This window comes from Triticum urartu, chromosome 1 (genome assembly GCF_003073215.2).
Source record: "Triticum urartu cultivar G1812 chromosome 1, Tu2.1, whole genome shotgun sequence".
In the NCBI taxonomy this organism is placed as follows: Eukaryota; Viridiplantae; Streptophyta; class Magnoliopsida; order Poales; family Poaceae; genus Triticum; species Triticum urartu.
Genome location: NC_053022.1, coordinates 132807328 through 132879416, shown reverse-complemented (window position 1 = coordinate 132879416; position 72089 = coordinate 132807328). Strand labels below are relative to the sequence as shown.

At 42.6% G+C, this 72089-nt stretch overlaps 1 protein-coding gene across 1 annotated transcript; it reads right to left on the bottom strand.

Moving 5' to 3' along the window:
* Positions 1-25781: 25781 nt before the first annotated feature.
* Positions 25782-31355, bottom strand: LOC125551671 (heat shock 70 kDa protein 15-like). Its single transcript, XM_048714950.1, has 10 exons — positions 31171-31355; positions 29575-30808; positions 28360-28569; positions 28100-28195; positions 27812-28009; positions 27198-27392; positions 26967-27113; positions 26733-26882; positions 26452-26582; positions 25782-26371 (listed from the first exon to the last, which is right to left on the bottom strand). Exons 2-10 carry the CDS (start codon positions 30742-30744, stop codon positions 26161-26163), a joined length of 2508 nt encoding a protein of 835 aa, XP_048570907.1. The 5' UTR covers positions 30745-30808; positions 31171-31355; the 3' UTR covers positions 25782-26160.
* Between the last annotated feature and the right edge of the window lie 40734 nt (positions 31356-72089).

Sequence of the window (72089 nt, the reverse complement as noted above, 5' to 3'; positions counted from 1 at the left end):
TCCACATACTCAACCATCATTTAGTCTTCTATGATTGCTAACACTCACACCACATATATGGAGCAAAAGGCTTCAGCCAGACACATAGAAAGATAGGTGCTTATAGTTTCGCCTCCCAGCTTATTCACCTCAAGGGTGATGTCAACAATAATAACTCATGATCACTCATATCCAACTGGATATATGTGCCTAGATCTTTCCCCACCACATGATGCTTGCAAAAGATAAAAATAAAAAGGAATAGAGGAGAACACGTTTGACTCTTGCATAAAAAGTAAATGCATAAAAGTAAAAGACAGGCCCTTCGCATAGGAAAGCAGTGGTTGTCATGCGCTTTTTGGTTTTGGATGCACAATCTCTTAATGTAAAAGAACGTCATGTTATATTGCCCCTTATGATAGCAACCTTTATTACGCAGTCCGTCACTTTTATTACTTTGCCATCACAAGTTTGTACAATGCTTATTTTCCTTTACAATAAAAGATCAAACATATTTAGTAGCAATTTTTATTGCTTTATGCACCCATGACAACTTACTTGAAGGATCTTATTCAATCCATAGGTGGGTATAGTAGACTCTCATAACATGAAATTGGGTTTAAGGTTTTTGGATGCACAAGTAGTATCTCTACTTGGTGTGGATTTTTGGCTAGCAAATATATTGGGCAAGCACCACATGTTGGAGGATCTATGACAATATAACTTCTATGTGAATATGAACAAACATAAATCAATACGTTGTCTTCCTTGTCCAACATCAACAATTTGACATAAAATACTAATGGGGGCTCATAATTATAAAATATGTCCAAGATAGTATATTTGCATGTGAATATTCTCTTCCCTTATTAATACTTTCATGAATTGCATCATTTTCAAATGCTATGTTTGTCAACTTTCAATAGATTTTACCACTTATACTTTTCCTTATGTAATGTCATTACTTTCTATAAGATTAGCATATGACCTTTTTTCATCATTTTCTTTATTTTGATTGAAACATAAAAGTAAAGAAGCAAAAACTCAAACTAAACTTTATTGTATAACTCTCAACTCGAATACATGGATGGATAGATCATAAAACTGGCACTCGAAAAAAGATCATATTAAACTTTTATTCTACTAAATCACGCAATAACTAAGGCTTGAACTAAGATAGGTAAAGATAATAAAAGTGATGGTGATACGATACCGGGCACCTCCCCCAAGCTTGGCACAAGCCAAGGGGAGTGCCTATCCCCGTGTGCTTAAGTCTCCTTCTTCGGTGATGGTGGTGGTGACGAGGTGATAGGCTTGTCCTCCTTCTTCCATGGCAGGGGTTCACCATCATAAGAGGATGCACAAGGCTCCTGAATCCTGAAACTTGTAGCTAAACTCATACCTTTGAACCTTGCTTCATACTCAAAATTTTGATTTTCAAGATCATATATTTGGCCTTGCTGATAATTGATTTGTTCTTTGAAGCTGAAGACGATGTCCTTCATGGACTGGCCATCCACCTTGTGATCACTCGTGAATTCCGTGATCATGGAGTAGTTGGCACTGAGTCCACACTCCACCATCCCTTGGCACTTGAAGATCTCCTGCTCCACTGCTTCGAGCCTGGCCTCCACGCTTCCCGTCTTCTTGGGCCCTTGAACATCCCGGATGTGGAGCACCCTCTCATGCATCTCAATGGCTTGAGCATTCTTCATCACCTCCGGTAGGTAGGGGTTGATGACCTTCTTGTATAACTTGTCCTTGAAAGAGCTTGTTGAAGCCATGGCGATCTAGATCTGATAGAAAACAACACAAAACAAGAACACATGATATTTCTGCGATGCAGTGTTCAAATCATCCGGTGGTATATATAAAGAATTTTTATCTTGGGAAACAAGTACACCATACGAAAACGGAGTCGGGAAGGTTCCCGAGGGACCCACTACCCACCAGGGCGAGCTAGGAGGGGCAGGCGCACCCTGGTGCCTAGTGGGCACCTGGGTTGCCTTCTCAGGTGTTTCTTATTTTTTTCTTAATATTCCAAAACTGACAAAAAATATTTTTGTAGAATTTTTGGAGTCGGTTTACTTACCGTATCACGTACCTCTTCCTTTTCAGGGTTCTGGACTGTTCTGAAAGATCTCTTTTATGTATTCCTCCGGTGTCATGGTTTGAATAATGTTAGTTTCAACATTAATAGGTGTATCTGAAATATAATGCTTAATTCTTTGTCCATTGACCACCTTCGGATTAGTGTCTTCGGCATTGTTGATCTTAATAGCCCAGAGCGATAAACTTCTTCAATGATATATGGTCCTTCCCACTTGGAGAGAAGTTTTCCTGCAAAAAATCTAAAATGAGAATTGTATAATAGAACATACTCACCCACTTTGAATTCATGCTTTTGGATTCTTTTTTCGTGCCATATTTTGACTTTTTCTTTGAATAGTTTGGCATTTTCATAGGCTTGGGTTCCCAATTCATCTAGTGAGCTAATATCAAATAACCTCTTTCCGCCGGCAAGTTTGAAGTCATAATTGAGTTCTTTAATTGCCCAATATGCTTTATATTCTAACTCAAGAGGCAAATGACAAGCTTTTTCGTATACCATTTTATTGGAGACATACCCATTGGATTTTTATAAGTTGTTCTATAAGCACAAAATGCATCATCAAGTAGACCAATTTTTCCTAGATCTGTTGACAGTCTTTTGCAACATTAATTTTATTTCTCTATTGCTCAGTTCAACTTGTCAACTAGATTGAGGATGATAAGGGGATGTAATTCTATGGTTGACATCATATTTAGCAAGCAATTTACGGAAAGCACCATGAATAAAATGTGAACCACCTTCAGTCATTAAATATCTAGGGACTCCAAACCTTGGAAAATAACTTCTTTAAGCATTTTAATGGAGGTTTTATGATCAGCACTGCTAGTTGGAATAGCTTCTACCCACTTAGTGACATAATCAACAACAACCAAAATATGTGTATACCCATTAGAGGAAGGAAAAGGTCCCATATAATCAAAGCCCCAAACATCAAATGGTTCAATAACAAGTGAATAATTCATAGGCATTTCCTGACGTCTACCAATATTACATATTATTTAACATTCATCACAAGATAAAACAAACTTACGAGCATCCTCGAAAAGAGTAGGCCCAAAAAAACCATATTGTAGTACCTTATGTGCAGTTCTATCTCCCGCATGATGTCCTCCATAGGCTTCGGAGTGAAATTTATGTAGGATTTGTTCCTATTCATGCTCAGGTATACGACGTCTAATAATACCATCTACTCCTTTATAAAGATGTGGTTCATCTCAAAAGTAATGTCTTAAATCGAAGAATTGTTTTCTTTTGTTGGTAAGTGAATCTAGGTGGTACAAATTTAGCAACAATATAATTAGCATAGTCTGCATACCAAGGAGTATTATGAGAAGCATTTATGACAGCTAGTTTTTCATCGGGGAAGCTATCATCAATAGGTAGTGGGTCATCAATGATATTTTCTAACCTAGACAAGTTATCAGCTACGGGATTCTCAACTCCCTTCCTATCAGTAATATGCAAGTCAAATTCTTGTAGCAAAAGAACCCACCTAACAAGTCTAGGCTTAGCATCTTTCTTTTCCATAAGGTATTTAATAGCAGCATGATCAGTGTGAACAATCACTTTAGAGTCAACTATGTAAGATCTGAATTTATCACAAGCAAACACTACTGCTAGAAATTATTTCTCAGTAGTAGCATAATTTATTTGAGCATTGTCTAGAGTCTTATTAGCATAATGAATAACATTTAATTTCTTATCAATTCTTTGTCCTAGAACAGCACCAACAACATAATCACTAGCATCACACATAATTTCAAAGGGTAAGTTCCAATCAGGTGGTTGGACAATAGGTGCAGAAGTTAAGGCTTTCCTAAGTGTTTCAAAGGCTTCTACACAATCATCATAAAAAACAAATGGAACATCCTTTTGCAAGAGATTGGTAAGAGACCTAGGAATTTTAGAGAAGTCTTCAATGAATCTCCTATAGAAACCAGCATGAGCAACAAAACTTCTTATACCTTTAATATCTTTAGGACACGACATTTTCTTAATTGCATCAACTTTAGCTTTATCCACCTCAATTCTCATCCAGAAATTTTGTGCCCCAAGATAATGCCTCCGTTCACCATAAAAGGGCACTTCTCCCAGTTCAAGACATGATTAGTTTGTTCACATCTCTGCAAAACTCGATCAAGGTTGCTTAAGCAATCATCAAAACAAGTTTTGTAAATAGAAAAATCATCCATGAAAACCTCAACAATCTTTTCACAAAAGTTAGAGAATATAGCTATCATACATCTCTGAAAGGTAGCAGGTGCATTGCATAAACCAAAAGGCATACGTCTATAAGCATAAGTTCCAAAAGGGCAAGTAAAAGTGGTTTTCTCTTGATCAGGTTGCGATACAGGTATTTGAGAGAAACCAGAATATCCATCAAGAAAGCAAAAGTGTGTGTGCTTAGATAATCTTTCTAACATTTGATCAATAAATAGCAAAGGGTAATGATCTTTCTGATGTCTACTACGCAATTTATTCTTGTAGACTCGTGTTGGGCCTCCAAGCAAAGAGTGTTGTAGGACAGTAGCAATATTCCCTCAAGTGGGTGACCTAAGGTTTATCAATCCGTGGGAGGCGTAGGATGAAGATGGTCTCTCTCAAACAACCCTGCAACCAAATACAAGAAATCTCTTGTGTCCCCAACACACCTAATACAATGGCCAATTGTATAGGTGCACTAGTTCGGTGAAGAGATGGTGATAAAAGTGTAATATTGATGGTAGAGATATATTTTTATAATTTGAATAAATAAAAACATCAAGGTAGCAAATAGTAAACGGGCACAAAAACGGTATTGCAATGCTTGAAAATGAGGCCTAGGATCCATACTTTCGCTAGTGCAACCTCTCAACAATGCTAATATAATTGGATCATATAACCACCCCTCAAAGTGCGATGAAGAATCACTCCAAAGTTCCTATCTAGCGGAGAACATAAGAATAAATTGTTTGTAGGGTACGAAACCACCTGAAAGCTATTCTTTCCGATCGATCTATTCAAGAGTTCGTATTAAAATAACACAAAGCTATTCTTTCCATTCGATCTATCCTAGAGTTCGTACTAAATAACTCCAAAGCAAATCCATATTCATAATACTCAATCCAACACATAGAACTTCAAAGAGTGCCCCAAGATTTCTACCGTAGAAACAAAGGCAAGAACATGCATCAACCCTATGCATAGATTACCCCAATGTCACCTGGGAATCCGCGAGTTGAGTGCCAAAACATATATCAAGTGAATCAATACTATACCCCATTGTCACCACGAGTATTCATATGAAAGACATATATCAAGTGCTCTCAAATCCATAAAAGTATTCAATCCGATAAAACGAAACCTCAAAGGGAAAACTCAATTCATCACAACAAGATAAAGAGGGGAAAACACCATCTGATTCTACTATATTAACAAAGCCCGCGATACATCAAGATCATGACATATCAAGAACATGAGAGAGAGAGATATTAAACACATAGCTACTGGTACAAACCCTCAGCCCCGAGGGTGGACTACTCCCTCCTCATCGTGGTGGCCGCCGGGATGATGAAGATGGCCACCGGAGATGATTCCCCCCTCCGGCAGGGTGCCAGAACGGGGTCTAGATTGGTTTTCGGTGGCTACAGAGCCTTGCGGCGGTGGAACTTCTGATCTAGGTTAACCCCAAGGGTTTTCGAAATATTTGGGAATTTGTAGGGTAGAGAGGGGGTGCAGGAGGCCACTGAGGTGGGAACAACCCACCTGGGCTCGCCTGGGCCCCCAGGCGTGCCCTGGTGGGTTGTGCCCCCCTTGGGGCATCCCCCCAGGTGCTTCTCTGGCCCATTGGTGGTCTTCTGGTCCATAAAAAATCCACAAAAAGTTTCACGGTGTTTGGACTCCGTTTGATATTGATTTCCTGCGATGTAAAAACAAGCAAAAAACAGCAACTAGCACTGGGCACTGGGTCAATATGTTAGTCCCAAAAAAATGATATAAAGTTTCTATAAAATGATTGTAAAACATCCAAGAATGATAAAATAACAGCATGAATACTTCATAAATTATAGATACGTTGGAGACGTATCACTTTCCTAGTGGCTTTGTTAATTTTCTGAAATCAATTACCATTCTATAACCAGTCATGATTCCCTGTGGGATAAGTTCATTTTTATCATTAGGAACAACAGTAATGGCTCCTTTCTTAGGGACACGATGAATAGGACTTACCGATCTACTATCAGCTATAGGATAATTTATACCTGCTTCCATAAGCTTCTGTATTTCAGTTATTACCACTTCTTTCATCTTAGGATTTAATCGTCGTTGATGATCAACAATCGGTTTAGCATCGGGTTCCATATTAATCTTGTGTTGACAGAGAGTGGGACTGATGCCCTTAAGATCAGCAAGAGTATATCCAATAGCAACTCGGTGCTTCCTCAGAGTTTTTAATAATCTCTTTTCTTCATGCTCTGTAAGGTTAGCACTAATAATAACAGTATATATCTTCTTTTCATCAAGATAAGCATATTTCAAAGTATTAGGTAATTGTTTTAATTCAAACATAGAGTCACCCTTAGGTGGAGGAGGGCCCCCTAGAGTTTCAACAGGGAAAATATGTTTAAGAATAGGTTGTTGATCAAATAACGTCCTACCTATTTCATTTTTCTTTCATGGAAGTGCATGTCATTTTCATGGTCTAATAAATATTGTTCTAACGGATCAGTAGGGGGTACGGCAATAGAAGCAAGAACAATTATTTCATCCTTACTAGGCAATTCTTTATCATGAGGGTGCCAACAAAACTTAGAGAAATTAAACTCATGAGATACATCACCAAAATTAACACTGACGGTTTCTTTCTTGCGATCTATCGTAGCATTAACAATGTTCAAGAAAGGTCTACCAAATATAATGGGACAAAAATCATCTTGTGGAGAACCAAGAACTAGAAAATCAGTGGGATATTTTATCTTCCCACACAAGACTTCAACATCTCTAACAATCCCAAGTGGTGTGATAGTGTCTCTATTAGCAGGCTTAATAGTAACATCATTGTCTTCTATTTCAGCAGATGCAATATCATTCATAATTTCTTGGTATAAAGTAAAAGGGATAGCACTGACACTAGCACCCATATCACATAAACCATGATAACAATGATCTCCTATTTTAACTGAGATAATAGGCATGCCAATAACGGGTTTATTCTTATCTTTAGTATCGGGTTTAGCAATTCTAGCAGCTTCATCACAGAAATAAATAGCATGCCCATCAATACTATAAACCAAGAGACCTTTAACCATAGCAATACTAGGTTCTGCTTTAATTTGTTCAGAGGGTCTAGGTGCTCTAATATTACTTTTGTTAACCATGGTTGAAACCTTAGTATGTTCCTTTATCCTAACAGTGAAAGGTGGTTTTTCAAGATAAGCAGTAGGCACAATTGGATTAGCATTGTAAATGATAGTTTCATCTTTAATTATAACTGGCTCCTCAGTCTTTTCTTTAATAGGTGGGTGAAATTTAAACCATTTCTCCTTAACGAGATCAACATGAGTAGCAAATAATTCACAAAAAGAGGCTACTATATCAGAGTCAAATCCAAATTTAGTGCTAAACTTGTGAAAAGCATCGGTATCCATACAAGATTTAACACAATCAAACTTAAGAGTTATATCTAACTCATTACCTTTGTCGAGTTCCCAATATTTAGAGTTGCATTTAATTCTTTCTAGAAGATTCCATCTGAATTCAATAGTTTTCTTCATAAAAGAGCGAGTCAAAGAAGAATCGAGCATGATTTGATTATCATGAGAAAACCGAGCATAAAAATTATGTAAGATAATTTCCCTCGAGAGCTCATGATTTGGGCATGTATACATCATGTATTTAAGCCTCCTCCAAGATTGAGTGATACTTTCTCCTTCACGAGGCCAAAAATTGTATATGTAATTCCGATCACGATGAACTAGATGCATATGATAAAACTTTTGATGAAATTCCAATTTCAATCGATTCTAGTCCCAAGCTCCAATATCATCACATAGCCTGTACCATGTCAAGGCCTTTCCCCCAAAGATAAAGGGAAAACCTTCTTCTTAACTTCATCTGCGGGTAAACCTACAAGCTTAAATAATCCACAAACTTCATCCACATAGATCAAGTGCATATCAGGATGTAGTGTTCCATCTCCTACATAAGTATTAGCTAGCAGTTTCTCTATCATACCCGAAGGAATCTCATAACCAATATTTTCAGTAGGTGTAGTAGGTTGAGGAGCAACTCTTTGTGTCTCCGTCGAGGTGAAGATACCCCGAACAACCCCCTCAAAGGATTGCTTTCTATAGTAACAAGTGACAGTAAATTTCAGCACGTAATATAAATTTGTCCTTACCAAATTCTACTTACCAAAGGCACTTCACTCCTCGGCAATGATGCCAGAAAAGAGTCTTGATGACCCACAAGTATAGGGGATCAATCGTATTCTGCTACCTCTTGAGCACTTGCGTTGGTTTTCCCTTGAAGAGGAAAGGGTGGTGCAGCAAAGTAGCGTAAGTATTTCCCTCAGTTTTTGAGAACCAAGGTATCAATCCAGTAGGAGGCTACGTGCGAGTCCCTCTCACCTACACAAAACAAATAAATCCTCACAACCAACGCGATAAGGGGTTGTCAATCCCTACACGGTCACTTACGAGAGTGAGATCTGATAGATATGATAAGATAATATTGTTGGTATTTTTATGATAAAGATGCAAAGTAAAATAAAAGGCAATGAAAATAACTAAGTGTTGGAAGATTAATATGATGAAGATAGACCCGGGGGCCATAGGTTTCACTAGTGGCTTCTCTCAAGAGCATAAGTATTTTACGGTGGGTGAACAAATTACTGTTGAGCAATTGACAGAATTGAGCATAGTTATGAGAATATCTAGGTATGATCATGTATATAGGCATCAAGTCCGAGACAAGTAGACCGACTCCTGCCTGCATCTACTACTATTACTCCACACATCGACCGCTATCCAGCATGCATCTAGAGTATTAAGTTCAAGAGAATAGAGTAACGCTTTAAGCAAGATGACATGATGTAGAGGGATAAACTCATGCAATATGATGAAAACCCCATCTTGTTATCCTCGATGGCAACAATACAATACGTGCCTTGCTGCCCCTACTGTCATTTGGAAAGGACACCGCAAGATTGAACCCAAAGCTAAGCACTTCTCCCATTGCAAGAAAGATCAATCTAGTAGGCCAAACCAAACTGATATTTCGAAGAGACTTGCAAAGATAACCAATCATACATAAAAGAATTCAGAGAAGATTCAAATATTGTTCATAGATAAACTTGATCATAAACCCACAATTCATCGGTCTCAACAAACACACCACAAAAGAAGATTACATCGAATAGATCTCCACAAGAGAGGGGGAGAACTTTGTATTGAGATCCAAAAAGTGAGAAGAAGCCATCTAGCTAATAACTATGGACCTGAAGGTCTGAGGTAAACTACTCACACTTCATCGGAGAGGCTATGGTGTTGATGTAGAAGCCCTCCGTGATCGATGCCCCCTCCGGCGGAGCTCCAAAACAGGCCCCAAGATGGGATCTCGTGGATACAAAAAGTTACGGCGGTGGAAATAGGGTTTTGGCTCCGTATCTGATCGTTTGGGGGTACGTAGGTATATATAGGAGGAAAAAGTACGTCTGTGGAGCAACAAGGGGCCCACGAGGGTGGAGGGCGCGCCTGGGGGGGTAGGCGCACCCCCCTACCTCATGGCCTCCCTGTTGGTTGCTTGACGTAGGGTCCAAGTCTCCTGGATCTTGTTCGTTCCAAAAATCACATTCTCGAAGGTTTCATTCCGTTTGGACTCCGTTTGATATTCCTTTTCTTCGAAACCCTAAAATAGGCAAAAAAACAGTAATTCTGGGCTGGGCCTCCGGTTAATAGGTTAGTCCCAAAAATAATATAAAAGTGGATAATAAAGCCCAATAATGTCCAAAACAGAATATAATATAGCATGGAGCAATCAAAAATTATAGATACGTTGGAGACGCATCAAGCATCCCCAAGCTTAATTCCTGCTCGTCCTCGAGTAGGTAAATGATAAAAACAGAATTTTTGATGTGGAATGCTACTTGGTATAATTTCAATGTAATTCTTCTTAATTGTGGTATGAATATTTAGATCCGAAAGATTCAAGACAAAAATTTAATATTGACATGGAAATAATAATACTTCAAGCATACTAACTAAGCAATTATGTCTCTTCAAAATAACATGGCCAAAGAAAGTTATCCCTACAAAATCATATAGTCTGGCTATGCTCTATCTTCACCACACAAAGTATTTAAATCATGCACAACCCTGATGACAAGCCAAGCAATTGTTTCATACTTTTGACATTCTCAAACTTTTTCAATCTTCAAGCAATACATGAGCGTGAGCCATGGATATAGCACTATAGGTGGAATAGAATGGTGGTTGTGGAGAAGACAAAAAGGGAGAAGATAGTCTCACATCAACTAGGCGTATCAACGGGCTATGGAGATGCCCATCAATAGATATCAATGTGAGTGAGTAGGGATTGCCATGCAACGGATGCACTAGAGCTATAAGTATATGAAAGCTCAACAAAAGAAACTAAGTGGGTGTGCATTCAACTCGCTTGCTCACGAAGACCTAGGGAATTTTGAGGAAGCCCATCATTGGAATATACAAGCCAAGTTCTATAATGAAAAATTCCCACTAGTATATGAAAGTGATATCATAGGAGACTCTCTATCATGAAGATCATGGTGCTACTTTGAAGCACAAGTGTGGTAAAAGGATAGTAGCATTGTCCCTTCTCTCTTTTTCTCTCATTTTTTTATTTGGGCCTTTCACTTTTTTTATGGCCTCTTTTTTATTTTATTTTTCGTCCGGAGTCTCATCCCGACTTGTGGGGGAATCATAGTCTCCATCATCCTTTCCTCACTTGGGACAATGCTCTAATAATGATGATCATCACACTTTTATTTTCTTACAACTCAAGAATTACAACTCGATACTTAGAACAAGATATGACTCTATATGAATGCCTCCGGCGGTGTACCGGGATATGCAATGAATCAAGAGTGACATGTATGAAAGAATTATGAACGGTGGCTTTGCCACAAATACAATGTCAACTACATGATCATGCAAAGCAATATGACAATGATGGAGCGTGTCATAGTAAACGGAACGGTGGAAAGTTGCATGGCAATATATCTCGGAATGGCTCTGGAAATGCCATGATAGGTAGGTATGGTGGCTGTTTTGAGGAAGGTATATGGTGGGTGTATGATACCGGCGAAAGGTGCACGGTATTAGAGAGGCTAGCAATGGTGGAAGGGTGAGAGTGCGTATAATCCATGGACTCAACATTAGTCATAAAGAACTCACATACTTATTGCAAAAATCTACAAGTTATCAAAGCAAACTATTATGCGCATGCTCCTAGGGGGATAGATTGGTAGGAAAAGACCATCGCTCGTCCCCGACCGCCACTCATAAGGAAGACAATCAATAAATAAATCATGTTCCGACTTCATCATATAAGGGATCACCATACGTGCATGCTTCGGGAATCACAAACTTTAACACAAGTATTTCTCAAATTCACAACTACTCAACTAGCATGACTCTAATATCACCATCTCCATATCTCAAAACAATTATCAAGTATCAAACTTCTCATAGTATTCAACACACTCATAAGATAATTTTATTACTAATCTTGTATACCTAGCATATTAGGATTATTTAAGAAAATTACCATGCTATTTAAGACTCTCAAAATAATCTAAGCGAATCATGAGAGATCAATAGTTTCTATAAAACAAATCCACCATCGTGCTCTAAAAGATATAAGTGAAGCACTAGAGCAAAACTATATAACTCAAAAGATATAAGTGAAACACATAGAGTATTCTAATAATTTCCGAATCATGTGTGTCTCTCTCAACAGGTGTGTACAGCAAAGATGATTGTGGTAAATTAAAAGGCAAAGACTCAAATCATACAAGACGCTCCAAGCAAAACACATATCATGTGGTGAATAAAAATATAGCTCCAAGTAAAGTTACCGATAGAAGTAGACGAAAGAGGGGATGCCTTCCGGGGCATCCCCAAGCTTTGGCTTTTAGGTGTCCTTAGATTATCTTGGGGGTGCCATGGGAATCCCCAAGCTTAGGCTCTTGCCACTCCTTGTTCCATAATCCATCAAATCTTTACCCAAAACTTGAAAACTTCACAACACAAAACTTAAAGTAGAAAATCTCGTGAGCTCCGTTAGCGAAAGAAAACAAAAGACCACTTCAAGGTACTGTAATGAACTCATTCTTTATTTATATTGGTGTTAAACCTACTTTATTCCAACTTCTCTATGGTTTATAAACTATTTTACTAGCCATAGATTCATCAAAATAAGCAAATAACACACGAAAAACAGAATCTGTCAAAAACAGAACAGTCTGTAGTAATATGTAGCTAGCGCAAGATCTGGAACCCCAAAAATTCTAAAATAAATTTCTGTACGTGAGAAATTTATCTATTAATCATCTTAAAAAAGAATTAACTAAATATCACTTTCCAAATAAAAATGGCAGCAGTTCTCATGAGCGCTAAAGTTTCTGTTTTTTACAGCAAGATTAACAAGACTTTCCCCAAGTCTTCCCAAGGTTCTACTTGGCACAAACACTAATTTAACACAAAAAACACAACCAAAACAGAGGCTAGACAAATTATTTATTTAATAACATCAAGGAAAAATATTGGGTTGTCTCCCAACAAGCGCTTTTCTTTAAAGCCTTATAGCTAGGCATAATATTTCAATGATGCTCACATGAAAGGCAAGAATTGAAGCACAAAGAGAGCATCATAAAACATGTGACAAACACATCTAAGTCTAAAATACTTCCTATGCGTAGGCATCTTATAGGCAAACAAATTATTGAGGCAAGCAAAAACTAGCATATGCAATAAAGCGGAAAGAAACAATAGCAATCTCAACATAACGAGAGGAAATTTAGTAACATGAAATTTTCTACCACCATATTTTCCTCTCTCATAATGATTACATGTAGGATCATAAGAAAATTCAACAAAATAGCTATCACATAAAATGTTTTCAACATGATCCACATGCATGCAAAGTTGACACTCTTCCAAAATAGTGGGATTAACTAAAGTCATGACTTTTCCAAACCCACTTTTATCAAAATTTTCATAAGATTGAACATTCTCAAAATATGTGGGATCTAAAGTTGACACTCTTCCAAACCCACTTTCAATAATATTGCAAACATATTATCAATCTCATATTCATCATGGGGCTTAAATAAATTTTCAAGATCATAAGAAGAATCACCCCAATCATGATCATTGCAACAAGTAGAGGACATAGCAAAACTAGCATCCCCAAGCTTAGGGTGTTGCATATTATTAGCACAATTTACATAAATAGAATTTATAATAAAATCATTGTAATCATGCTTTTTATTCAAAGATCTATCGTGAATCGCTTCATAAAGTAATTCATCACACTTTTCAGATTCACGAATTTCAAGCAAAACCTCATAAAGATAATCTAGTGCACAAAACTCACTAGCAATTGGTTCATCATAATTGGATCTCTTAAAAAGATTAGCAAGCGGATGAGGATCCATAGATCTTAGGTTCTCTATTTAGTAATAAATAAACAACTATTCCAACCATACGAGCAAACAAGAAACGGGAAAAGGAGGCAAATAGGGAAAGAGAAGGAGGACGGAGAGAGAGGGCAAATAAAACGGCAAGGGTGAAGTGGGGGAGAGGAAAACGAGAGGCAAATGGCAAATAATGCAATGCGGGAGATAAGGGTTTGTGATGGGTACTTGGTGTGTTGACTTTTGCGTAGACCTCCCCGGCAACGGCGCCAGAAATCCATCTTGCTACCTCTTGAGCACTTGTGTTGGTTTTCCCTTGAAGAGGAAAGGGTGGTGCAGCAAAGTAGCGTAAGTATTTCCCTCCGTTTTTGAGAACCAAGGTATCAATCCAATAGGAGGCTACGCGTGAGTCCCTCGCACCTACACAAAACAAATAAATCCGCGCAACCAACGCGATAAGGGGTTGCCAATCCCTACACGGTCACTTACGAGAGTGAGATCTGATAGATATGATAAGATAATATTTTTGGTATTTTTATGATAAAGATGCAAAGTAAAATAAAAGGCAATGAAAATAACTAAGTGTTGGAAGATTAATATGATGAATATAGACCCAGGGGCCATAGGTTTCACTAGTGGCTTCTCTCAAGAGCATAAGTATTTTATGGTGGGTGAACAAATTACTGTTGAGCAATTGACAGAATTGAGCATAGTTATGAGAATATCTAGGTATGATCATGTATATAGGCATCACGTCCGAGACAAGTAGACCGACTCCTGCCTGCATCTACTACTATTACTCCACACATCGACCGCTATCCAGCATGCATCTAGAGTATTAAGTTCAAGAGAACGGAGTAACGCTTTAAGCAAGATGACATGATGTAGAGGGATAAACTCATGCAATATGATGAAAACCCCATCTTGTTATCCTCGATGGCAACAATACAATACGTGCCTTGCTGCCCCTACTGTCACTGGGAAAGGACACTGCAAGATTGAACCCAAAGCTAAGCACTTCTCCCATTACAAGAAAGATCAATCTAGTAGGCCAAACCAAACTGATAATTCGAAGAGACTTGCAAAGATAACCAATCATACATAAAAGAATTCAAAGAAGATTCAAATATTGTTCATAGATAAACTTGATCATAAACCCACAATTCATCGGTCTCAACAAACACACCGCAAAAGAAGATTACATCGAATAGATCTCCACAAGAGAGGGGAGAACTTTGTATTGAGATCCAAAAATTGAGAAGAAGTCATCTAGCTAATAACTATGGACCTGAAGGTCTGAGGTAAACTACTCACACTTCATCGGAGAGGCTATGGTGTTGATGTAGAAGCCCTCCATGATCGATGCCCCCTTCGGCGGAGCTCCGAAACAGGCCCCAAGATGGGATCTCGTGGATATAGAAAGTTACGGCAGTGGAAATAGGGTTTTGGCTCCGTATCTGATCGTTTGGGGGTCGTAGGTATATATAGGAGGAAGAAGTATGTTGGTGGAGCAATAGGGGGCCCACGAGGGTGGAGGGCGCGCCTGGGGGGTAGGTGCGCCCCCTACCTCGTGGCCTCCCTGTTGGTTGCTTGTCGTAGGGTCCAAGTCTCCTGGATCTTGTTCATTCCAAAAATCACGTTCCTGAAGGTTTCATTCCGTTTGGACTCCGTTTGATATTCCTTTTCTTCGAAACCCTAAAATAGGCAAAAAAACAACAATTCTGGGCTGGGCCTCCGGTTAATAGGTTAGTCCCAAAAATAATATAAAAGTGGATAATAAAGCCCAATAATGTCCAAAACAGAATATAATATAGCATGGAGCAATCAAAAATTATAGATACGTTGGAGACGTATCATATTCCTTTCGATAAGAGTGTCAAACCCAACGAGGAGCGGAAGGAAATGACAAGCGGTTTTCAACAAGGTAATTTCTGCAAGCACTGAAATTGTCGGTAACAGGTAGTTTGATATCAAGATAATTTGTAACAAGTAATAAGTAGCAATAGTAACAATAGGTGCAGCAAGGTAGCCCAATCCTTTTTATAGCAAAGGGCAGGCCGGAACGGTCTCTTATAGTAAACAAAGCGTTCTTGAGGATACACGGGAATTTCATCGAGTCACTTTCATCATGTTTGTTTGATTTGCTTCGCTACTTTGATAATATGATATGTGGGTGGATCGGTGCTTGGGTGATGTTATTACTTGAACAAGCCTCCCACTTATGATTAACCCCTCTCATAATCATCCGCAACTACGAAAGAAGAATTAAGATAATATCTAACCAAAGCATTAAACTTATGGATCTAAATCAGCCCCTTACGGAATAGCGCATAAACTAGGATTTAAGCTTCTGTCACTCTAGCAACCCATCATCTAATAACTACTCCACAATGCATTCCCTTTGTCCCAAGGATGGTGACGTGTCATGTAGTCGACGTTCACATAACACCACTAAGGGAATCACAACATACATATCATCAAAATATCGAATGAATATCAAATTCACATGATTACTTATGACAAGACTTCTCCCATGTCCTCAAGAACAAAAGTAACTACTCACAAAACATATTCATGCTCAAGAGGGGTATTGAATTGCATAATGGATCTAAACATATAATTTTCCACCAAGTAAACCATCTAGCATCAACTACGAGATGTAATCAACACTACTAGTCACCCATAGGTACCAATCTGAGGTTTTGATACAAAGATTGAACACAAGATACAAACTAAGATTTGGAGATGAGATGGTGTTGTTGAAGATGTTGATGAAGATTGGCCCTCCCATGATGAGAGGGTCGTTGATGATGACGATGGCTTCAATTTCCCCCTCCCGGAGGGAAGTATCCGTGATGGAATCGCTCCGCTGGAGAGCAAAAGTGCTCCTGCCCAAGTTCTGCCTCAAGACGGCGGCGCTCCATCCCAAAAGTCCTCTCCTTATTTTTTGTAGGGAAAATGACCTTATATACTAGAAGATGGGCAACGGAGGCTGGCCAGGGGGGCCACTACCCACCAGGGCACACCAGGGGGTAGGCGTGTCCTGGTGCCTAGTGGGCACCTGGGTGGCCCCCTCTGGTATTCTTTTCTCCAATATTTTTTATATATTCCAAAATAAATCTCTGTAAAATTTCAGCTCATTTGGAGATGTGCAGAATTGGCATATCTAACATAGCTTTTTCAGGTCCAGAATTCCAGCTGCCGGTAATCTCCCTCGTTGTGTAAACCTTGCATATTATGAGAGAAAAGACATTAGAATTACTCCACAAAGTGTTATATTGAATAAAAACACTGTAAATAACAGTAGGAAAATATGATGCAAAATGGACGTATCAACTTTTCATCGATTATCAACTACTACCTCTGTAATGTAATATAAGACGTTTTAGACACTTATGTCAAGTGTCTAAAACATCTTTTATTAGTTTATAGAGGGAGTACTTTTCAATTCTACATAAAAAAGTAATGATGTAGATACTATTTTGTTTTTTTACCTTGATCATGTTCTGATTTTATTTTTTAAATGGAATTCAACAAGTGAAACACATCACAAAAACCTAGGGGGGGGGACATCAAGCAGGATATATATTATATGTACCTTGACAAAAATAGTCATGCCAATGAGATCGAGCTAACAGATTTCATCCTCCTCCATTTCCGGCCTATACTCGGTCTTCAAAGAAAAGTCGAACCAACTATTTGTCTGGCCTAACAACAGTTACAAATAAAATCGCATCAGAAGCTAACCATAGAGCAACTCATGTCAGATCTAGATTATCTACCTATGAATGTTCATTCTAGAAATTAGACATAAACACTAAATATGAATAGTTCGGACACACGAATTCAGAGAGAACAAGTAACTCAATATGTGTGCAAAATAGACAGACATCATGCAAGGAATCAACGTCCATCGAAGCGCATGATCCAACCCCTATTCCCCGTACAGGCTTTATCCAAATGAGCTCAAACTCCCTGACATCATCTTCCGGGTGGCACGAGCCCTCAGCCACCTCCTCCCCTACTGCCAAAATCGAATTCGAACAGACAGACGAGAAATGCTCGATTTTTGAAATACAGCTAGTCTTTTCATGCATGGCCGAAAGAAAAGTTATATTATAAGCAAATAACCGAGGTGTTGGACAGCTATCAACTATATACTACCAGATCTGGAATAAATATTATAAAAAATAAGTTGTGACCAACAATCACTCCATTAGTATGATTAGTTAACAGAAGTATGTAGCACCATGCAGCCCTAGCTTTTGCCCATTTGGACCAATCATGTGAATGTTGATCATGATTTGATTAGTGGAAACCTACTTTGAAGTGTGTAGCTTTTCTACCAATAAGAATACCGGAATAAAGATGAAAGTCAAATGTCCTGATCTATATATATATATATATATCCATCTCAAAACGATCGAACATCACGTTGATTTGCATTAAGGGGAGGATCCTGGTTGGCTCCATCACGGCAGTTTGGAAGATGTCCATGCTACTTCTACTCATGATTCACATGCAGTACCAACATATAGAAAAGTCAAAGCAACAAAAGATGCCTTTGATTACTGCTCAAGAAATATATCAACTGAACTTTGATACCAAGGGTTGTTTTATCTGATAATAGGTCACAATAGGCACCACTCGATATGATATGCATTCAATGTGGTAGCTACGAGTATTAGTAATTGATACACACGTACTGTACAAGCTAGTATTTAAAAACTCAAACGCGAGAAAAGCAAGGACAAGACCAAACTGGACAATCCACGTGACCAGTACCTCTGGTCCCAACTCGATGTTGACACCCAACGCCTCAAGCACATCGGGGGTGCTGCAGGCCATGAGCTCATATGGAACGTGCTAATATTACACACATAGATATAAGATAACCTCCGAATCCAAGCCACCAAGCTTCAAACCGAAGCAGGAACTCATTAACCCCCCCCCCCAAGTGGTCCCCCACTATGTCGGCAGCCCTGTGAGACGAGCCCTAGAGACCATGTGATGGATTCTTCTGCTCCAACATAGACAATCAATAGCGGTAGCCAACGGGCTGATAGAAAGGCACAATCACAATGACATACTTGCAGCAGAGGCACGACTTGTAGTGAAAATAATGCCATTTTTTAGAATGGCCCGTGTAAAAACAAAAGCTAACCTCAGCGTACTTCATGAGAAGGTGGAGCCAGTCAGTTATGTTATCACACCAGCAAACCCAGAGCAGATTACTTTACATACCGAAGTTCCAGGCAAGATCAAAAGTGTGAAATTCAGTGTTTACCATTTCACAAAACATGACATTTCTATATTTACAAATTACATCCCTCTATTCCTCCTGTTAGCATCATGTAGAGATTATCAGTTTATAATTGTTCTGTGTTGCACAACCTCCAAATTCAGAAAGGGAAATATAGCATATACACATCACAATTCCTCTGTTTCTCCGCCTCACAGCAGCAGCACAAAAGGGTGCAAGAAAATGGATCAAACAACAATGGAAGGGATAGATCATACCACAAAAGGGCTTGATTTCTTTCTATTGTTGGTGTTGGCCACGACAAGATCGGAGTGAGAGGAGGAATAATAGGGCGACGCTGGGAAGAAATGGATGGTTTGCATCAGCTGCAGGGCCAAGCCGTCCTCCTCCATGGCCACCTAGCCAGATCCAGCCATCACCATCTCTCTGTGTGTGTGTGCTTAGATGGAGGCGAGTACGAGGCGTGCCACCCCTACTCGGGCCAGTGAGGTGGGGTTCTATGAGGCTAGAGGAGTTGCTGCTCCTTGCTCGGGCAGCGGAGGTGCATCGAACGCGGGGGCGGCGGCGACGACAGCGCTACAGGTTTGGGAACCTAGAGGCTAGAGGTGAAGTAAGCGCAAGGGGGCTCAGACGCCTTGGAGTGGGTGAATTAATTTTCCTGTTTTTCTCTTATCTCCAATGAACGAACAGGAGAAGCCACCAACCCACGTGCTCCCTTGATCCGTCATTTTTCTTTGAGCCAATCGATCAATCTGACGTGGCATGCCTCAGTGATCTCCCATTGCGCGACGCTTATTGTGTTGGATAAGTAGGTGGAGCCTGGTACAAACATGCGTGCTAATTGTGTAGCTCCATATCACACATGTCACCATCATTCCTCTACACAGTATGTTACAACAACGATTATTAACGGTTCCCCATGGACGTGGCCAATGGTCGGCTCTATGTTATTCCCCTATCAATTGCTCCAGGTAGGAAGGGAGGATATTACCGTCACCTCTTTACCTTTGCATGCCACCATCACAATGATAGTAACATCCTTCATGACCATAAAGGCTAAATGTCAAGGTTGACCTTACACAAAATTCATGAAGAACATTAACTCAAACAAGCAAATGATGATTCTCTATCCTATCAGTGTTCAACACCAAAACATACTAGGGTTCCTCCACATCCTTGAGAAGTAGGGGTATTATTACTCGGACATAAAGATAGTAAACATCACAAGGATAATCATGGCAAACATGGATGAACAATCAAAGTAATACATGTAGGTTTCCACCTAGGTTTTGGTATTGCAAAGATATGAATAGGGTATGATGATGATGATGATGATGATGGTTGATGTCGGAGTCTCCTTGGTCAAGATGATGGCGTGGCAGAGCCCTTCCATCAATTCCCCCTCCGGGCCCATTCTGGAGGCTAGGATTCTTGGTTCTGTTGGAGTTATTGGGCTCTCTGTATCTCTAATTCATGATATGAAGCCATCAGGGTGAAATAGTTGACCAAAGGGAGGTGGCGCTACATGGTACAAGCCTTGTACAAGCGGGCGCGCTAGTACAAGGCGATGTCTTCTCTCCTGGAGACTGTTACGACTGGGATTTACTCTGTTTGATCGCTTATTTTTATGGCAAGCTTCCACCACGTGAATAAACATGATGCTCACCTACATACTCGCATTCTCCTCTTTAGTGCTCTAGATCCCTGGTACGTCCATTTTGCATCATGCTTTTATATCGATATTTATTGCATTATGGGTTGTTATTACACATTATGTCACAATACTTATGCCTATTCTCTCTTATTTTACAAGGTTTGCGCGAAGAGGGAGAATGTCGGCAGCTGGAATTCTGGGCTGGAAAAGGAGCAGATATTAGAGACCTATTATGCACAACTCCAAAAGTCTTGAAACTCCACGGAAGTCAGTTTTGGATTATATAAAAAATATTGGGCAAATAAAGCACCGGAGGGGGTCCACCCACCATCCACGAGGGTGGGGGCGCGCCCTACCCCCCTGGGCGCGCCCCCTGTCTCATGGGCCCCCTGGCAGGCCTCCGGTGCCCATCTTTGGCTATATGGAGTCTTTCGTCCTGGAAAAAATCATAAGCAAGATTTCGGGATGAAACACCGCCGCCACGAGGCGGGACCAATCTAGGGCTCCGGCGGAGCTATTCTGCCGGGAAAACATCCCTCCGGGAGGGGGAAATCACCACCATCGTCATCACCATCGATCCTCTCATCGGGAGGGGGTCAATCTCAATCAACATCTTCACCAGCACCATCTCATCTCAAACCTAGTTCATCTCTTGTATCCAATCTTTGTCCCGAAACCTCACATTGGTACCTGTGGGTTGCTAGTAGTGTTGATAACTCCTTGTAGTTGATGCTAGTTGGTTTACTTGGTGGAAGATCATATGTTCAGATCCTTTATGCATATTAATACCCCTCTGATTATGAACATGAATATGATTTGTGAGTAGTTACGTTTGTTCCTGAGGACATGGGAGAAGTCTTGCTATAAGTAGTCATGTGAATTTGGTATTCGTTCGATATTTTGATGAGATGTATGTTGTCTTTCCTCTAGTGGTGTCATGTGAACGTCGACTACATGACACTTCACCATTGTTTGGGCCTAGGGGAAGGCATTGGGAAGTAATAAGTAGATGATGGGTTGCTAGAGTGACAGGAGCTTAAACCCTAGTTTGTGTGTTGCTTCGTAAGGAGCTGATTTGGATCCATATGTTTCATGCTATGGTTAGGTTTACCTTAATACTTCTTTTGTAGTTGCGGATACTTGCAAGAGGGGTTAATCATAAGTGGGATGCTTGTCCAAGTAAGGGAAGTACCCAAGCACCGGTCCACCCACATATCAAATTATCAAAGTACCGAACGCGAATCATATGAGCGTGATGAAAAGTAGCTTGACGATAATTCTCATGTGTCCTCGGGAGCGTTTTCCTTTATATAAGACTTTGTCTAGGCTTGTCCTTTGCTACAAAAAGGATTGGGCCATCTTGTTGCACCTTATTTACTTTTATTACTTGTTACCCGTTACCAATCACCTTATCACAAAACTATCTGTTACCGATAATTTCAGTGCTTGTAGAGAATACCTTACTGAAAATTGCTTATCATTTCCTTTTGCTCCTCGTTGGGTTCGACACTCTTACTTATCGAAAGGACTACGATAGATCCCCTATACTTGTGTGTCATCAATCCCCTCCTTTGTTAAGATCCTAATGAAATCAATAAAAAGGGTGCGCGAACACAGTAAAATCTGACAATCCTACAACTACTACATGAGTATTAAAGGTAAAAAGTAAAGCAAATTTAGACTCATCAGTAGGATGCCATCAATGGAAACTTGGGTGGCAGAGTTGTCGAAACGCCTACGCAACCTCGAAGTTGGTGTGTGTGTCGGTGTGTATCGTTGTTGTATCAGATTTTCGGCTAGTTTTCCTTGTTAGCTGGCCAATTCTCTTCTTCTTAATGAAAAGGCAGAGATCATACCAATTGTTTTTTAAAGGCCTTATGGGTTATCCACATTCTAAATCTCTACTTCTAAGTTAAAGCGGCTCTAGCATATGCGCATATCGGTCTGATCGCCATATTATATAAATAAGGCCATCAGTGTGTTGTCTGGGGCTCAAAATATGGGTCTAGCAAAGCCGTGATATTGCCCTTGGACTTCATTATTTTTGGAGCACGCTAAACAAGTGAACATAGCCTCCATATTAATTCGAAGGCTGGGTGAACGCATGCCATATCAAACTGCGTGCGCAGGAGGGGAATTTTAATCGTTTGCTTCTCGTCTTCTCCTAAATAGTGGTCTCCACTAGGAAATCGCCCATTAGTAGTGGCCACTGCATCATGCCCATTTCCCTCCTATGCTTTCCCTTTATCCCGCCCTTTCCCGCCAGAGCACGACTATATGAACCGACACTCTCCACCTTGCTGCTACCACACTCAGCCAACATCCTCCTCCTTGTCCACTATCTTCCTCTACACCCACCTCGCTCGAGCCATGTTGCGTTCAGACCCTTCTCGTGGACCCTTTCCAGGTGATAGTAAATAAGGACTCGCTGAACGAAGTTCTAGGGAGAGGGCATGGCATTACTCTGAGGGGGGTCCAAGCTGACGCCCTAAGAGAGGTTGAATCACCCAGCAGGCCAATTCGCCTCCCCGCCACCTGTTGGTACCTCGTTCGCATGACGGAAGCCGACGTGATAGAAGTAGAAGCCGCAATCAAGGAGGGCTACAAGGATACGGTCGTCACTCGCATCAAAGAAGCCCAATGAAACCTCAACTGCGTAAAAGCGCAAACGAAAGCAGTCAAACTCGCCCCCACATGTGAAGTCACTTCCAAACAGAGTAGGAAATCGGTTAAATAAAATCATGTTTTGATTGGTTCTTATGTCAACCTCAATTAGTCATTCTAGCTCAATTCCGATTTGTTGCTCTAGGTCAATTTTGATTTTAGTGTGATGTTCAACGCAATATGCAATTTTTGTGTGTGAAAAACAAATATAGATGCTGACAAGGTGAATCCGTAAAATATGAAGTGGGGAATAAACAGATGTTGATAGGGTGGATCCGTAAGGCTGGTCATAGCAGGAGTAACTTATGTAGTAACATAACACACCCCAAAATAATTCTGCTTATGTGACATGTAGTTAATGAGAAGAGAGATGTTTAGAGTAACATACATCACATAACACTTCCCAAGACAAAATACGTCTACAAGCTAATAAATAGATCCATCTATCACACTACCTCTATGTTACTTCTCACTATGAACTCTATCTTACTTCCCACTATGAGATAGTAACATAGGCTAGTGTCGCCTAAGTTACTCCCCACTATGACTGGTCTAAAGTTAGTGAGAGCCTTTCCGAAATTGCATAGGAGCACTCGGCGACGCTGCCCACCGGAATCTCCTCTACTCATTTGCATCAGGATCCCAACCAAAATATTAGTCAAGATGTATTTCATGATTCAACGATCATGTATATCCCTCCCATATAAATATCAACAGTTGTCCTGACCTGACCAGTGGCAAAGGAGAAGACTCCATTGTCTCCAATGGCCACCTCCGAACCACACATCAAATATTAAATGCAACCGGTTGTTCCTATGGCCTTGATCAAATCTTGCTAGTACTGACCATCTAATATTTTAGTTGGACAAAATTTAAGGTTGGAAAAATTGATTATGTGATTAACTATTTCCTCAAGGTTGTGTTTCTGTCGCATAATTTAGTACGACGAAAGAACTAGTGCTTAATGATGGAGATATGATAATTTGTATTATCAACCATCCGACCCTAATCATGTAATTAAATTATTATATGTATGCTTACTACGACATTTTTGTACTAGCGCCTAGTTTGTCAATATAGTTTTCTCAAAACCATAGTAATATAAAACATTTATATTCAATTGCGTAAACAATGAATACTTCTATTTTTAAAAACCATAATTTTTTTCATCTTTAGTTTAGAAAAAATTGGTCAAGACATCTTTTCTTGAATACTATAAAAAAAAGTATTAGAGATAATATGTTTATAAAACTGTGATATTTGTTGAACCCAAACACCTCAAAGTTTTAAAAACTGTGGTTCATAAGAAAACCATAATATTCTTCAAATCTATACCTGCTATTAAAAAGAGGTGCTATTCTTGATTTCGCCCCGTTTCATTTGGTCCCGTTTCAATTAATTTCACGTAAGCTATTTAGTTTCGTTACTTGCCACCCGTTTTAGCCCAACGGAGGAAGCTCATCTGACGGCGCACTGTGGGTCAGGTCCGAAGAAAAATAAAATTGCCGATGGAAAGATTCAATCTCATAACTTGCATACCGGCCACGCATAGTTTGTCCAACTGACCTAACTAGATATATGAGTGGATTTTTTTTTCTAACCTTTTTGCTAGTATTTCAAAAGAAACTAGCATAAGTCTTTGTAGCGGCATCTTTTATTTTACTTTTTATGTTTTATCTTTCCACTTTAAGTTTTTTTAGGGATACCTTTTCACTGCAAGTTGCCTGGCAAATTTATATTCATTTATTTCAATCAATTCTCATTCATTTATTTCAATCAATTCTTCATTGAAAACTTGCACCACTTTGTCAATCAATGTGTAGTAAGTTAAATACACTGCATTCAGTTCACTAATAAATGAGTATGGACAGCATTTTACTACCTCTCTCTCAGTTTACAGAGCGTGCACGTATCCCTAGGTCGTCAATTTGACCAACTACAAGTCATATATTACAAAAAATATACCAACATAAACTTCGGAGTTTCTACTTTCAAAAGGTATAATTTTTATGTTATATAGTTTATATTAGGATGATAAAATTGACAATCTAGATATACGCGTAGGACTTGTAAACTGAAACGGAGGTAGTACTATTGACATATACACAAACTCGTGTATTATGAAGTCACTGGCAATTCAAGAAAAAGTTACACCAATCCCAAAACTAATGACGAGCGGCTTAGATTCTGGTGGGTGTGGTCCCCGTGTGCTCCTCGTCTGCGTCCGAGCCTTTCCCACTATCTTCGAGCTTAAAAAAAGGTGAATCTGTAAAATATGGAGTTCGAATTGTTGCGACTTCGTATTTGTGCATTCCAACTTGTAATTGCTTATTATGTTGAGCGCTTCGAAATGATTTTGATGCTGCAAATGTTGCTCACCTGCTAGAGTTGCTCTTACACCGGCAGTCTTTTGAGCTTTGTTATTTACCATTAAAATCCTCAAGAGCCGAGATGCCAAAAATAGATTAAACATGCTTTGGAGGGTGTGTCCTGGTGGTGCAGACAGGAGTACAGCAAAACGCAGGAGCATGTTCAGCATGGCTCAAACCCTTGATGGCTATAGAAACTACAGCAAAGATATCGCTGACATCAGGCACCAAAATCTGAAGATGATAACCCTGCATCTGCATCACCCACCACCAAGAAAGCCACAAAGCCAAGTCCAGGGACAGACAGCTACATACACTACCGAACTCTCTCAAAGTTCAAACACATAACACATAACCTTGCTCGCAACCGTGCGTGCCAAGACCCAAAAGCTTGCCGCGCTACCAACACCGTGAAACGCAGTCAATAGCGGAGAAAAAAAACTGCTTGGATCAACAATAAGCCTATGCCGAGTTAGGATCAGGTTCGTCGGTGTCCATCTGCTCGGCTGCAGGCTGCTCCCACGCACCTCCCTCACTGGCCGGCTCACTAGCTTCAGTGGCACCATCTGGCTGCTGCTCTGGTGTTTGAGCCTCTGGTGGTGAAGTTTCGGCCGGGGGTGGTGTCTGTGGCTTCGGTGCTGGCTTTGGCTTTGTCATGATCGATTTGCAAAATCTGTAACAGTAGAAGGTTACAGATAGTTATTCCAGACACTAGACAACATGCCAGATAGTTGTTATGTTAGCAAAACTAACCTGTCAAGTGCTTCCACCTTCTTCTTAATGTCGGAAACAAGGAGAGCAGGGTCAGCATGCTTTGGTAAAGCATCCTGCTGCTGTTTTTTCTCATGCAGCCAAGTCTCCGCTCCAGAGCACTCATTAACAACCTGTATGTAACAGATACAGGTTAGCAATTGTTTGCCAGTGATTTGATATAATAACAACCATAACAGTGACCCACAAAAAAAACCCATAACAGTGAATGGACTGTCCATGATGAGCATTTCTAATCCTCTGATAGGTGAGAGTGTTAATACCTTTTGTTTCTCCGATATGTCGATATGCTCAAACTTTGGGTCACTAGACAATGCAGCCTCCCTGAAACTGCGGATGCAGTACGCTAGTTGCTCAATAGCAGGAGCTCTTTCTTCCCACTCTCTGTAGCGCGCCTCGATAGGGCCACCAACCTGAAGGAAAATAATGTTCAGCCCTCCAGAATCTCAGAATACAGAAGAAGGCTCTATCCATGTTACATGGTAAAGAAGGCATGCCTTTTTAAGTTCTTCCAGTTTTGCAACATAGACTCCCTTGGTCTCATCCTCGCCATCTTCGTACAGCCAATCCTCAACCTCCTGAAGCTTAGCCGTCAAAGTTTCTTTGTCCTCCCATGTAACATAATCAGAGTACTTCTCATAAAGCTGAAAAACAAGAAGAGATAACATCAGGTACAGCACACCGCTGCAGATTAATAGAACCTAACCAAAACATGCAATCCAACATACCTTGTTACGCATGTCATAAACATAGGCCTCCACGGAATTCTTTTTCTCTTTGGTTTCTTCCATAACTCTGTCTTGAAGAGCCATCTCATACTCCTTCTCAACAGCTTTCTCCAACTCAGCAGACCCCATTGCACCATACACCAATTCCGCAACTGGGACATTAGTTTTCTTGACTTTCTTTTTTGATGGCTCAGTCTAAATAAAATAAAATAATTTTATAAATTACATGCCCCACCCAAAAACTGAACAGTGCTTTCCCAAACGTATGCATGAATGAAACTAGAGCACTCACCTGTTCCTAGCAAGAACAAATCATGATTCCTTTGGTGTAAAAACCATATGGAACGTCTAAAAGATACCACTAGTTAACATTCTGAACCAGTATGAGGAGTTTTATTATTGGATAGATTAGAATTGGTGACTACCAAGTGAATGGTGAACCACTGATCCACTGTCAGCTTCACAAAAAAGCTGCAGTGGGAAGTAATTCCCGCTAACATAAGACAAATCCATACACCCTAGTGGTAAGCATAAATTTAAGCCACATAGAGCAATAGCTCTTCTCAACATGCTAAGAGCAAAAGACCATAATAATCCAAAACTTTGTCAATTACCTTGGCATCAGTATCCATAGGAGCAGATTTTTCCTCAGAATCTTGTGCCCCATCTCCAGTAGCACCCTCAGCAGTGTCTGTAGTACCTTTAGGTTCCTGCATATTGACATCAGTGGCATCTGTCTCCATTTTGTTAGCATCCTTTGGCACCTCACTTGTAGCTGAAACTGGAACTTCCACTTCCTCCTCCTCCAGCATCTGTGTAGAAAAGAAAGTGTACTAGCAACATCAGAGAGAAGTTATATGCTTTTCGAGAGAAAGGTGATAGGACATGGCATTGCAAGTTACCGTCGCTGATTCAAGAGAGACTATTCCATGAATGTTGAGACGAACTTTCACTTTCAGCTTTGCCTTCTCACCTTTGCTGGATTGGAAAGGGCCGATCTGCATAGGATTTGGCACAAAAATCAAATCAGCAACCATCAAAAACTGCTAAGTACTGCCGTGTATAGGACATGGTATCTGCATAGGATGGAATAGATTTTAAGGTGGTCTAGCAGTTGAATGTGTATTGAATGACTTCTGAAAAGGTTTATTATGTTACCTACCGTGTATGTGCTAATTTTTTGTGTTACTTGCGAATCTTCCGTTTCGACATTCAGAACATCCACTGCAAATGTATTGGACCTATAGAAGGTCAGAGCTTTGACGCTCGGGATAGGGTTCCCCTTTGGAAATACCACTGTTTGTTGGGGCTCATTGTTCTGGGAATCTGGTTTCCATGATAAAGCAATTGAAAAAGGAAAACCTTCATTAACCTGCAAAATATCAAGCCAATATGATAGTTAGAGGTACATGGTGCATTAAAAATGAATTTCATGTTATAAGTTACAACACATCGCTTTTAGGAAGTCACGGGATATAACACCATGCTCACGCAGATTGTATCTGCCACACCCATATGTGCAGCGAAATTTAACTAAAAACAACAGGACGGTGCCTTAAAAGAACTCAAAGCCATCAAAGAAGTTATTCAAAACTTGCAACATTCATATAAAATAAGGCTAATTTTGTTTAACTGTTGCAGATCCGTATTAGAAAGTTCATGTAAAGCTAGCATCTGTCACACCAATGAAGCCATCTTAAAGCCATATTTATTTATAAATTGCAAAATGCAGTCTAACACTTAGGTGCTAGGTGGAAGGCAGACTCGGTTTGGGCCTAGAAGATCCTACAAGTGAACATTATTCTGCTTAAACTGCAATATATCAACATAACAGTTTCTGCTACACAGGTGTCAAGTGAAAACAATAGGAGATGAAGATATCGAAGGTTGAAGACACCTACATAATAATAAATTGAAGAAAGCAAATGAAAGCTGTTCTAAGGCCTCCTTTGGTTTGGAGGAATTTCATAGAAATTTTAGAGGATAGGATTCTTATAGGATTTTTCCTTTAGAGCCCTTTGGTTCATAGGAATAGATTCCTATTCCTACATAGGATTGGTTCCTATCCTCCACATTTCATAGGAAAATAAAAATGAGCCTAGACTCAATGGAAAAAATCCTTTGGTGTCAACCAAATGACATCTCGTTTCCTATTCCTACTCATAGGATTTGAGATACATGCCATCTCATTTCCTACAAAATTCCTATTCCTATGATAATCCTATCCTATGAACCAAAAGAGGCCTAAATTTCTGAAGAACATCATCAACTTAAAGAACGAACTATCTGTAGGTTATAATAATGATGAAAATGCTAGACTGGGAATAAAAAAAGAAACAGATGACCAGAGGCCAAACATAAGAAGACAAGTTTGTACCTGGAACTCCCGCACTTTGAACGTGGGACTAAGTATAGCACACTGAAGAGCGCATCCCCGGGCAACACATTCACTTGCATTCATAGTTCTCCGAGGTTCCTTTCCAAAGAATTCAGTGATAATCCTAATTATAGCAGGGACACGAGAACCTGATCCAACAACCTCAACAAAGTGCACACTTTCAGTTGTCAAGCCAGCTTCGGCCAAGGCCTTCTCCAGTGGCCCTTTCACACGTTCTAGTACTGGGGCACTGATTTGTTCAAATTCATCCCTCTTGATGAAGCCTCGCACATCCTTCTCATCCATCAAGCACTCAATATTCATCGGTGCCTCCGGATTGGCGCTCAGCATCTTCTTGAGCTTCTCACAGGCCACACGCAACCTAATGCACGCGCGGGCATTCTGGTAGACATCAATCTTATACTCCTCTTTAAATTTTGCCGCAAAGTGCTTAAACAGGGCTTCATCAAAGTCTCTTCCGCCAAGAGACCGGTCATATGCGTGGGACAGCATCTTCAGCTGCCCCTTCTTGTACCCGACAATGCTTACCTGCATGCTGGCATGCCCGACATCAACAAATGCGACGTTCAGCTGATCATTCTCAGGGAGATCGGTCTTATAGATGCCATATGCCAATGCAGTAGCAGTGGTCTCATGGAACAGACGCAACGGCCGGAGACCAGCGATAGTGGCAGCATCAAGAACAGACCTACGCTGCAGGTCAGTGAAATACACCGGTATACCAATGCAGCAATCAACAACAGCGGACTTCAGGTTATCCTCAGCAATGGCCTTCAGATTAGACAGCACCATGGCAAGCAGCTGCGTGGGGGTGAAAGCATGCTCCTCCCCCAGATACCGGGCGTGCACGAGTGGGAACCCGTCAGGGCCCTCCGAGACACGGAAAGGGAATGACTGCAGATCGCGCTGCAGTTCAGGATCAGCAAACTTGCGGCCCAGCAAGCGCTTGATCTGTGAGATGGAGTTCTTTGGGTTCATGGTGGAGTTGGCAGCGCCTGCAGTGCCGATGAAGCGCTGCTTGTCACCAAAGCAGACGATGGCAGGGGTCTCCCGTTTGGATTCCTCATTGAGAACCACGTCGATGCCACGCTGCCGTGCCACCCCCACAATGCAGCTCTCGTTGCCCAAATCAAACCCAACCACGCTCATCTTCGACGCGCCCTTTGCAGCTCCCGGCTACCGCTGGGTCACACGATCAGATCGCAGCCTACACCTGCACAGGGCGAGATCCACCGGTCAAATACCTTGATAAATCTCGGCATATAAACCTCAAATCTACAGACTCCATGCGCCAAACCGCGAGAACACGTCAAATTTGATCCGAAACGACGCAAACTCCGATCTAAACCCTCAAAGGCATAACCCTACGGCCCTAAAACCGCGGCACAAACATCACGAACTGATTGATCTGCTAATAAAGGTGAAGCGCACCTCTCACCTTCGAACAAAATCACAGAATGTTGAAAAGGAGACGTGCTACGGGAACGCGGAGATCGATATCGACGACGACGAGGCGGCCTCGGTGGCGGCGAGAAATCGCGGAAGGGAAGCGTCGGAGGTCGGATTGGATCGTACCGGCGGTGTGCGAAGTCGTGGGTGCTCCTTGAAATTTCGCTTCCGGCAGACGAAGCGAAGACAGGGCAGCTCTTTTCCCTTGGCGAACACGAGGCGCCGAGGCGGTGGTATATGCGGCGCCGTAGTGGTGGTGCCGCTGTGGTCGCGGGTGTTCTTCTTCCTTTGAGAGTGCTCCTGAATGTTCTGGAAGGTGGAAACTGGAAACCCTTACAGTTGGACGATCATGGGCCGCTACTCTCATGGGCCGCGTGAACGGGCACCGGACCGCGTAGTAGATGCGAGAAGCTTTGGGACCTCAGTGTATTTTACTCTTGCAAAAAAATGACGAGATCACTAATTAGATTAAGGTGCCTCAAAAAATAATTATTAATTAAGTTATTAAAAAATAATTATATTAAGGGGTACTACCTTCGTCTGGATTTATTAGTCCTCATTGTATTTTAGGTGAAAGTTTGACCACATATTTGACTAGCAAAATGTTAATGCGTGTCATGAAAAATTATATTTTTGGACTCCTATTTTAAAATAGTTTCCAATGATATTATTTTTACTATGTAGTATAACTTATACTATATTAGTTAAAATTATGTTCAAAATATGACCCAAAATACGAGAGGATTAGTAAATCAGGATGGAGGTAGTACCCTACAAACGTCATCCTCATTTTCTCTTGTGCTGACAAGCAGCGCACAGCGTCGAGGTTTTTCTTCTTTTTTTAGACTCGTTTTTTCAAATTGTTTTATCTCCTGAATTGGGTGTCCAAAACCATTTTCACCATTGGATTTTTCACGTCAAGGTCTTCAAAACTAGATTCATGTTAATAAGTTTCAACAAACCTTTTTTTCATCAAAAACCAAACAAAAGGGCATTTAAAAAAACCTAAAAATACAAAACTGAAAGAAAGAAAGAAAAAAACCCAGAAAAATAAGACTGAAAATTGGGGAAAACAGACATAGAGTTGTCCTCTTTCATTTTTTGGGAAGCAGAGGCTGTGATTTTCTATTTTCAGGAAGCACAACAACACTTCTCGTGGAAGCACATGTTGTGCTTCTCCCTTTTGGGGGGGAGCGTAATTGTGCTTTTCCATTTCGGAAAGCACATTTGTGCTTCTTGCGGGAGCGGAGTTGTGTTTTCTTTATTTTCAGGAAGCACAAGCTGTGTGCCGTGGATATAATAGTGACAATATTACATGAGTGTGTATGTAGAGGCAATCACTACTGGAATCAGAGAATTTGTCATCAACCATCCGTTGTGCAAAAACAGACGGCAAAGCAGCTATTTACCGTAACTTACAGTGTTGGGCAGGTTTGCCATCAGCGGCTGACGGCAAAGACCTTTGTTGGTCTATCAAGCAATGCAGATGGGAATACACACAAGTAATTATACAAGTCCAGACCTCATCGGTGGAGGTGCTCATATGTGGTGCTCTTGCTTTTGGCGTAGGTTACGCTCTGAGAGAGTTCAACCCTCAGCCTGGTGTCCTCCTCCCTGCTTATATAGAGTGAGTTAGGAGGGGTGTCATAACAAGATGGTAATAAATGGCGTTGATGGTCTCGAGCACGACCGATTGTTCATGGTTGTTACTAGTAGTAACTATTGTATTTAACTAGATGATATTGTCGTTGGGTAATGACAACATTGCTGGCATCATGGAGATCTGAAGGAAATATGCCCTAGAGGCAATAATAAAATTATTATTTATTTCCTTATATCATGGTAAATGTTTATTATTCATGCTAGAATTGTATTAACCGGAAACATGATACATGTGTGAATACATAGACAAACAGAGTGTCACTAGTATGCCTCTACTTGACTAGCTTTTTAATCAAAGATGGTTATGTTTCCTAGCCAGAGACAAAGAGTTGTCATTCGATTAACAGGATCACATCATTAGGAGAATGATGTGATTGACTTGACCCATTCCGTTAGCTTAGCACTTGATCGTTTAGTTTGTTGCTATTGCTTTCTTCATGACTTATACATGTTCCTATGACTATGCGATTATGCAACTCCCGTTTACCGGAGGAACACTTTGTGTGCTACCAAATGTCACAACGTAAATGGGTGATTATAAAGGTGCTCTACAGGTGTCTCCGAAGGTACTTGTTGGGTTGGCGTATTTCAAGATTAGGATTTGTCACTCCGATTGTCGGGGAGGTATCCCTGGGCCCTCTCGGTAATGCACATCACTTAAGCCTTGCAAGCATTGCAACTAATGAGTTAGTTGCGGGATGATGTATTACGGAACGAGTAAAGAGACTTGCTGGTAATGAGATTGAACTAGGTATTGAGATACCGACGATCGAATCTCGGGCAAGTAATATACCGATGACAAAGGGAACAACGTATGTTGTTATGCGGTCTGGCTGATAAAGATCTTCGTAGAATATGTGGGAGCCAATATGAGCATCCAGGTTCCGCTATTGGTTATTGACCGGAGACGTGTCTTGGTCATGTCTACATCGTTCTCGAACCCGTAGGGTCCGCACGCTTAATGTTTCGATGACAGTTATATTATGAGTTGATATGTTTTGATGTACCAAAGATTATTCGGAGTCCCGGATGTGCTCACGGACATGACGAGGAGTCTCGAAATGGCCGAGACATGAAGATTGATATATTGGAAGCTTATATTTGGATATCGGAAGTGTTCCAGATGAAATCAGGATTTTACCGGAGTACCGGAGGGGTTACCGGAACCCCACGGGGGTTAATGGGCCATAGTGGGCTTAGTGGAGAAGAGGAGAGGCGGACAGGGCAAGGGCCGTGCGCCCCTCCCCCTAGTCTGAATAGGACAAGGAGAGGGGGGCGCCCCCCCTTCCTTCTTCTCATCCACCTCTTTCCCCCTCTTCTCCTAATCCAACAAGGAAAAGGGAGGGAGTCCTACTCCCGGTGGGAGTAGGACTCCTCCTGGCGCGCCCCTCCTGGCCGGCCGCACCTCCCCCCTTGCTCCTTTATATACGGGGGCAGGGGCACCCTAGAGACACAACAATTGATCTGTTGATCTTTTAGCCGTGTGCGGTGCCCCCCTCCACCATAGTCCACCTCGATAATACTGTAGCGGTGCTTAGGCGAAGCCCTACGTCGGTAGAACATCATCATTGTCACCATGCCGTCGTGCTGACGAAACTCTCCCTCAACACTCGGCTGGATCGGAGTTCGAGGGACATCATCAGGCTGAACGTGTGCTGAACTCGGAGGTGTCGTGTGTTCGGTACTTGATCGGTCGGATCGTGAAGACGTACGACTACATCAACCGCGTTCTGCTAACGCTTCCGCTTTAGGTCTACGAGGGTACGTGGACACACTCTCCCCTCTCGTTGCTATACATCACCATGATCTTGCGTGTGTGTAGGAAATTTTTGAAATTACTACGTTCCCCAACAGTGGCATCCGAGCCTGGTTTTATGCGTAGATGTTATATGCACGAGTAGAACACAAGTGAGTTGTGGGCGATACAAGTCATACTGCTTACCGGCATGTCATACTTTGGTTCGGCGGTATTGTTGGATGAAGCGGCCCGGACCGACATTACGTGTACACTTACGCGAGACTGGTTCTACCGACGTGCTTTGCACATAGGTGGTTGGCGGGTGTCAGTTTCTTCAACTTTAGTTGAACCGAGTGTGGCTACGCCCGATCCTTGAGAAGGTTAAAACATCACTAACTTGACAAACTATCATCGTGGTTTTGATGCGTAGGTAAGAACAGTTCTTGCTAAGCCCAGTAGCAGCCACGTAAAACTTGCAACAACAAAGTAGAGGACGTCTAACTTGTTTTTGCAGGGCATGTTGTGATGTGATATGGTCAAGACATGATGCTAAATTTTATTGTATGAGATGATCATGTTTTGTAACCGAGTTATCGGCAACTGGCAGGAGCCATATGGTTGTTGCTTTATTGTATGCAATGCAATCGCCCTGTAATGCTTTACTTTATCACTAAGCGGTAGCGATAGTCGTAGAAGCATAAGATTGGCGAGACGACAACGATGCTAAGATTGAAATCAAGGTGTCGCGCCGGTGACGATGGTGATCATGACGGTGCTTCGGAGATGGAGATCACAAGCACAAGATGATGATGGCCATATCATATCACTTATATTGATTGCATGTGATGTTTATCTTTTATGCATGTTATCTTGCTTTGATTGACAGTAGCATTATAAGATGATCTCTCACTAAATTTCAAGATAAAAGTGTTCTCCCTGAGTATGCACCGTTGCCAACGTTCGTTGTGCCCAGACACCACGTGATGATCGGGTGTGATAAGCTCTACGTCCATCTACAACGGGTGCAAGCCAATTTTGCACATGCAGAATACTCAGGTTAAACTTGACGAGCCTAGCATATGCAGATATGGCCTCGGAACACTGAGACCGAAAGGTTGAGCGTGAATCATATAGTAGATATGATCAACATAGTGATGTTCACCATTGAAAGCTACTCCATTTCACGTGATGATCGGTTATGGTTTAGTTGATTTGGATAACGTGATCACTTAGATGATTAGAGGGATGTCTATCTAAGTGGGAGTTCTTAAGTAATTTGATTATTGAACTTTAATTTATCATGAACTTAGTCCTGGTAGTATTAGCATATCTATGTTGTAGATCAATAGCTCGTGTTTAGCTCCCCCGTTTTTTTTGATATGTTCCTAGAGAAAACTAAGTTGAAAGATGTTAGTAGCAACGATGCGGATTGGATCCGTGATCTGAGGATTATCCTCATTGCTGCATAGGAGAATTATGTCCGTGATGCACCGCTAGGTGACAGACCTATTGCAGGAGCAGATGCAGACGTTATGAACGTTTGGCTAGCTCAATATGATGACTACTTGATAGTTTAACGCACCATGTTTAATAGCTTAGAATCGGGACTTCAAAGACGTTTTGAACGTCATGGATCATATGAGATGTTCCAGGAGTTGAAGTTAATATTTCAAGCAAATACCCCAGTTGAGAGATATGAAGTCTCCAACAAGTTCTATAGCTAAAAGATGGAGGAGAATAGCTCAAGCAGTGAGCATGTGTTCACATTGTCTGGGTACTACAATCGCTTGAATTAAGTGGGAGTTAATCTTCCAGATAAAATAGTGATTGACAAAATTCTCTAGTTACCATCACCAAGTTAGTAGAACTTCGTGATGAACTATAGTATGCAAGTGATGACGAAAACGATTCCCGAGCTTTTCATGATGATGAAATCGATGAAGGTAGAAATCAAGAAAGAGCATCAAGTGTTGATGATTAAAAAGACCACTAGTTTCAAGAAAAGGGCAAAGGCAAGAAGGGGAACTTCAAGAAGAACGGCAAGCAAGTTGCTACTCAAGTGAAGAAGCCCAAGTCTGGACCTAAGCCTGAGACTAAGTGCTTCTACTGCAAGGGACTAGTCACTGGAAGCGGAACTGCCCCAAGTATTTGGCGGATAAGAAGGATGGCAAAGTGAACAAAGGTATATTTGATATACATGTTATTGATGAGTACTTTACTAGTGTTTATAGTAACCTCGCGGTATTTGATACTAGTTCAGTTGCTAAGAGTAGTAACTCGAAACGGGAGTTGCAGAATGAACAGAAACTAGTTAAGGGTGAAGTGACGATGTGTGTTGGAAGCAGTTCCAAGATTGATATGATCATCATCGCACACTCCCTATACTTTCAGGATTAGTGTTGAACCTAAATAAATGTTATTTGGTGTCTGCGTTGAGCATGAATATGATTTGATCATGTTTATTGCAATACGGTTATTCATTTAAGTTAGACAACAATTGTTGTTCTGTTTACATGAATAAAACCTTCTATGGTCATACACACCAACGAAAATGGTTTGTTGGATCTCAATCGTAGTAATACACATATTCATAATATTGAAGCCAAAAGATGCAAAGTTAATAATGATAGTGCAACTTATTTGTGGCACTGCTGTTTAGGTCATATTGGTGTAAAGCGCATGAAGAAACTCCATGCTGATGGGATTTTGGAATCACTTGATGCTTGCGAACCATGCCATATGGGCAAGATGACTAAAACTCCGTTCTCCGGAAACAATGAAGCAAGCAACTGACTTTTTGGAAATAATACATACTGATGTATGCAATCCGATGAGTGTTGAGGCTCGCGACGAGTATCATTATTTTTGACCTTCACAGATGATTTGAGTAGATATGGGTATATCTACTTGATGAAACATAAGTCTGAAACATTTGAAAAGTTCATATAATTCCAGAGTGAAGTGGAAAATCATCGTAACAAGAAAATAAAGTTTCTACGATCTGATCGTGGAGGATAATATTTGAGTTACGAGTTTGGTCTTCAATTAAAACAATGTGGAATAGTTTCACAAACTCATGCCACCTGGAACACCACAGCGTAATGGTGTGTCCGAACGTCATAACCGTACTTTATTTGATATAGTGCAATCTATGATGTCTCTTACCAATTTACCACTATCGTTTTGGGGTTATGCATTAGAGACAGCTGCATTCACATTAAAAAGGGCACCATCTAAATCCGTTGAGACGACACCGTATGAACTGTGGTTTAGCAAGAAACCTAAGCTGTCGTTTCTTAAAGTTTGGGGTTGCAATGCTTATGTGAAAAAAGTTTCATCTTGATAATCTCAAACCCAAGTCGGAGAAGTGCGTCTTCATAGGATACCCAAAAGTAATTGTTGGGTACACCTTCTATCACAGATCCGAAGGCAAGATATTTGTTGCTGAGAATGGATCCTTTCTAGAGAAGGAGTTTCTCTCAAAAGAAGTGAGTGGGAGGAAAGTAGAACTTGATGAGGTAACTGTACCTACTCCCTTATTGGAAAGTAGTTCATCACAAAAATCTGTTTCTGTGACTCCTACACCAATTAGTGAGGAAGCTAATGATGATGATCATGTAACTTCAAATCAAGTTACTACCGAACCTCGTAGGTCAACTAGAGTGAGATCCGCACCAGAGTGGTACGGTAATCCTATTCTGGAGGTCATGTTAATTGACCATGACGAACCTGTTGGAAATATGCCCTAGAGGCAATAATAAAAGCATTATTATTATATTTCCTTGTTCATGATAATTGTCTTTATTCATGCTATAATTGTGTTATCCGGAAATCGTAATAGATGTGTGAATAACAGACACCAACATGTCCCTAGTAAGCCTCTAGTTGACTAGCTCATTGATCAACAGATAGTCATGGTTTCCTGACTATGGACATTGGATGTCATTGATAACGAGATCACATCATTAGGAGAATGATGTGATGGACAAGACCCAATCCTAAACATAGCACAAGATCGTATAGTTCGTTTGCTAGAGTTTTCCAATGTCAAAGTATCTTTTCGTTAGACCATGAGATCGTGTAACTCCCGGATATCGTAGGAGTGCTTTGGGTCTACCAAACGTCACAACGTAACTGGGTGACTATAAAGGTAGACTACGGGTATCTCCGAAAGCGTCTGTTGGGTTGACACGGATCAAGACTGGGATTTGTCACTCCGTATGACGGAGAGGTATCACTGGGCCCACTCGGTAGTGCATCATCATAATGAGCTCAAAGTGACCAAGTGTCTGGTCACGGGATCATGCATTATGGTACGAGTAAAGTGACTTGCCGGTAATGAGATTGAACGAGGTATTGGGATACTGACGATCGAATCTCGGGCAAGTAACATATCGATTGACAAAGGGAATTGCATGCGGGGTTGATTGAATCCTTGACATCGTGGTTCATCCGATGAGATCATCGTGGAGCATGTGGGAGCCAACATGGGTATCCAGATCCCGCTGTTGGTTATTGACCGGAGAGTCGTCTCGGTCATGTCTGCTTGTCTCCCGAACCCGTAGGGTCTACACACTTAAGGTTCGGTGACGCTAGGGTTGTGAAGATATGAATATGCAGTAACCCGAATATTGTTCGGAGTCCCGGATGAGATCCCGGACGTCACGAGGAGTTCCGGAATGGTCCGGAGGTAAAGAATTATATATAGGAAGTGCTGTTTCGGCCATCGGGACAAGTTTCGGGGTCGCCGGTATTGTACCGGGACCATCGGAAGGGTCCCGGGGGTCCACCGGGTGGGGCCACCTATCCCGGAGGGCCCCATGGGATGAAGTGGGAAGGGACCCAGCCCAAAGTGGGCTGGGGCGCCAACCCCCCAAGGGCCCATGCGGCTAGGGTTGGGGGAAACCCTAAAGGGGGCGCCCCCTTGCTTGGGGGGCAAGCCCCCCACCCTTGGCCGCCGCCGCCCCCCTAGTAGATCCATCTACTAGGGCCGACGCCCCCCCTTGGCACCCCTATATATAGTTGAGGAGAGGGGAGGACTTCATACCTGAGCTTTGGCGCCTCCCTCTCTCCCCGTTACGTCTCTCCCTCGTAGTATAGGTGAAGCCCTACTACTGTGACGCCCTGCATCCACCACCACGCCGTCGTGCTGCTGGATCTTCATCAACCACTCCTCCTCCCCTTGCTGGATCAAGAAGGAGGAGACGTCTCCTGTCCCGTACGTGTGTTGAACGCGGAGGTGCCGTCCGTTCGGCGCTTGGTCATCGGTGATTTGGATCACGTCGTGTTCGACTACATCATCACCGTTCTTTGAACGCTTCCGTGCGCGATCTACAAAGGTATGTAGATGCATCCGATGTCTCGTTGCTAGATGAACTCCTAGATGGATCTTGGTGAAACGAGTAGGAAATTTTTTGTTTTCTGCAACGTTCCCCAACAGTGGCATCATGAGCTAGGTCTATGCGTAGTTCTTCTTGCGCGAGTAGAACACAATTTGTTGTGGGCATAGATTTGTCAACTTTCTTGCCGCTACTAGTCTTTTCTTGCTTCAGTGGTATTGTGGGATGAAGCGGCCCGGACCAACCTTACACGTACGCTTACATGAGACCGGTTCCACCGACTAACATGCACTAGTTGCATAAGGTGGCTGGCGGGTGTCTGTCTCTCCCACTTTAGTTGGAGCGGATTCGATGAACAGGGTCCTTATGAAGGGTAAATAGAAGTTGACAAATCACGTTGTGGCTTTAACGTAGGTAAGAAGACGTTCTTGCTAGAACCCTAATTCAGCCACGTAAAACTTGCAACAACAATTAGAGGACGTCTAACTTGTTTTTGCAGCAAGTGGTTTGTGATATGATATGGCCAAAGTTGTGATGAATGATGAATGATCTATATGTGATGTATGAGATGTTCATGCTATTGTAATAGGAATCACGACTTGCATGTCGATGAGTATGACAACCGGCAGGAGCCATAGGAGTTGTCTTTATTCTTTTATATGACCTGCGTGTCATCGAGAATCGCCATGTAAATTACTTTACTTTATTGCTAAACGCGTTAGCCATAGTAGTAGAAGTAATAGTTGGAGAGCAACTTCATGGAGACACGATGATGGAGATCATGATGATGGAGATCATGGTGTCAAGCCGGTGACAAGATGATCATGGAGCCCCAAGATGGAGATCAAAGGAGCTATGTGATATTGGCCATATCATGTCACGTTTATTATTTGATTGCATGTGATGTTTATCATGTTTTGCATCTTGTTTACTTAGAACGACGGTAGTAAATAAGATGATCCCTCATAACAATTTCAAGAAGTGTTCTCCCCTAACTGTGCACCGTTGCTAAAGTTCGTCGTTTCGAAGCACGCCGTGATGATCGGGTGTGATAGATCCTTACGTTCACATACAACGGGTGTAAGACAGTTTTACACATGCAAAACACTTAGGGTTAACTTGATGAGCCTAGCATGTGTATAGACATGGCCTCGGAACACAGAAGACCGAAAGGTCGAGCATGAGTCGTATAGAAGATACGATCAACATGAAGATGTTCACCGACGTTGACTAGTCCGTCTCACGTGATGATCGGACACGGTCTAGTTAACTCGGATCATGTAATACTTAGATGACTAGAGGGATGTCTAATCTAAGTGGGAGTTCATTAATAATTTGATTAGATGAACTTAATTATCATGAACTTAGTCTAAAATCTTTGCAATATGTCTTGTAGATCAAATGGCCAACGTAGTCCTCAACTTCAACGCGTTCCTAGAGAAAACCAAGCTGAAAGACGATGGCAGCAACTATACGGACTGGGTCCGGAATCTGAGGATCATCCTCATAGCTGCCAAGAAAGATTATGTCCTACAAGCACCGCTAGGTGAAGCTCCCGTCCCACAAAACCAAGACGTTATGAACGCTTGGCAGACACGTGTTGACGACTACTCCCTCGTTCAGTGCGGCATGCTTTACAGCTTAGAGCCGGGGCTCCAAAAGCGTTTTGAGAGACATGGAGCATATGAGATGTTCGAAGAGCTGAAAATGGTTTTTCAAGCTCATGCCTGGATCGAGAGATATGAAGTCTCCGATAAGTTCTTCAGCTGTAAGATGGAGGAAAATAGTTCTGTCAGTGAGCACATACTCACTATGTCTGGGTTACATAACCGCTTGTCTCAGCTGGGAGTTAATCTCCCGGATGATGCGGTCATTGACAGAATCCTCCAGTCGCTTCCACCAAGCTACAAGAGCTTTGTGATGAACTTCAACATGCAGGGGATGCAAAAGACCATTCCTGAGTTGTTCTCAATGCTGAAATCAGCGGAGGTAGAAGTCAAGAAGGAACATCAAGTGTTGATGGTCAATAAAACCACTAAGTTCAAGAAAGGCAAGGGTAAAAAGAACTTCAAAAAGGACGGCAAGGAGGTTGCCGCGCCCGGCAAGCAAGCTGCCGGGAAGAAGCCAAAGAATGGACCCAAGCCTGAGACGGAGTGCTTTTATTGCAAAGGGAAGGGTCACTGGAAATGGAACTGCCCCAAATACTTAGCGGACAAGAAGGCCGGCAACACCAAAGGTATATTTGATATACATGTAATTGATGTGTACCTTACCAGTACTCGTAGTGACTCCTGGGTATTTGATACCGGTGCCGTTGCTCATATTTGTAACCCACAGCAGGAGCTGCGGAATAAACAGAGACTGGCGAAGGACGAGGTGACGATGCGCGTCGGGAATGGTTCCAAGGTCGATGTGATCGCCGTCGGCACGCTGCCTCTACATTTACCTACGGGATTAGTTTTAAACCTCAATAATTGTTATTTAGTGCCAGCTTTGAGCATGAACATTGTATCGGGATCTCGTTTAATTCGAGATGGCTACTCATTTAAATCTGAGAATAATGGTTGTTCCATTTATATGAGAGATATGTTTTATGGTCATGCTCCTATGGTAAATGGTTTATTCTTAATGAATCTCGAGCGTATTGCTACACATATTCATAGTGTGAGTACCAAAAGATGTAAGGTTGATGATGATAGTCCCACATACTTGTGGCACTGCCGCCTTGGTCACATAGGTGTCAAACGCATGAAGAAGCTCCATGCAGATGGACTTTTAGAGTCTCTTGATTATGAATCATTTGACACGTGCGAACCATGCCTCATGGGTAAAATGACCAAGACTCCGTTCTCAGGAACAATGGAGCGAGCAACCAACTTATTGGAAATCATACATACTGATGTGTGTGGTCCAATGAGTGTTGAGGCTCGCGGTGGCTATCGTTATGTTCTCACCCTCACTGATGACTTGAGTAGATATGGGTATGTCTACTTAATGAAACACAAGTCTGAAACCTTTGAAAAGTTCAAGGAATTTCAGAGTGAGGTTGAGAATCAACGTGACAGGAAAATCAAGTTTCTACGATCAGATCGTGGAGGAGAATACTTGAGTCACGAATTTGGCACACACTTAAGAAAATGTGGAATAGTTTCACAACTCATGCCGCCTGGAACACCTCAGCGTAACGGTGTGTCCGAACGTCGTAATCGCACTCTATTGGATATGGTGCGGTCTATGATGTCTCTTACTGATTTACCGCTATCTTTTTGGGGCTATGCTTTAGAGACTGCCGCATTCACTTTGAATAGGGCTCCGTCGAAATCCGTTGAGACGACACCGTTTGAATTATGGTTTGGTAAGAAACCTAAGTTGTCGTTTCTGAAAGTTTGGGGATGCGATGCTTATGTCAAGAAACTCCAACCTGAAAAGCTCGAACCCAAGTCGGAAAAATGCGTCTTCATAGGATACCCAAAAGAAACTGTTGGGTACACCTTCTACCTCAGATCCGAAGGCAAGATCTTTGTTGCCAAGAATGGGTCCTTTCTGGAGAAAGAGTTTCTCTCGAAAGAAGTAAGTGGGAGGAAAGTAGAGCTTGATGAAGTATTACCTCTTGAACTGGTAAATGGCGCAACTCAAGAAAATGTTCCTGAGGTGCCTGCACCGACTAGAGAGGAAGTTAATGATAATGATCAAGATACTTCTGATCAAGCTCCTGCTGAAATTCAAAGGTCCACAAGGACACGTCCCGCACCAGAGTGGTACGGCAACCCTGTCTTGGAAATCATGTTGTTAGACAATGGTGAACCTTCGAACTATGAAGAAGCGATGGCGGGCCCGAATTCCGACAAATGGCTAGAAGCCATGAAATCCGAGATAGGATCCATGTATGAAAACGAAGTATGGACTTTGACTGACTTGCCCGTTGAACGGCGAGCCATAGAGAATAAATGGATCTTTAAGAGGAAGACTGACGCGGATGGTAATGTGACCATCTATAAAGCTAGGCTTGTCGCTAAGGGTTATCGATAAGTTCAAGGGGTTGACTACGATGAGACTTTCTCACCGGTAGCGAAGCTGAAGTCCGTCCGAATCATGTTAGCAATTGCCGCATTTTATGATTATGAAATTTGTCAAATGGACGTCAAAACGGCATTCCTTAATGGTTTCCTTAAGGAAGAATTGTATATGATGCAACCGGAAGGTTTTGTCGATCCTAAGAATGCTGACAAAGTGTGCAAGCTCCAACGCTCGATTTATGGGCTGGTGCAAGCATCTCGGAGTTGGAACATTCGCTTTGATGAGATGATCAAAGCGTTTGGGTTTACACAGACTTATGGAGAAGCCTGCGTTTACACGAAAGTGAGTGGGAGCTCTGTAGCATTTCTCATATTATATGTAGATGACATACTTTTGATGGGAAATGATATAGAACTCTTGGACAGCATCAAGGCCTACTTGAATAAGAGTTTTTCAATGAAGGACCTTGGAGAAGCTGCTTATATATTAGGCATCAAAATCTATAGAGATAGATCGAGACGCCTCATAGGTCTTTCACAAAGCACATACCTTGATAAGATATTGAAGAAGTTCAATATGGATCATTCTAAGAAGGGGTTCTTACCTATATTACAAGGTGTGAAATTGAGTTCAACTCAATGTCCGACCACGGCAGAAGATATAGAAGAGATGAGTGTCATCCCCTATGCCTCGGCCATAGGGTCTATTATGTATGCCATGTTGTGTACCAGACCTGATGTAAACCTTGCCGTAAGTTTGGTAGGAAGGTACCAAAGTAATCCCGGCAAGGAACACTGGACAGCGGTCAAGAATATCCTGAAGTACCTGAAAAGGACTAAGGAAATGTTTCTCGTTTATGGAGGTGACGAAGAGCTCGTCGTAAAGGGTTACGTCGACGCTAGCTTCGACACGATCTGGATGACTCTAAGTCACAAACCGGATACGTGTATATTTTGAATGGTGGGGCAGTAAGCTGGTGCAGTTGCAAGCAAAGCGTCGTGGCGGGATCTACATGTGAAGCGGAGTACATGGCAGCCTCGGAGGCAGCACATGAAGCAATATGGGTGAAGGAGTTCATCACCGACCTAGGAGTCATACCCAATGCGTCGGGGCCGATCAAGCTCTTCTGTGACAACACTGGAGCTATTGCACTTGCCAAGGAGCCCAGGTTTCACAAGAAGACAAGGCACATCAAGCGTCGCTTCAACTCCATCCGTGAAAATGTTCAAGATGGAGACATAGAGATTTGTAAAGTACATACGGACCTGAATGTAGCAGATCCGTTGACTAAACCTCTCCCTAGGGCAAAACATGATCAACACCAGAATTCCATGGGTGTTCGATTCATCACAATGTAACTAGATTATTGACTCTAGTGCAAGTGGGAGACTGTTGGAAATAGGCCCTAGAGGCAATAATAAAAGCATTATTATTATATTTCCTTGTTCATGATAATTGTCTTTATTCATGCTATAATTGTGTTATCCGGAAATCGTAATACATGTGTGAATAACAGACACCAACATGTCCCTAGTAAGCCTCTAGTTGACTAGCTCGTTGATCAACAGATAGTCATGGTTTCCTGACTATGGACATTGGATGTCATTGATAACGAGATCACATCATTAGGAGAATGATGTGATGGACAAGACCCAATCCTAAACATAGCACAAGATCGTATAGTTTGTTTGCTAGAGTTTTCCAATGTCAAAGTATCTTTTCGTTAGACCATGAGATCGTGTAACTCCCGGATATCGTAGGAGTGCTTTGGGTCTACCAAACGTCACAACGTAACTGGGTGACTATAAAGGTAGACTACGGGTATCTCCGAAAGCGTCTGTTGGGTTGACACGGATCAAGACTGGGATTTGTCACTCCGTATGACGGAGAGGTATCACTGGGCCCACTCGGTAATGCATCATCATAATGAGCTCAAAGTGACCAAGTGTCTGGTCACGGGATCATGAATTATGGTACGAGTAAAGTGACTTGCCGGTAACGAGATTGAACGAGGTATTGGGATACCGACGATCGAATCTCGGGCAAGTAACATATCGATTGACAAAGGGAATTGCATGCGGGGTTGATTGAATCCTGGACATCGTGGTTCATCCGATGAGATCATCGTGGAGCATGTGGGAGCCAACATGGGTATCCAGATCCCGCTGTTGGTTATTGACCGGAGAGTCGTCTCGGTCATGTCTGCTTGTCTCCCGAACCCGTAGGGTCTACACACTTAAGGTTCGGTGACGCTAGGGTTGTGAAGATATGAATATGCAGTAACCCGAATATTGTTCGGAGTCCCGGATGAGATCCCGGACGTCACGAGGAGTTCCGGAATGGTCCGGAGGTAAAGAATTATATATAGGAAGTGCTGTTTCGGCCATCGGGACAAGTTTCGGGGTCGCCGGTATTGTACCGGGACCACCGGAAGGGTCCCGGGGGTCCACCGGGTGGGGCCACCTATCCCGGAGGGCCCCATGGGCTGAAGTGGGAAGGGACCCAGCCCAAAGTGGGCTGGGGCGCCAACCCCCCAAGGGCCCATGCGGCTAGGGTTGGGGGAAACCCTAAAGGGGGCGTCCCCTTGCTTGGGGGACAAGCCCCCCACCCCTTGGCCGCCGCCCCCCTTGTAGATCCATCTACTAGGGCCGGCGCCCCCCCTTGGCACCCCTATATATAGTTGAGGAGAGGGGAGGACTTCATACCTGAGCTTTGGCGCCTCCCTCTCTCCCCGTTACGTCTCTCCCTCGTAGTATAGGCGAAGCCCTACTACTGTGACGCCCTGCATCCACCACCACGCCGTCGTGCTGCTGGATCTTCATCAACCACTCCTCCTCCCCTTGCCGGATCAAGGAGGAGACGTCTCCCGTCCCGTACGTGTGTTGAACGCGGAGGTGCCGTCCGTTCGGCGCTTGGTCATCGGTGATTTGGATCACGTCGTGTTCGACTACATCATCACTGTTCTTTGAACGCTTCCGTGCGCGATCTACAAAGGTATGTAGATGCATCCGATGTCTCGTTGCTAGATGAACTCCTAGATGGATCTTGGTGAAACGAGTAGGAAATTTTTTGTTTTCTGCAACGTTCCCCAACAGAACCTACGAACTATGAGGAAGCGATGATGAGCCCAGATTCCGTGAAATGACTTGAGGCCATGAAATCTGAGATGGGGTCCATGTATGAGAACAAAGTGTGGACTTTGGTTGACTTGCCCGATGATCGGAAAGCCATAGAAAATAAATGGATCTTCGAGAGGAAGACAGACGCTGATAGTAGTATTACTATCTACAAAGCTAGACTTGTCGAAAAAGGTTTCTGACAAAGTTCAAGGTGTTGACTATGATGAGATTTTCTCACTCGTAGCGATGCTTAAGTCTGTCCAAATCATGTTAGCAAATTGCCGCATTTTATGAAATCTGGCAAATGGATAAACAAAACTGCATTCCTTAAATGATTTATTAAAGAAAGAGTTATATATGATGCAACTAGAAGGTTTTGTCAATCCTAAAGGTGCTAACAAAATATGCAAACTCCAGCGATCCATCTATGGACTGGTGCAAGCATCTCGGAGTTGGAATATACGCTTTGATAAGTTGATCAAAGCATATAGTTTTATACAGACTTGCAGTGAAGCCTGTATTTACAGGAAAGTGAGTGGGAGCACTACAGCATTTCTGATAAGTATATGTAAATGACATATTGTTTATCGAAAATAATGTAGAATTATTATGCAAAGCATAAAGGAGTGTTTGAAAGGAGTTTTCCAAAGAGAGACCTCGGTGAAGCTGCTTACATATTGAGCATCAAGATCTATAGAGATAGATCAAGACGCTTGATAAGTTTTTTCAATGAGTACATACCTTGACAAGATTTTGAAGTAGTTCAAAATGGAACAGTCAAAGAAAGAGTTCTTGCCTGTGTTACAAGGTGTGAAATTGAGTAAGACTCAAAGCCCGACCACGGCAGAAGATAGAAAGAGAATGAAAGTCATTCCCTATGCTTAGCCATAGGTTCTATAAAGTATGCCATGATGTGTACCAGATCTATTGTATACCCTACACTGTGTTAAGCAAGGGAGTACAATAGTGATCTAGGAATAGATCACTGGACAGCGGTCAAAATTATCCTTAGTGGAATAAGGATATGTTTCTCGATTATGGAGGTGACAAAAGGTTCATCGTAAAGGGTTACGTCGATGCAAGTTTTGACACTGGTCCAGATGACTCTAAGTATCAATCTAGATATATATTGAAAGTAGGAGCAATGAGCTAAAGTAGCTCCGTGCAGAGCATTGTAGACATAGAAGTTTGCAAGATACATACGTATCTGAATTTGGCAGACCCATTGACTAAACTTCTCTCACAAGCAAAACATGATCACACCTTAGTAATCTTTGGGTGTTAATCACATAGCGATGTGAACTAGATTATTGACTCTAGTAAACCCTTTGGGTGTTGGTCACATGACGATGTGAACTATGAGTGTTCATCACATGGCGATGTGAACTAGATTATTAACTCTAGTGTAAGTGGGAGACTGAAGGAAATATGCCCTAGAGGCAATAATAAAGTTATTATTTATTTCCTTATATTATGGTAAATGTTTATTATTCATGCTAGAATTGTATTAACCGGAAACATGATACATGTGTGAATACATAGACAAACAGAGTGTCACTAGTATGTCTCTACTTGACTAGCGTGTTGATCAAAGATGGTTATGTTTCCTAGCCAGAGACAAAGAGTTGTCATTCGATTAACAGGATCACATCATTAGGAGAATGATGTGATTGACTTGACCCATTCCGTTAGCTTAGCACTTGATCGTTTAGTTTGTTGCTATTGCTTTCTTCATGACTTATACATGTTCCTATGACTATGCGATTATGCAACTCCCGTTTATCGGAGGAACACTTTGTGTGCTACCAAATGTCACAACGTAACTGGGTGATTATAAAGGTGCTCTACAGGTGTCTCCGAAGGTACTTGTTGGGTTGGCGTATTTCGAGATTAGGATTTGTCACCCCGATTGTCGGAGAGGTATCTCTTGGCCCTCTCGGTAATGCACATCACTTAAGCCTTGCAAGCATTTCAACTAATGAGTTAGTTGCGGGATGATGTATTACGGAACGAGTAAAGAGACTTGCCGGTAACGAGATTGAACTAGGTATTGATATACCGACGATCGAATCTCGGGCAAGTAACATACCGATGATAAAGGGAACAACGTATGTTGTTATGCGGTCTGACCGATAAAGATCTTCGTAGAATATGTGGGAGCCAATATGAGCATCCAGGTTCCGCTATTGGTTATTGATCGGAGACGTGTCTTGGTCATGTCTACATAGTTCTCAAACCCGTAGGGTCCGCACGCTTAACGTTTTGATGACAGTTATATTATGAGTTTATATGTTTTGATGTACCGAAGATTGTTCGGAGTCCCGGATGTGATCACGGACATGACGAGGAGTCTCGAAATGGTCAAGACATGAAGATTGATATATTGGAATCCTATATTTGGATATCAGAAGTGTTCCGGGTGAAATCAGGATTTTACCGGAGTACCAGAGGGGTTACCGGAACCCCCCGGGGGTTAATGGGCCATAGTGGGCCTTAGTGGAGAAGAGGAGAGGCGGCCAGTGGAGGAAATATGCCCTAGAGGCAATAATAAAGTTATTATTTATTTCCTTATATCATGATAAATGTTTATTATTCATGCTAGAATTGTATTAACCGGAAACATAATACATGTGTGAATACATAGACAAACAGAGTGTCACTAGTATGCCTCTACTTGACTAGCTTGTTGATCAAAGATGGTTATGTTTCCTAACCATAGACATAAGTTGTCATTTGATTAACAGGATCACATCATTAGGGGAATGATGTGATTGGCTTGACCCATTCTGTTAGCTTAGCACTTGATCGTTTAGTTTGTTGCTATTGCTTTCTTCATGACTTATACATGTTCCTATGACTATGAGATTATGCAACTCCCGTTTACCGGAGGAACACTTTGTGTGCTACCAAACGTCACAATGTAACTGGGTGATTATAAAGGTGCTCTACAGGTGTCTCCGAAGGTACTTGTTCGGTTGGCGTATTTCGAGATTAGGATTTGTCACTCCGATTGTCGGAGAGGTATCTCTGGTCCCTCTCGGTAATGCACATCACATAAGCCTTGCAAGCATTGCAACTAATGAGTTAGTTGCGAGATGATGTATTACGGAACGAGTAAAGAGACATGCTGGTAACGAGATTGAACTAGGTATTGAGATACCGACGATCGAATCTCGGGCAAGTAACATACCAATGACAAAGGGAACAACGCATGTTGTTATGCGGTCTGGCCGATAAAGATCTTCGTAGAATATGTGGGAGCCAATATGAGCATCCAGGTTCCGCTATTGATTATTGACCGGAGACGTGTCTCGGTCATGTCTACATTGTTCTCGAACCCGTAGGGTCCGCACGCTTAAGGTTTCGATGAAAGTTATATTATGAGTTTATGAGTTTTGATGTACCGAAGGAGTTCGGAGTCCCGGATGAGATCGGGGACATGATGAGGAGTCTCGAAATGGTCGAGACATAAAGATCGATATATTGGACGACTATGTTTGGACATCGGAAAGGTTCCGAGTAATTCGGGTATTTTCGGAGGTACCGGGGAGTTACGGGAATACGAGGAAGAAGCAATGGGCCTTAATGGGCCTTAGTGGGAAGGACCAGGAGGTGGCGCGCGCCCCTCCCAAGCCCAGTCCAAATTGGACAAGGGGTTTGGGGCGCGGCTCCTCTCTCCCTTCCTTCCCCTCTTCCCCCCTTTTCCCCCTTCTCCTAGGTTGACTAGGAAAGAAGGAAACCTACTCCAACTAGGAGTAGGAATCCTACTCCCCTGGCGCGCCCCTCCTAAGGCCGGCCTCCTCCCCCTTGCTCCTTTATATACAGGGGCAGGGGGCACCTCTAGACACACAAGTTGATCAGTTGATCTCTCCCAGCCGTGTGCGGTGCCCCCCTCTACCATAATCCTCGATAATATTGTAGCGGTGCTTAGGCGAAGCCCTGCGAAGGTAGAACATCAAGATCGTCACCACGCCGTCGTGCTGACGGAACTCATCCCCGACACTTTGCTGGATCGGAGTCCGGGGATCGTCATCGAGCTGAACGTGTGCTAGAACTCGGAGGTGCCGTAGTTTCGGTGCTTGATCGGTCGGGCCGTGAAGACGTACGACTACATCAACCGCATTGTTATAACGCTTCCGCTTTCGGTCTATGAGGGTACATGGACAACACTCTCCCCTCTCATTGCTATGCATCACCATGATCTTGCGTGTGCGTAGGAAATTTTTGAAATTACTACGTTCCCCAACAGTGTCATCCGAGCCTAGGTTTTATGCGTTGATGTTGTGCACGAGTAGAACACAAGTGAGTTGTCGGCGATATAAGTCATACTGCTTACCAGCATGTCATACTTTGGTTCGGCGGTATTGTTGGATGAAGCGGCCCAGACCGACATTACGCGTACGCTTACGCGAGACTGGTTCTACCAACGTGCTTTGCACACAGGTGGCTAGCGGGTGTCAGTTTCTCTAGCTTTAGTTGAACCGAGTGTGGCTACGCCCGGTCCTTGCGAAGGTTAAAACATCACCAACTTGACAAACTATCATTGTGGTTTTGATGCGTAGGTAAGATCGGTTCTTGCTAAGCCCGTAGCAGCCACGTAAAATTTGCAACAACAAAGTAGAGGACGTCTAACTTGTTTTTGCAGGGCATGTTGTGATGTGATATGGTCAAGACGTGATGAGATATAAGTTCTTGTATAAGATGATCATGTTTTGTTGAAGTTATCGGCAACTAGCAGAAGCCTTACGGTTGTCTTTTTATTGCATAAGATGCAAGCGCCAAATAATTGCTTTACTTTATCGCTGTGCGATAGCAATAGTTGCAAGAGCAATAGTTGGCGAGACGACCATGTGACGACTCGTTGATATAGATCAAGATGATGGAGATCATGGTGTCATGCCGGTGACGATAGAGATCATGACAGTACTTTGGAGATGGAGATCAAAGGCGCAAGATGATTATGGCCATATCATGTCACATATATCGATTGCATGTGATGTTTATCTTTTATACATCTTATTTTGCTTAGTTCGACAGTAGCTTTATAAGATGATCTCTCACTAAATTTCAAGGTATAAGTGTTCTCCCTGAGTATGCACCGTTGCGAAAGTTCTTCGTGCTGAGACACCACGTGATGATCGGGTGTGATAGGCTCTACGTTCAAATACAATGAGTGCAAAACAGTTGCACACGCGGAATACTCAGGTTAAACTTGACGAGCCTAGCATATACAGATATGGCCTCGGAACACTGGAGACCGAAAGGTCGAGCGTGAATCATATAGTAGATATGATCAACATAGTGATGTTCACCATTGAAAACTACTCCATCTCACGTGATGATCGGACATGGTTTAGTTGATTTGGATCACGTGATCACTTAGATGATTAGAGGGATGTCTATCTAAGTGGGAGTTCTTAAGTAATATGATTAATTGACTTTAAATTTATTATGAACTTAGTCCTGGTAGTATTTTGCAAATTATGTTGTAGATCAATAGCTCGCGTTGTTGCTTTCATGTTAATTTTGATATGTTCCTAGAGAAAATTGTGTTGAAAGATATTAGTAGCAATGATGCGGATTGGATCCGTGATCTGAGGTTTATCCTCATTGCTGCACAGAAGAATTATGTCCTTGATGCACCGCTAGGTGACAGACCTATTGCAGGAGCAGATGCAGACGTTATGAACGTTTGGCTAGCTCAATATGATGACTACTTGATAGTTTAGTGCACCATGCTTAACGGCTTAGAATCGGGACTTCAAAGACGTTTTGAACGTCATGGACCATATGAGATGTTCCAGGAGTTGAGTTTAATATTTCAAGCAAATACCCGAGTTGAGAGATATGAAGTCTCCAACAAGTTCTATAGCTAAAAGATGGAGGAGAGTCGCTCAACTAGTGAGCATGTGCTCAGATTGTCTGAGTACTACAATCGCTTGAATCAAGTGGGAGTTAATCTTCCAGATAAATTAGTGATTGACAGAATTCTCTAGTCACCATCACCAAGTTAGTAGAACTTCGTGATGAACTATGATATGCAAGGGATAACGGAAACGATTCCCAAGCTCTTCGTAATGCTGAAATTGACGAAGGTAGAAATCAAGAAAAACATCAAGTGTTGATGGTTGACGAGACCACTAGTTTCAAGAAAAGGGCAAAGAAAAAAAAGAGGAACTTCAAGAAGAACAGCAAGCAAGTTGCTGCTCAAGTGAAGAAGCCCAAGTCTGGTCCTAATCCTGAGACTAAGTGCTTCTACTGCAAAGGGACTGGTCACTGGAAGCGGAACTACCCAAGTATTTGGCGGATAAGAAAGGATGGCAAAGTAAACAAAGGTATATTTGATATACATGTTATTGATGTGTACTTTACTAGTGTTCATAGCAACCCCTCAGTATTTGGTACTAATTCAGTTGCTAAGATTAGTAACTTGAATCGGGGGTTGCAGAATGAACAGAGACTAGTTAAGGGTAAGGTGACGATGTGTGTTTGAAGTAGTTCCAAGATTGATATGATCATCATCGCACACTCCCTATACTTTCAGGATTAGTGTTGAACCTAAATAAGTGTTATTTGGTGTTTGCGTTGAGCATAAATATGATTTAATCATGTTTATTGCAATACGATTATTCATTTAAGTAAGAGAATAAATTGTTGTTCTGTTTACATGAATAAAACCTTATATGGTTACACACCCAATGAAAATGGTTCGTTGGATCTCGATCGTAGTGATACACATATTCATAATATTGAAACCAAAAGATGCAAAGTTAATAATGATAGTGCAACTTATTTGTGGCACTGCCGTTTAGGTCATATTGGTGTAAAGCGCATGAAGAAACTCCATGCTGATGGGTTTTTGGAATCACTTGATTATGAATCACTTGATGCTTAAGAACCATGCCTCATGGGCAAGATGACTAAAACGTCGTTCTCCGGAACAATGGAGCGAGCAACTGACTTGTTGGAAATCATACATACAGATGTATGTGGTCCGATGAATGTTGAGGCTCGTGGCGGATATCGTTATTTTCTCACCTTCACAGATGACTTAAGCAGATATGGGTATATCTACTTGATGAAACATAAGTATGAAACATTTGAACAGTTCAAAGAATTTCAGAGTGAAGTGGAAAATCATTGTGACAAGAAGATAAGGTTTCCACGATCTGATCGCGGAGACGAATATTTGAGTTACGAGTTTGGCCTTCAGTTAAAACAATGTGAAAAAGTTTCACTACTCACGCCACCTGGAACACCATTACAGTGTAATGGTGTGTCCGAACATCGTAACCGTACTTTATTAGATATGGTGCGATCTATGATGTCTCTTACCGATTTACCACTATCTCTTTGGGGTTGTGCATTAGAGACAGCTACATTCACGTAAAAAAGGGCACCATCTAAATCCATTGAGATGGCACCGTATGAACTGTGGTTTGGCAAGAAACCAAAGTTGTCGTTTCTTAAAGTTTTGGGGTTGCGATGCTTATATGAAAAAGTTTCATCCTGATAAGCTCAAACCCAAATCGAAGAAGTGCGTCTTCATAGGATACCCAAAAGAAAATGTTGGGTACACCTTCTACCACAGATCTGAAGGCAAGATATTCGTTGCTGAGAATGGATCCTTTCAGAGAAGGAGTTTCTCTCGAAAGAAGTGAGTGGGAGGAAAGTAGAAAACTTGATAAGGTAATTGTACCTTCTCCCTTATTGGAAAGTAGTTCATCATAGAAATCTGTTCTTGTGACTACTACACCAATTAGTGAGGAAGCTAATGATGATGATCATGTAACTTCAGATCAAGTTACTACGGAATCTCGTAGGTAAACCAGAGTGAGATCCGCACCAGAGTGGTACGGTAATCCTGTTCTGGAAGTCATGTTACTTGACCATGATGAGCCTACGAACTATGAGGAAGCGATGATGAGCCCAGATTCCGCGAAATGGCTTGAGGCCATGAAATCTGAGATGAGATCCATGTATGAGAACAAAGTATGGACTTTGATTGACTTGCCCAATGATTGGTTAGCCATTGATATTAAATGGATCTTCAAGAGGAAGACGGACGCTGATAGTAGTGTTACTATCTACAAAGCTAGAATTGTCACAAAAAGGTTTTCGACAAGTTCAAGGTGTTGACTACGATGAGAGTTTCTCACTCGTATCTATGCTTAAGTCTGTCCGAATCATGTTAGCAATTGCCGCATTTTATGAAATCTGGCAAATGGATAAATAAAATTGCATTCTTTAATGGATTTATTAAAGAAGAGTTGTATATGATGCAACCAGAAGGTTTTGTCAATCCTAAAGGTACTAACAAAATATGCAAGCTCTAGTGATCCATCTATGGACTGGTGCAAGCATCTCGGAGTTGGAATACACGCTTTGATAAGTTGATCAAAGCATATAGTTTTATACAGACTTGCGGTGAAGCCTGTATTTACAAGAAAGTGAGTGGGAGCATTACAACATTTCTGATAAGTATATGTGAATGACATATTGTTGATCGAAGATAATGTAGAATTATTCTGCAAAGCATAAAGGAATGTTTGAAAGGAGTTTTTCAAAGAAAGACCTCGGTGAAGCTGCTTACATATTGAGCATCAAGATCTATAGAGATAGATCAAGACGCTTGATAAGTTTTTTCAATGAGTACATACCTTGACAAGATTTTGAAGTAGTTCAAAATGGAACAGTCAAAGAAAGAGTTCTTGCCTGTGTTACAAGGTGTGAAATTGAGTAAGACTCAAAACCCGACCATGGCAGAAGATAGAAAGAGAATGAAAGTCATTCCCTATGCCTCAGCCATAGGTTCTATAAAGTATGCCATGCTGTGTACCAGATCTATTGTATACCCTACACTGATGTTGGCAAGGGAGTACAATAGTGATCTAGGAGTAGATCACTCGACAGCGGTCAAAATTATCCTTAGTGGAATAAGGATATGTTTCTCGATTATGGAGGTGACAAAAGGTTCGTCGTAAAGGGTTACGTCGATGCAAGTTTTGACACTGGTCCAGATGACTCTAAGTCTTAATCTGGATACATATTGAAAGTGGGAGCAATTAGCTAGAGTAGCTTAGTGCAGAGCATTGTTGACATAGAAATTTGCAAAATACATACGGATCTGAATGTGGCAGACCTGTTGACTAAACTTCTCTCACAAGCAAAACATGATCACACCTTAGTACTCTTTGGGTGTTAATCACATAGCGATGTGAACTAGATTATTGACTCTAGTAAACCCTTTGGGTGTTGGTCACATGTCGATGTGAACTATGAGTGTTAATCACATGGTGATGTGAACTATTGGTATTAAATCACATGGCGATGTGAACTAGATTATTGACTCTAGTGCAAGTGGGAGACTGAAGGAAATATGCCCTAGAGGCAATAATAAAATTATTATTTATTTCCTTATATCATGATAAATGTTTATTATTCATGCTAGAATTGTATTAACCAGAAACATAATACATGTGTGAATACATAGACAAACAGAGTGTCACTAGTATGCCTCTACTTGACTAGCTCGTTGATCAAATATGGTTATGTTTCCTAACCATAGACATGAGTTGTCATTTGATTAACGGGATCACATCATTAGGGGAATGATGTGATTGGCTTGACCCATTCCGTTAGCTTAGCACTTGATCGTTTAGTTTGTTGCTATTGCTTTCTTCATGACTTATACATGTTCCTATGACTATGAGATTATGCAACTCCCGTTTACCGCAGGAACACTTTGTGTGCTACCAAACGTCACAACGTAACTGGGTGATTATAAAGGTGCTCTACAGGTGTCTCCGAAGGTACTTGTTGGGTTGGCGTATTTCGAGATTAGGATTTGTCACTCCGATTATCGGAGAGGTATCTCTGGGCCCTCTCGGTAATGCACATCACATAAGCCTTGCAAGCATTGCAACTAATGAGTTAGTTGCGAGATGATGTATTACAGAGCGAGTAAAGAGACTTGCCGATAACGAGATTGAACTAGGTATTGAGATACCGACGATCGAATCTCGGGCAAGTAACATATCGATGACAAAGGGAACAACGTATGTTGTTATGCGGTCTGACCGATAAAGATCTTCGTAGAATATGTGGGAGCCAATATGAGCATCCAGATTCCGCTATTGGTTATTGACCGGAGACGTGTCTCAGTCATGTCTACATTGTTCTCGAACTCGTAGGGTCCGCACGCTTAAGGTTTCGATGACAGTTATATTATGAGTTTATGAGTTTTGATGTACCGAAGGAGTTCGGAGTCCCGGATGAGATCGGGGACATGATGAGGACTCTCGAAATGGTCGAGATGTAAAGATCGATATATTGGACGACTATATTCGGACATCGGAAAGGTTCTGAGTGATTCGGGTATTTTCGGAGGTACCGGGGAGTTACGGGAATACGAGGAAGAAGCAATGGGCCTTAATGGGACTTAGTGGGAAGGACCAGGAGGTGGCGTGCGCCCCTCCCAAGCCTAGTCCGAATTGGACAAGGGGTTTGGGGCATGGCCCCTCTCTCCCTTCCTTCCCCTCTTCCCCCCTTTCCCCCCTTCTCCTAGTTGGACTAGGAAAGAAGGAAACCTACTCCAACTAGGAGTAGGAATCCTACTCCCCTGGCGCGCCCCTCCTAGGGCCGGCCTCCTCCCCCCTTGCTCCTTTATATACAGGGGCAGGGGGGCACCTCTAGACACACAAGTTGATCAGTTGATCTCTCCCAGCCGTGTGCGGTGCCCCCCTCTACCATAATCCTCGATAATATTGTATCGGTGCTTAGGCGAAGCCCTGTGAAGGTAGAACATCAAGATTGTCACCACGCCGTCGTCCTGAGGGAACTCATCCCCAACACTTTGCTGGATCGGAGTCCGGGGATCGTCATCGAGCTGAACGTGTGCTAGAACTCGGAGGTGCCGTAGTTTCGGTGCTTGATCGGTCGGGCCGTGAAGACGTACGACTACATCAACCGCGTTGTTATAACGCTTCCGCTTTCGGTCTACGAGGGTACGTGGACAACACTCTCCCCTCTCGTTGCTATGCATCACCATGATCTTGCGTGTGCGTAGGAAATTTTTGAAATTACTACGTTCCTCGACAGCCAGGGCAAGGGCCGCGCGCCCCTTGTTGGAAATATGCCCTAGAGGCAATAATAAATTGGTTATTATTATATTTCCTTGTTCATGATAATCGTTTATTATCCATGCTAGAATTGTATTGATAGGAAACTCAGATACATGTGTGGATACATAGACAACACCATGTCCCTAGTAAGCCTCTAGTTGACTAGCTCGTTGATCAATAGATGGTTACAGTTTCTTGACCATGGACATTGGATGTCGTTGATAACGGGATCACATCATTAGGAGAATGATGTGATGGACAAGACCCAATCCTAAGCCCAACACAAGATCGTGTAGTTCGTTTGCTAAAGCTTTTCTAATGTCAAGTATCATTTCCTTAGACCATGAGATTGTGCAACTCCCGGATACTGTAGGAGTGCTTTGGGTGTGCCAAACGTCACAACGTAACTGGGTGGCTATAAAGGTTCACTACAGGTATCTCCGAAAGTGTATGTTGGGTTGGCACTAATCGAGACTGGGATTTGTCACTCCATGTAACGGAGAGGTATCTCTGGGCCCACTCGGTAGGACGTCATCATAATGTGCACAATGTGACCAAGGAGTTGATCACGGGATGATGTGTTACGGAACGAGTAAAGAGACTTGCCGATAACGAGATTGAACAAGGTATCGGGATACCGACGATCGAATCTCGGGCAAGTACAATACCGCTGGACAAAGGGAATTGAATACGGGATTGATTGAATCCTCGACATCGTGGTTCATCCGATGAGATCATCATGGAACATGTGGGAGCCAACATGGGTATCCAGATCCCGCTGTTGGTTATTGGCCGGAGAGTTGTCTCGGTCATGTCTGCATGGTTCCCGAACCCGTAGGGTCTACACACTTAAGGTTTGATGACGCTAGGGTTATTAGGAAGACTTGTATGTGATTACCGAATGTTGTTCGGAGTCCCGGATGAGATCCCGGACGTCACGAGGAGTTCCGAAATGGTCCGGAGGTAAAGATTTATATATGGAAAGTGTAAGTGCATCTAGTGCCACCCCTAGTTGGTTTTGGAGTATTGACGACAAACCTAGTTGAGGGACTAATGTGTTTGTGAGAATTGCAGGATAACACAGGTAGAAGTCCCTCATTGATTCAGTTTTCCTACCAGAGATGACCCCTAAAAATGTATGAAGACATTGAAGTCAAAGGTGGTATATGAAGATATTCACATTGAAGACTATGATAAGAGAAGACACCACATGAAGCCTATGGAGCTCGAAGACTTAGATCTTTCGTAGTTCTTTTTCTTTTGTGTTGAGTCATAGGAACCACGGTACTGTTAAGTGGGGTCCAAGAGAACCAGTCAGACTGACTGAAGTGATGCCTAACCAAAAACCTATGTCTTCGAGTGAAGACTATGAGAGCGAATCTTGTCCAGAGTCGGACAAGTCAGCTTTGCTTGTAGCCCAAGTAAAGTTGCCGTGTGAGTTTGAAATCTGACCGTTGGAACACGTGTCAGTTCCTTAGTGACCCAGGGTCATTTCGGACAAATCAGGCCGGGTTGCCAAGTGGCTATAAATAGCCCACCCCCCACAACCATAAACGGTTGGCTGCTCAGATTGAGAGTACGGCCTTTGTCATTTGAGAGCAACCCACCTCGAAGCCTTTGAGAGGAGAATTCCTTGCGAGGATAAAGCCCTAACCACCCAGAGCCAAGAGAATGTTAGGCATCACTTAAGTCTTCTTGTCTGTGTGATCTGAAGACTTATTACACTTGAGGACTGTGAATCCTCCAGCCGGTTAGGCGTCGCGTTCTGAGCATCCAAGAGACATTGTGGATTGCCGGTGAACGAAGTCTGTGAAGGTTTGGGAGTCTACCTTGAAGACTTACCAGAGTGATTGGGCGAGGTCTGTGTGACCTTAGCTCAAGGGGAATACGGTGAGGACTGGGTGTCCTGAGCTGCGTGTTCAGGACTGGGTGTCCGGGACTGTGTGTCCTAAGGTTTAAATACCTAGCCGCCCCAACCAGACGTACAGTTGTCACAGCAACTGGAACTGGTCCAACAAATCATTGTCTTCAACGAGTCACTGGTTTCATCTTCCCTTCCCTTTACTTACTGTTGCTCCTTATGAAGTCATTGTATGTTTGCACTATCTTTTGTCTTCACTGAGTGACTGCATGCTTTGTATGGCTTCATAATATCTTCCTACCTGATCCTTACTACATTGCTGCTATTAAGTCATTGTGCTTTCACTTCATTGAACACTTGACTATGGCTTGCCTAGTGTAGTCTACCTTCCGCTGCATGGTAATAGGTTTATTTCTATCGTTTGTCTTCATAACTTCCATGTTTTGAAGACTTTCATAAAAATCGCCTATTCACCCCCCCTCTAGTCGATATAACGCACTTTCAATTGGTATCAGAGCAAGGTGCTCCCTTGTTCTGTGTGATTTGGTTTAACCACCTGGAGTTTTAGCTATGTCGACTGCAGGGATAATTAAAGTCTCCGCTGCGTGCCCCGTCTTCGATGGAACTGAATATCCCTACTGGAAGAATAAGATGCGCATGCATCTTGAAGCCATTGATGTCGATCTATGGTATGTCGTTGAAAACGGCGTTCCCAAGGCTGGAGAAGGTGTCACTGCTGCTGACGTCAAGAAATTTGTTCAACTGGACTCTACTGCCAAGAATATCATCTGTGGTCACCTGACCAAAGGACAGTATGGCCGTGTGAGTGCTTTGAAGACATCTAAGCTGGTCTGGGACTGGCTCTCCAAGGTCAATGAAGGCATCTCAACCCAGAGAGATCAGAGAATCAGTGTCCTTCGCAACCTCTTCAACCGCTTCAAGCGAAATGACAATGAGAATGTCCAGCACACTTTTGACCGACTCACTGACATCACGAATGAGCTTCAAGCCCTCGGCGCTACTGAGATCACCAAACATGAAGTCGTCAAGACACTACTGAGATCACTTGATAGTTCGTTTGACATCCTAGCCCTAATGATTCAAGAACGTCCTGATTTCAAGACACTAGATCCATCTGACATACTTGAGAGGCTCAACACACATGAGTTTCAGCTTTCTAAGAAAAGAGATATCTACGGTCCAAACTATGGGCGAACTCGTGCATTGAAGGCAAAAGCTGTCTCCTCATCTAAAGAAGAATCTGACAGCAGTTCTGATGATCCTGAAGACATTGGAAGAGAACTTGCTATGCTTGTGAAGAAGTTCCAAAAATTCACCAAGAAGAAAGGCTTCAGAAAGTCTTCCCGATCAAGCTCAAGGAATGATGAAGCTTCTGCTCACGACTACAAGAAGAAAACATGTCACAAGTGCAAGAAACCTGGCCACTTCATCTCTGAGTGTCCACAGTGGGACAATGAGAACAAAAAGAAGAAGAAGAGCAAGGAATATGACTCTGACGACAAGAAGAAGAAGAAATACTCAAAGTCTTCGTCCAAGTCTTCCTCAAAGTCTTCATCACACAAGAAGAGCTCATCTGGCAAGGCACGTGCGTTTGTTGGCAAGGAAATGGACTCGGAGGAGGAGTCCGCTTCTATGGAGGCGGAGGTGGAGTCTGAGGAGGAGTCCGATTCAGGCGTCGCAAGTCTGGCTACAGCATACGTTGCCAAGTCCATCTTCAATACTGAAGACAATGACCTCGTCACCGACACCGATGCAATTGACAAGGACTACTCCGCTTCTACCTACTGCTTCATGGCACGCGGTGCCAAGGTAAACACACGCACTACTCACTATCAAACATCTAGTGACGATGACTCTGATTGTGATTCAAAACCCAGCTACAAAACACTTGCTAAAATTGCAACTGAACAGCAGAAAGCTATGGAACATATTCAAAAATTGTTAGACAGAAGCGATGATCTGTTAGGTGCTGAAATGACTCGATCTGAATCCTTAATTGAAGACATAAAAAATCTTCACGTTAAGTATCAGGAACTTGAAAGTCGTCATGAAACTCTCTCAACAACTCATGAAAAGCTTTCCTATGATTATCTTCAAAGGAAGCAAGATCTTGAGAAATTGAGAGCGGTTCATGAAGATCTTCAAAAGGAAAACGAGTCACTTCACTCCAAACAGATCAGTCCCGCTCAGGAAGGATTTGAACCACCATGTCTTAAATGCATTGAGCGTGATAATGCTACTTCTGTTGCTGAATGTTCTACTGCTACTACTGTTGCAATATCTTCAACTTTTGATGTGGTAACTAACCCCTCTGCTGAGGATACCACTGCTATTGCTGATGAGAATGCTAGGTTGAAGACATTGCTTGAAACAGGGATGTACAAAAGTATTAAAGGGCATCAGACACTATGTGATGTCCTCAAAAAGCAGATTCTGAACTAAAACCCGAGGAAAGAGGGTGTTGGGTTCGTAAGGAAAATGAATGCTGATGGCTCTTACTGGAAACCTGAGCAGTACCTCAAAACCATGTGGGTTGCTGCAAAGGAACCTTCAGCAGACCCATCCAATCTATCTGGCTTCACCTGTGCTAACCCCATTATCATTGATGAATCCTTTGATGCAAACTATATACTGTTTAAGAATCAGAATGGTGAAGTGTTTGCCAGGTACATTGGTACTAACTGCAGGAATGGACCGCCTATGAAGAAGATCTAGGTTCCCAAAAGGTGTCTGGAGAATCTTCCTGTGAATTTCATCATGACACCTCACGTGAAGAAGACAAACCTCAGACCAAAGGCTTCATACGATCCAAAGGCTTCATACAGACAGAGGACTCACCTGAGTCGCACTAACGCAAATGTTTTGCAGGGAAACCATACTCAGGCATATGAATATGAGAGCGGTTCGTCAAACCGCCATGTTCATAAGACCAAGAACTATTCTGCTTATTCTTATGAGTACTATTTTCCGCCTGCAAGACTGTTTGCTAGGGCTCCAAAGCCAAAATTCTCAGATGTTGCACTTAGACTTATTGCTTCTCAGCCACCCTTGAAGATGTGGGTGGCTAAGAAAGCTTAACTCTCTTTTGCAGGGAAAGGTCTCCAGCAGAAAACCAAAATCGTCCGACGCCATTGCTGGGGACCTTAAACATCTTGTAGGGCACAAGATCAAATGCCCGAATGGTCTTACTATGTACTTCGTTCCTGGATCGCTTGCTACTCTCCCTATTAGTCCTAATCTGGATCTAGGCTTTCATAACCCATTGGTTCGTCAAATGTTTTTGCTTCACAATGCTCTTGGTGAAGCCTATCCCCCTAACTGCACTGTAGGGTACGACACCAGCGTCTTCAGAATGGATTATTGATAGTGGGTGTACAAATCACATGACTGGCAAAAGAAGTCTTCTTATGGACTCAACCTTACGTCCGTCCGACAAGAGCCACATCACATTTGCTGACACAGGTAAAAGTAAGGTATTGGGTCTAGGTAGAGTTGCAATCTCAAGGGATCAACACATGGACAAAGTCATGTTTGTTGAATCCCTTGGCTTCAACTTAATGTCTGTCTCAATGCTTTGCGATTTGAACATGATCGTAATATTTGGAAAATATCGTTGCCTTGTACTAATGGAATCTGACAAGTCTCTAGTGTTTGAAGGGTATCGAAAAGATGATCTGTACGTAGTAGATTTCTCAGCAGGACCACAGCTTGCCGTATGTCTTCTAGCAAAAGCTTCAGAATGCTGGCTCTGGCATCGGAGGCTTGGGCATGCTGGCATGAGGAACCTTCACACCCTTGCGAAGAAGAAGCATGTCATAGGCATCGAGGGTGTCAAGTTCAAGAAAGACCACTTATGCGGTGCCTGTGAAGCAGGGAAGATGACGAGGGCCAAACATCCTTCGAAGACAATCATGACCACTACTCGACCCTTCGAACTGCTTCACATGGATCTTTTTGGTCCCACTCATTACTCAACTCTTACTACTACTGCATGCCTCTATGGCTTCATTATTGTTGATGATTACTCTAGATACACTTGGGTGCACATAATCCTTTACAAGACTGAAGTGCAGGATGTCTTCAGACGCTTCGCCAATCGAGCTATGAACAATTATGGCGCCAAGATAAAGCACATCAGAAGTGACAATGGCACTGAATTCAAGAACACTGGCCTTGATACATATCTTGTTACCTTGGGCATCACACATGAATTCTCAGCCCCGTACACGCCACAGCAGAATGGCGTCGTCGAACGCAAGAACAGAACACTCATTGAGATGGCCAGAACGATGCTAGATGAATACAAGACCCCAAGAAAATTCTGGCCTGAAGCCATTGATACTGCATGCCATACAATCAATCGTGTTTATCTTCACAAGCTTCTGAACAAGACATCCTATGAGCTCCTTACTGGCAAGAAGCCAAATGTCAGTTACTTCAGAGTATTTGGCGCAAGGTGCTGGATCAAGGACCCACATCACACCTCAAAGTTTGCACCAAAAGCACATGAGGGTTTTATACTTGGATATGGAAAGGATTCGCACTCCTATAGAGTCTTCAATCTCTTTCATTACAAAGTGGTTGAAACAGTGGATGTGCGGTTCGATGAGACTAATGGTTCACAAAGAGAGCAACTGCCAAATGTGCTAGATGAAGTTCCATCCAGTGAATCAATCAAGCTAATGGGAACTGGAGAAATTATACCTTCTGAAGCTCATCCTGAAGAAGAACTTATCATCTCAGCACCTGATCAACATGAAGACAATGCTCAGCCTGAAGACATTCCTTCTAACAACGACAATGATCAGCAAGAGCAAAGTCTTCGCCCTGTACATCCTCGCGTTGCCAATGAAGTGCAGATTGAAAGAATAATTGATAGCATCAATGCACCCGGTCCACTCACTCGTTCAAGAGCAGCTCAGCTAGCAAATTTCTGTGAGCACTTCGCATTCGTCTCACTAACAAAACCCAAGAAAGTTGAAGAAGCCTTCATGGAACCTGAATGGATTCAAGCTATGCAAGAAGAGCTTCAACAGTTCGAGCTGAATAATGTATGGGAACTAGTTAAGCATCCTGATCCACGGAAGCACAATATAATAGGCACCAAATGGATATACCGCAACAAGCAAGATGAGCATGGTCAAGTTGTCAGAAACAAAGCTCGTCTCGTTGCTCAAGGATATACTCAAGTGGAAGGCATTGACTTCGATGAAACATTTGCTCCTGTGGCTAGACTTGAAGCCATACGCATACTGCTGGCCTATGCAAATCATCACAACATACTTCTATATCAAATGGATGTGAAGAGTGCTTTTCTCAATGGCAAGATTGAAGAAGAAGTGTATGTTGCACAACCGCCTGGCTTTGAAGATCCAAAACATCCTGACATGGTATACAAGCTCAACAAGGCACTGTATGGCCTCAAACAAGCCCCTCGGGCCTGGTATGACACACTCAAATACTTCCTGAAGAGCAAAGGCTTCATACCTGGTTCCCTAGACCCCACTCTCTTCACGAAGACATATGATGGTGAACTGTTTGTGTGTCAAATATATGTGGATGACATTATCTTCGGCTGCACCAATCAGAAGTCCAGTGAAGAGTTTGGATATATGATGCAAGAGCAATATCAGATGTCCATGATGGGAGAGCTGAAGTTCTTCCTCGGTCTTCAAATACGACAACAACGCAACAACATCTTCATATCTCAAGAGAAGTATCTCAAAGATTGCCTGAAGAAGTTCGGTATGCAAGACTGCAAAGGCTTCACAACACCAATGCCAGCCAAACATCATCTGGGTCCCGACGACAATGGTAAAGAGTTCGATCAAAAGGTATACTGCTCCATGATTGGTTCTTTACTTTATCTATGTGCATCTAGGCCAGATATTATGCTTAGTGTTTGCATGTGTGCTCGATTTCAAGCGGCACCAAAGGAGTCGCATCACTTAGCTGTGAAGCGAATTCTTCGATATTTGGCTCACACCCCAACTCTAGGATTATGGTATCCAAAGGGCTCAGAGTTTGATCTGGTTGGATTCTCGGATGCTGACTATGCTGGTGACAAAGTTGATCACAAGTCTACATTAGGCACATGTCACTTTCTGGGACAATCACTTGTATGTTGGTCTTCAAAGAAGCAGAACTGTGTATCTCTCTCCACTGCTGAATCTGAATACATTGCTGCTGGATCTTGCTGCGCTCAGCTTCTGTGGATGAAGCAAACACTCAAGGACTATGGCATTCATCTGAAGCAAGTGCCACTTTACTGCGACAACGAAAGCGCCATCAAGATCGCCAACAACCCAGTTCAGCACTCGAAGACAAAGCACATTGAAATTCGTCATCACTTTCTCAGAGATCATGTTGTGAGGGAAGATATTGATATCATACACGTCAACACTGAAGAGCAATTGGCAGATATCTTCACCAAGCCCTTAGATGAGAAGAGATTTTGCAAGTTACGGTGTGAGCTAAATATCCTGGAATCCTCAAATGTCCTGTGATCAGGCACACATCCTAACCCTTATGCATATTGATGACTTAGATGTGCAACACACGAAGTAAAGTATATCTTCAATCAATGAAGACATACATTCTAAGTGTGAATACATTAATGTGGAATTTGACTTCGGAGCGCCATGATAATTGTGCGCCGTGTCTGGGTCTAATACTTCCTATACGGTGGGTAACGCCACCACCAAATGTTCTATTTTGAAGTGTTTCACTCATGGCGTTACCTTGCAATGTCTTCACATTTGGTTTGGCTTCGATCTCAACATATCTTCATGATTATCTTCACTATGTTGATTATATATATATTAGTGTTCTGTCCTCTACAACATTCACTTATAGCTATGTCTTCATTGTTGAATCTTTTGAACTAAGTGAATGTGATCGGACCCTAACCTCTCTATGCTTTCTATCTTAAATTCTATCTCTCCAAATCATATGCATTCTATTGAAACTGTCGAATGTCTTCTCTGCGTCCTTGTCAGCAGAAGATACAAAGACAACCATTAAGTCTGTTTGCAATGCTCATTCCTCCATATGAAGTAGGAACGACCACCCGACAATCAAGGCGTGCGTGGGACGTGGAACAAACCCCAAAATTCCGCATAATGGCCACGTGTTCCTCAGATGCGAATCGCCAGGGGCACCTGTGTAATAGCGCAGTGCCGCCCATGTACCTATAAATACACACTTCACAGCGGTCATTATCTCTTCTTCCACTCTCGCACGAACCCTAGCGCCAGTGCTAGCCCTCGACGACACTGGCGACGAAGCGCTTCGCTGCCGCAACCTCTCCGACACCGTCTTCACGCCAACCACGGACATCGTCCTCTCCACCGTCGCCGTAGGTGTCCTCCGTCACCAAGTTAGGGCACGGAAGATCGTACTGCTCGGCATCATCTTCCACTTCGTCTAGCAGTTCTTAGTGTGGTAAATAAAACTTCCTTTTTACAGCACCGTTGATCCTATGGATTTGTCACTTTCTACCACAAGCAGTTTCTATTCACACAAGTTAGATCTCTCTCATATTGCATCTCATAACATGCCTAGTATATTCACTTATGCTTCACAAAGTAGTTAGATTCCTCACTTGTACTGATCTGTGGATTCGTACAAATCTGGAACCAACTCCTTATCTATGAGTGAATGTCTTCGCAAAATGAGGTCAATGTCTTCTAAACTGATTTATCTTCAAAATCTTCTGAGAATGCATATGACCTCTTCCCCTTCCCTCGCACCTTAATGCTGTCACAGGTACATGTGCGTGGGAGAATCCTTTGGTTCTCATAGTCTGCATTCATTTGCAGAATTCTTACAGCATCACATTAATTCTCCCGAAGCTAGTTCCTGTTGGTCCAGCAAGCGAAAACCTTTGAAGCCTTTGAACGTGTTGAAGCCTTTCAAGTTAAAGTTTATGGCTTCAGAGAAAGCAGCAAGGAAGGGTGGCAGAAAGCGTCGTGGAGAAACATCCAGAGATCTGCCAGATGAACTCTCAGAACTGTACAAGACAGATCCTGAAGAGGATTACAATCAGTGCAAGACCCGAATCCAATGGATTCGAAGATATTGGGCAGAACAATGGTTCAAATACCGATTTGTAACCCAAGAATATGCTGAGAAAAATGCCATCAAGAGACCGTGGGGAGACATCCAATACAAGAATCTTCTACCCAGGTCCAGAGATGAAGCCATTGCTCAAGGCTTCTATCCCTGCATGGTCCGTGGGCCACAGCTAGCTGATGCACACCCATCGTCACTACTATGGTGTCGTGACGACAATCTGTTCAAGCGCAACTTCCAGTTTGCCCAGAACTCAGCGAAGCAGAATAAGAAGACTTTGGGGCTAGACTTCAACCCTGGTCCCTCAGCACCAAGGGCAGATGGCACACGAGATGCAGAACCCAATGTCATCGGTCCTTTCCACAACCTTGAAGGCCTCATCACCCGCATCTTAGTTCAAGGGACTGCAGTGAATGAGCCTGCAGCTGACGCTGAATCAGAAGAAGCTCCCGCAGCACCGAAGACAAAGAAGATGAAGAAGCCTAAAGCTTCAAAGCCTGCCCCCTCACCAAAAATCTCAAGGGCGAAGCCACTGGCAACTGCACCTCCTGAAGACAGTGCGCAGTCCGAAGACTTATCTCGCATCTCCAAGCTCCAGAAAGTCAAGATGCCTCTGCCTCACACCGGACAAGAGCTAACTGCTGCTGCCATTCTGCGCAATGACGACATTGATCTGTCAAGTGATGAAGATCTAGCAGATGACACTCTTGAGCAACTCATCAAGAGCAAAGAAGAAGCAGAAATCTTCAATGATCTACCTCTCTTTGATGTGACCATCATCCACAACTTCATTGACGAGTGGTTTGACACGCCAAACATCAACTTTGAAGATCTGCAGCTACCAATTGGCCTCAGTGTCGCCTTCCAAGGTGCCATTGCTTCAGAACTCGCTATTGCCCAACGCATTGTTGAACTGAAGCAAAAGATTGACTATGAAAAGGCTCAGTTCAAGAAGCATATGGCCAAGCTCAGCATGCAGGAAGTGAAGAACTTCAAGAGTATGATGCACGAGCTCAAGGAAGCCTTTGTAAAGAAACGTGCAGAAGCTCAGGGTTCGCGTGAGCGCATGAAGACTCTGGCTGACAGATGTGTGCAAGCTTATAATGAGGCTGAGAAGCGCAAGGCCCTTGGGCATCCTGGCATCGATCCCAGGATGGCCGCAAAGAAGAAGAAGAAGCCTGCTATGGCTGAACCTGACGCACCAAGGCAGGAAGCAGTTCCTATTGTCTTCCCAACTAAAATGACTGGCTCGAAGCCAAAAAGCCGGTCAACAGCTTCAGAGCTCAAGAAGACAAGGACTGCTGAGGCTGAAGCTAGGAAGAGGAAACATTCTGAAGCCTCTCCAACTGCCCCCTCCAAGAAGAAGAGGAAGACCAAGAAAGATCGGGCAGCTCCCACAGAGCCCTTGATAGTTGAACCCATTTCTATGGTCTATCCTGAAGCTGAACGCCATGAACGCCAACTGACTATCCATGAGCCTGCTTCCACAGAGGCTCATGAAGCTGAAGACTTTCTAGCAGCTGATCCCATCGCTGCTGAAGACATTGGTCAACATGACAATGTAGAAGACGGTGCAGTCCTTCCTCAGAACAGCGAACTCATCAGCATTGGTCGTCCACTGACGCCAATTGCACAGGATGCTTCATGGGCATATCGCCCACAAGAGGAAGAAGACAATCCGGCTGCATCAGCCGCGGAAGATGAAGTCCCACAAGTTGCCACTCCACTGTCCCACCAAGAAGCAGTTCTCAAGGAGAACGTGCTTGAAAATCTTGCGGCTGCCACAACCACCAATGAAGCTAATGTGGAGCCCTCCCCAACGGAGAAAGAAGACAGTGAAGCCACTGATCCCGTCACTTCTGTTCCTGAGTCTGCTGTCGGTCCACAGTTCGACTATCATGTTGAGCACAGGCCTCAGGTATAGAAGCCAATCCCAAGATTGCCAAGGTTCCCAGGTCCTGCATCAGCACCTGGCTCCTTCAATATCAATGGCTTCAGGGCAGACAACACATTCTTCGATAGCTCCAGGAACCCCTACTCAAGGGAAAGGATATCATCTGATCGGTTCTGGAGCTATCCTCAGCGAAGCTATTACTCATGCATTCTTTACAACCAAGGTCGCATCTTCCCACACAAGCGCCTTGACATTGAAGCCATAGCTGGTCTGCCTTGTCTGGAAGAAGCTTTGGATTGCTTCAAGGAAGTTGGACTGCTGCCGTTCGTTACTGACCAAGAGCATTGGAATGAAGAGCTGCTGCTCCAATTCTATGCCACACTTCACATCCGCGGGTACAGCAGAGATCCGAAGACTTGGGTCCTGGAGTGGATGACCGAAAATGTTCATCACGGAGCCAATGCATTTGACATCATTGAGCTCACTGGTTTGCCCACTCCTGGCGATCTCTACGAGCATGGCTGTCAGCTGCATAGTGAAGCTATTGAGAGCATCTTTAAGAGGCCGGAACCTGATATGAGTCAGATGCTTAGCATGATGAAGCCATTGCCCCAAGATGCTGCTTATCCAACAGAGTTCTTCGTTGAAGACCTTGAGTATCTGCCATGAACCATCTATCACATCATCAGGCGAACTCTCTAGCCCATCAAAGGGCACTCTCCAAATGCCAAGCTTGAGGGTGCAATGAAGACTTTGGTCTTCTATATTCTTCATGGAAAATGCTTCAATGCACAGGACTTATTCATCCGCCAACTTGCTGCATCGGGCTCTGATCTGTTTGGCTTGAAGTTCTACGCCCCATGGGTAATGCGGCTAATTAAACTTCACTCCGATATCTCATATCAGCCATCTGCTCGCAATCATAGGATTTTTCTGCCTGATGTGGATATCTCTACTGAAGCCATCTATCCTGAGCCTGCAAAGGAACCTCTAAGTCTTCAGAATGCAGAGCATCAGAGTTTCTCACAGAACATTGAAGGAGTTGAAGTAGTCACTCGGGTGTATCCTTTGGCTGGCACTACACGTGCACCACACCCTGCGTCTACTGAAGCCACTGATAGTACAACTGCTCCAAGACCCAAGAAGCGCACTTGTGTTCTCAACGACCAAGAGCTTCTTGTGGCTCTTTATCAGAAACAGGATAGGCATCATGACTGGCTGAAGCGTCAGATGAAAAGCCTCTTGGTGGAAGTTAATCGCATTCGCAATCTTGCCACCAAGAATGCTTTCGTTGCCCATGAAACCTGTCGCCGTACATGGAAAGGGCTAACGATGATGTGTTCTGAAGATGATCTCCAAGAGGATGGCTTCACAGAGCGATTCAAGTTTGACTCCACACCTCCTCGAAGAGCTGTGCTGCTAGGAACTCCACCCCTTGAAGACTCTGAGTTCTTTTCATCTACTGCAACAGTGACTGCCAGAGTTATCGAGGATGAAAATGATGCTACTTCACCACCACCTCCTTCAGCACGCGTCAACTCTGCTCCAAGCTCTTCAGCACCGCCAAACACCACCAACGACCCTGCTACTTCACCTACTCCATATGGGAACGAGTAGATGCTCTATGTCTTCAAACCTTTTTGGTCCTTACTGACAAAATGGGGAGAAGCATATGAGGTTGATAGTCTTCAAGCGGGTCCATATGGGCGGGTGCTTTATATTTTGCTTCGTGCTTACAACTCTCGTTTTGCTACATTTGGTTCTTTGAGTTGTAACACTTAAACTCGATGGTCGTCTGCTACTTATCTGCCACTTTGTTTTGCGATGATAAATTCCGCATGTGCGACGATAAATTCCGTACTTAGATCATTCTGCAGACGTCCATTTTCCATTATGCATGTCATTATCTTCATATACTTTCACATGCATAGTGGATTGTCATCATAAGTTGAAGTGGATCTCCACAAGTACAACCTGCCATGTGCATTTGCATTCCAAAAGCAAATTACCTATATGCACATCTTCAGGGGGATCCCTTGCAACTTATGAAGACAATTCCTTATCCTTTACAATTTCACAGATTATATTCCCCGTTGAAAACTTCAACTAGTTTGTCATTAATCACCAAAAAGGGGGAGATTGTAAGTGCATCTAGTGCCACCCCTAGTTGGTTTTGGAGTATTGATGACAAACCTAGT

Bases quoted from the DNA above. Each gene is read 5' to 3' on its own strand.
- LOC125551671 (XM_048714950.1), bottom strand. From the start codon at position 30,744: ATGAGCGTGGTTGGGTTTGATTTGGGCAACGAGAGCTGCATTGTGGGG. The intron at 28,010-28,099 runs GTAACTTGCAAT...TTTTCTACACAG, and splicing joins TCTCTCTTGAATCAGCGACG to ATGCTGGAGGAGGAGGAAGT. The intron at 26,372-26,451 runs GTTAGTTTTGCT...CTACTGTTACAG, and splicing joins AAGGTGGAAGCACTTGACAG to ATTTTGCAAATCGATCATGA.